The 72,089-nt window shown below is 45.3% G+C and overlaps 1 long non-coding RNA gene across 1 annotated transcript; it reads right to left on the bottom strand.

The window, feature by feature from the left end:
- Positions 1–26,238: 26,238 nt before the first annotated feature.
- Positions 26,239–43,576, bottom strand: LOC146349349 (uncharacterized). The gene is made up of 4 exons (XR_014788794.1): positions 43,386–43,576; positions 40,206–40,280; positions 39,549–39,641; positions 26,239–27,368 (listed from the first exon to the last, which is right to left on the bottom strand). It is a non-coding gene; the product is annotated as an uncharacterized LOC146349349 (long non-coding RNA).
- Positions 43,577–72,089: the final 28,513 nt, after the last annotated feature.

The following is a 72,089-nucleotide window of genomic DNA, read 5'->3' as shown; positions in this document are numbered from 1 at the left end:
TGAATTTCACCGGCGAGGGATGGGGTGCCTTCCGCCCTGCCTGAATTTCAGCCGGGCGGGGCGCCTCCCCCCCCTCACATGAACTTCGGGGGGAGAAGCGAAGCGCCTCCCCCCCACCGCGAAGCAAGCTTTGAGGACAGGTAAGGGACTTTCATCCATCCCTAGAAAAAATGTGTGCTTTGAAAAATGCTCATAAATGCAGTTAAGTCAATGGGAGAAGAACGCATGCACTTGATGAGCGCAATTGATGCATGCATTTGGAAAAATGCGCCTGGAAACATGCACTGATTTTCATGTGAAAAGGCTGGGAAAAACAAAGCTCATGATCTGATACCGACCCAAGTTGCGATGAGCTTTGAGGTGGAATTTGGAGAACGTTGTTGGCAAGCTTGAGTTTTGCTGATTCGCACATCCCTATGATCTGGAAACTAACAATCTGAAAAGCAGCACAACAATGAAAGCCTATTAAAAATGAAAGTGCCAACGGTTGGTGCAATAAAACCCTCTTCATTGTTCATCTAAAAATGAGTGGCAATGTGGCCAGGCAGGAAATACCTGGGTGCCACAGCCGAAAAGGTCCTGCTCTCATGGCAGTGGGGGTGTGAAGCAGGGGCCTGGGAAGAATAATGAAGCTGAAGAATGAAGGAACACAAAGCAGTTCCTTAACAGATGTGGTTTAGAAGAAATCAAAACAGTAAGCCATGTTTTTATTTTCTAACTTTTTTTTTTTACTGAGATCTATGTAATAAGTGAATCAATCCATTAATCATTTTGTATCCTGGAAGATCATCTTAATATTATGTGCTTTTTTGTTTGTTTGTTTGTTTGTTTGTTTTCTGTCTGTCTGTCTGTCTCTCTTTCTTTGTTTCTTTCTGATACAAGGGAGCATATTACAGAAACTGCCTTTTTTAATTTTATTTTCTGAGAGCAATGCAGATACAAGCTAAAATATTACCGGATTCGTTTTCCATAATAATAGAAATATTTGATATCTGGTTTTGGACTCCTGTAAGTCAATTAATGTTTGTTTCTTTTTAGTTTTACTTTTGTGTGTTAATTGACATTAAAGTCTTATTGTGACATCTCCTGATGGATTGATAGGATCAATACACTGAAGTAGATGAAAAGCAGTTACTTTGTGTTGGAGAATATATATTTAACCAAATGTACACTTTATCTGGATCTATTCTAATCTGTTTTCTGGACTGGTTTGGGGATGGAAACAGTGTGGTGGGTGACATACTTGGGAATGGATGGGGGAAATGAAACCCTGTAGATATTTCTGGACCTCTCTGTGGCTTTTGATTGACCATGGTATCCTAGGCTGACTTTCTAGGTTGGATTTAGGAGGCATGGTATTATAGTAGATTTGGTCCTTCCTGGAGGATCAGTCCTAGAAGGTGGTGCTAGGGTAGGGATCTACAAAACCCCTACCTTCTGTTCTGGGGGGGGCAAAAGGGGGGAGGCGATCCGTTCCTCCCCCTGGAATCCTCGTGGGCCAGCTCCGCTCTGCAGCAATTCCACGGAGCCACCGGCCGGCTCCGTATAGCCAGCGATATGGCCGCCGTTGCCATGCCATATCACTGAGGAGGAAGTAGGGATGTATGAAAGTGACTTACCTTTTCGCGGATCCTGTTCATGGTGGGGGGGAGGCGTTCCATCCCTCCTCCCGGAATCCTCGATGGGGGGTGAGGCGATCCAGTCCTCCCCCCTCAATCCTCAACAGCCGGCTGAGGTCCGGGGCAGATCCGCGGAGCCGCTGCCCAGGCCCATGCCAGGGCCGTCCGCAGCCAGATTTCTGGCCGCGGAGGGCTCTGGGTAAAAAACAACAACACACACACGTACGCAAATGGCGGCGGCTACGGCCGCCGCCATTTGCGTTCCTTATTTTTCGCCGTCTTAGTCTACGTAAATATTTATGTAGACTAAGATGAAGAAAAGAAAGGGGAACGCAAATAGCATAGTGGGCACTATTTGCATTCCCCTTTCTTTTCTTCGTCTTAGTGTATGTAAATATTGACATAGACTAAGACGGCAAAAAATAAGGAACGCAAATGGTGGCGGCTGTAGCTGCCGCCATTTGCGTATGCTTTTTTTCTTTAAAACCAAGATGTGATAGGCTACATAAGTCTTTACATAGCCTATCACATCTATGGGGGGGGGAAAGACACAGACTGCAAATGGCAGTGGCGGCAGCCATTCGGAAGACCAGCCGCCGCTGCTGCCGCCGCCAAAGCCGCCGCTGGAGCCGCCGCTGGAGCCGCCGCCGCCGTCCGGAACATCCGCCCCAGGTACGTCTCATCCCGGGGGGATCCATGGGGGGCGGGGGGAAGGCAGGCTGTTCCGCGATGGATTTTGGGGGGCAGAATGCACTAGGGATGTCAGAGAATTTTGCCACGAATCTTGGGGAGGCCAAATGCCAGCGCATTTGGCCCCCCGAAATCGGTGGTGAAACGGTCTGCCCCCCCGGGACGGGACTTACCTTGGGCGAATCTCCCTGGCAGCGGCGGCTCCGGCGGTGGTTCGGCGGCGGTTCGGCGGCGGCGGCGGCTGCAGCGGCTGGTCTTCCGACCGGCTGCCGCTGCTGCCATTTCCAAGTTTAAAAAAAAAACAAAAAAAGTGATAGGCTACGTAAAGATTTACGTAGCCTATCACAGCTAGATTTTTAAAAATACCGTGATAGGCTATGTAAATGTTTACGTAGCCTATCATGGCTGAGTTAAAAAACAAACAAACCCACGCGTACACAAATGGCGGCGCCCATGGGCGCTGCCATTTGCGTTCCTTATTTTGGCACGTCTAGTCTACGTAAACATTTACGTAGACTACGGCGAAAATAAGGGGAACGCAAATAGCATAGCGTCTACGCTATTTGCGTTCCCCTTATTTTCGCCGTAGTCTACGTAAATGTTTACGTAGACTAGATGTGCCAAAATAAGGAAAGCAAATGGAAGCGCCCATGGGAGCCGCCATTTGTGTACGCACGGGTTTGTTTGTTTTTTTAACTCAGCCGTGATAGGCTACGTAAACATTTACGTAGCCTATCACGGCTGACTGCAGGGATGCAAATGGCAGCGGCTATGGCCGCCGCCATTTGCAGACCCAGCCGGCCAGGATTCGCAGCGGGAGGGATGGGGTGCCTCCCCACTGGCCAGAATTTCGGGGGGGGAGGGACAGGGCGCCTCCTCCCCGGCCAGAATTTTGGGGGGGAGGAACAGGACGCCTCCGCCCCGGCCAGAATTTCAGGGGGAGGGACGGAGCGCCTCCCCCCACTGTGAATTAAATTTCGTAAAAGGTAAGTGACTTTCGTACATCCCTAATTCGGCCTCACCGAGATCCGTCGCAGAATTCTCAAACATCCCTAGGAGGAAGGAATCCAGCCACAAATGGCGTCCACTGTGTCATTTGCAGCCGTAAAGCTCTTAGATTAACCTAAATGCAGCCATAAATGGCATCCACTACGCCTTTTGTGTCTGTGGTTTTTCATGCGATAGGCTAGCCTAACATGGGAAAAACCACAGCTGCAAATGGCGTAGTGGCTGATAGGTCAACCGAGATTTGGGGATATGGGGGAAGGACTGGGATAGATTTCAAATATCTGTCCCTCCTTTCCCTTACCTGGCATGTCCAACCCCCAATGCCATACCTCCCTCTGCCCAAGATTACTCCAATAGGGGCACCCTATTCCTCCCCCCTTCCCCTGGGATTCACCTGAGCACACATAGAACTTTAAAATAATAGAAACTAATAACAAAGGCCAGTACAACCAGACAAACAAACCAGGCTGGTAAAAAATTAATATCAACCTAAAATTAAAGTAGGCCTATTCCAAGTCCTCCCTCAAGCACTCTGCATTTCTACACTCCCATAAGGCTGTCATCCAGGCTATGGCGAGCCTCTCACCCTAGCCAATTGCCCCCAACCCTCAGCTCTCACCTAAGGGATGGTTGAAACTCAGCCTCCCCAGCTATCCCAGGCTCTCACCCTGGGATAGCTCACTCACCCAAAGCATTCACATATGCACATATCCCCACACCACCACACCCCACACACGAGAGAGAGAGAGAGAGAGAGAGAGAGAGAGAGAGAGAGATGCTTGAGAAGGGGGTAGTGCCCTTGCCCTCATCACTCCCTGAAGGAGCGACCCAAAGGGGCACACTTCCTTTGGTGTCACCCCCTTTGGTGCCAAACCCACCAGTAGCACCCCCCACCCCACCCCACCCCTGCCAGATAGATAGATAGATAGATAGATAGATAGATAGATTATATATTTCCTTCCAAGAAGGGACAGGACAGGAGGAGGTTGTCAGCAACAGCTGGTTCAGCACCCAGGGGCCTGGTCCTGCATGGAAAGGTTGTCTAAGTCTGCTAGGCAGACGTCCACAGTAACTCTGTTGACGCTGAAGTCCACAGAAGAGAGCAGTGCTGATAATAATGGTGGTGGTGGTGGTGGTGGTGGCAGCAACAGCAAAGAAGCAAGGGAGCAGTAGCATCCCTCTTCCCTGGATGGTGGCTTCTCCTCCTTCTCTTACAGGTACTGGCTCTGCTTGACTTGATCTGCATCAAGTCAGGGCAGTTCATGGATTTTCCTTCCCCACCACCACCCATAAAAAGGAATTTGTGCAAAAAGAATTTTGGGTGATATGCAGCAGATTGGCAAGCATTTCTGACTCCCAGTTCTTTAACAACTGCAGCAACAAAATACCAGTGTCCACACACATCCTACATTATCCAGCTGAAATGAAGAGAGCTTGAGGGGAAACCAGATGTGGATTTTAGTGCAGAAAGACTGTAACCTCTATTATGCTGTGGTTGTTGTTGCTGTTCAGTCGTTAAGTCGTGTCCGACTCTTCGTGACCCCATGGACCATAGCACGCCAGGCCTTCCTGTCCTCTGCTCTCTCCCGGAGCATGTTCAAGTTCATATTCATTGCATCAGTGATGCTATCTAGCCATCTCATCCTCTGCCTTCCCCTTCTCCTTTTGCTGTCAATCTTTCCCAGCATCAGGGTCTTTTCCAGTGAGTTATGCTGTGGTACTCAGTACAAATTCCTGAGCTCCTAGTTATTTCATTCTAAGTGTATGTCTTTAGCACTAGGCTCCAGTTGGTAGATCTCAGGATTCTAGACAAAAAAAAAAAAGTAGATCCTGCAAAGCCTGGAGTATTCCCACCCCTGTCTTAATAGAGAATAGGTTTGTTTGTTTTTCTCCTAAAGTTATATTAAAGAAAGCCTCTGAAAATGTAGGACACTGAATTAGGGATGTATGAATCCCTTACCTTGCCATCCGTGGGGGGTCCACAGTGGGGGAGGTGATCCATTCCTCCCCCCCCCGAATCCTTGCTGGCCAGCTCTGCTCCACAGTGATTCTACAGAGCTGCTGGCCGGCTCCGAAGCCCCAGTGATATGGCTGCCATTGCCATATCGCTGGCTGGACTGACCAACTGTGGACTCAAATGGCATCTGTTATGCTGGATGCCATTTGCATCTGCAGTTCATCAGTCCAGCCAGCGATATGGCAATGGTGGCCGTATCACTGGGGCTTCAGAGCCGGTAGCAGGCAGGATCCACCGGTGAGGACTTCACAATAGAGGCGGGGGTAGGAGATCCAATCCTTCATGGACTTTGGGGGGCTGGATTCAATAGAATCTGGCCTCATTGGGGTCCGTGGAGGATTTCTCCAACATCCCTACACTGAATATTATCAGCTGTGCTTAAAGTGCATCTCAATTTCCCAGATGAGACAGACATTCAGCAGAACTAGAGAATCTGTTCTGGAGAACCGGAATCTTCCTTGGGAAATGCAGGCTTGTGTTTCTATATATCCCAGGAAGGTTCATACCTGTGACTTCAAAACAATAACAACAACAAACAAACAAACAAAAAGAAACACTTTCGAAAATGGCTCATGGGTTGTAGCATTCAGCATTCCAAGATCAAGCAAGATGTAATGGGGTCACGTGAGCAGTATTAATTATGCTTCATTCCAGCAGCCCAATTAATAATGTGTACCTAATAAAGTGGCACAATACATTTTCAGCTACTTCAAAGATGCATGTAGCATCTTGTAATCTGGCTAATTAGATTTGTATAAATACAGTTGCAAAACAATGGAGAAAACAAACACTGCATATGCAAGAACCTAGGAACAGAGCATTGCATTTAGAAACCAGGATTTTTCTCTGCAATCAAGGCATGCAACCATTGAAGGTTCAGGTGATAATATGAGGGCCAAGGATGTTGGCTTAGTAGCCAGCTTTTGTCTGTGACTACTTCTGACCTCCTCACCTTCTTTTCATTTTATGTATGTTCCCAAGGATTCTTGGGAGGGGAAAGATCATGCTTTTTGCTTTCTAGTTTCTGTGCTTTGTAGACAAGCAGAGAGAGACAATGAGTCCTCATATGAACATACCTCACACATCAACAGGGGAGCAGTGTCTACCAGGGATGTTGGAGGAATCTATCTGGGGGTTTAACTTCACTAAGCTTTTAGTAGCTTGGCTCCCTGGACTCACTACTCTTGAGCTGTCCCAATTCAATGCAGATCAAGTCAGACCAGCTAGTGTATTTTCAGAGTTTCCCCCTGTCCTTAAAGTGACATTTATGCAAACTGCAGTTGCGATTTGCATAACTTGCACACAATTTGGGTGTAATTTGTGCAAATTGCACTCATGATTTTGATCAAATTGCATGTGTAATTTGCACACAGTATGCAAATTGTGCCCATAATTTGTGTAGATGTCACTTTAAGAAAAAAAAAATGAAAAAAGTTCCCTGATTCCAGGAACAAGCCTGTGGCTCAGCTCACAAATGCAAGCCAATCTGGTGGCTCTATGGAAATCCACTTCAATGTTTTGTTTTATTTTCATCTGCATCAAATAAAGCCCCAAACCCAAACCAAACTAGGCCTCTTCAGAGATATTTGGACTAGGTCCGGGCAGTATGCCAGTCCAGAGGACTGTTTACATATATCCCCCCTTTTTTTCTCTCTCTCTCTCTTTCTTACTTCCTCTTTTTTACATTAGACATGATATACTGTATAATAAAATTCCTGTTTATGTGTGTATAAATATGTATGCATTCATATATAGATTTAGAAATGACACTATCTAAAATATAGATAGCATAAAATTTATTAGTGATTTGTTATTATTATCACTTATCCTTTTTAATTTCCTTCCTTTTTATTATTATTACTATCATTATTATGAGACTTTGATTAGTAATATTTTTGGCTGGTTAAATTGTTAAGCTTTACTATTATATGTTAACTGAAGGGCAATATATGGTTATTGGAAATTAATTGTAAGCTTGCTCCCTTGCTATAAGACTGATGAAATCTAAGGTTGATTATCTATGCTGTACTGAATTGTAATATTGGCAATGTTATAGGTATAACTTTTAAGTAGAATGATATTTGACGTTTGTGTGTAATGGAGTTTAAATGTAATCCTTTTAAGTAACTTTTTTATATATTTTTTTTCTTGCTTGCTTTCTTCTTCCTTTTCCTTCTTCTGTCCCCCCTCCCCGTTATTGCTGTGTCCTCCTAAGAATACTGTAGTGTTGGAAACTGTAGATAATGACTAGGTTGTTGGTACCGTTTATTTCATTTATAAAGATAAAAAATAGAATAAAAAGTATTTTTTAAAAAAAAGATATTTGGACTATGGATTGAAGAAAAAAAGAAGAAGAACAATCTGGATCCAATGTAGGATTGGAATGGAATGAACTTAGTGTTGGAAAATGAGAATCTGAGCAAAACTGAGCTCCATAGGTATGCCCATCCTTACACCTGGAAATGCGGCAGTTTCCTATGTTTCATCCTAAAGATCTGGATGCTTCATTCCCCCAATGCATGGAAAGGTGTCTTTTCTTTGGACTGAATGGAAGTGAAGCAGACCTTGTCTGAAACAGTTCAAAGCTAAATGTACTTCATCCAGAGCTTCAGAACTGTGCGGGGGGGGGGGTATGTTAAACATAATTGCATACTTTTTTAGACATCCCACAAGTAAGCTCTCCACAAAAGGAAAACACCAGGGAGGCAGGAAAGGAGAGTTGCTGTTTTTTTAAAAAATGGCAATCGCCGCAGAGGCGAAGGGCTCCCGATGCAACAGCTGTGCCATCCTGTGTGGAATCCTCCAGGAGAGGAGGTAAGTGGGGCTGATCCGCTGTGGATTCCTGAGGTCGGATTCCAAAGAATCTGGCCCCATTTGAATCCGAGGCGGATTTCTCGAACATCCCTACTACAAACGTCATCTAGTTCTTCTGACAAAACATTCAACAGTTATAGCCATTTGTTGATTTCCCCATTATAGCCACTGTCAAGACATCCAGAGTATCTCCTCAGGGAACCGCACAGCTTCGGCGTAGCGCTCAGATGAATGGCTGCTCCCAATTCGCTGCCTTATTCTCAGGCAGTAATTATGGGCAGCCATTTCAGTAACTTCTTCAGGGGAGGAATTCTCAGTAATTTTCTGGAGAAGGACTTAGCAGCAACAGCATCAGCAGCTGCTTTTCCTCCCTTTTGTCCCTGTTCCTTTTTCATGGTAACAAAAAAGCATCCTTCCAAGGGTGCATTATGGGGAAAAATGGTGATGAGTGCCAGGGCCCTCCCCTCTGCCACTGGCACCTGCTAAATAGTGAGCTTTACCTTTTGCAAGCAAAGTTGAGGGGAAGGAAAATCTACAGTTGCTGCCACTCTCAGTAAGCCCATTGCTGAAATTTTCTGAGAGTGTTTGCTTCACCCCACCACAATTGGCTACTGATTTTCAGTCCCACTTTCGCCCATCCACACCCACCTGATCCCCGTTGCAAAATTTCTGATCCAGAAAATCATCAGAGAAGCACTACTGCTAATCCCGCCATTAAAATGATGCCTGTATTCTACATGACTAGTCTTTCCACCATCTGTTTTCCTAAACATATTCTCTCTCTCTCTCTCTCTCTCTCTCTCTCTCTCTCTCTCTCACACACACACAGCAAATTCCCCCCTCAGGCAGCTACTGCAAGGAGTCCAGGCCTCGGACAGCTGGGGTTACTGCTTTGAGAGGCCTCCTCCTTTTGCCAGGCCCCACAAGCTTTAGGCCGCCACAGTTGCCTTGAGGGAAACCCTCTTGGAATCTGGTGTGTAAAAATGCAGCCTTTTTATCTTTCCAAAGAGAACCACAGGCCTTTTCTTGTGACATGGTGTAAACAGAGATGTTAAAGAATATGTGCAAAATGGAACCACATGCTGACCGCTGTAGCTGCTCCTAAAATGATAAATACCAGATGGAAAACTGTGAGACAAGCAAGAAGGATGAGGCATCTGGGCTTACAGCAGACAAAAGGGTTCCCGTTCCCATATCAAGCTCCTTGAAAGTCATACTTGTCTGGTTAGAAGTGGAACTGCATGTCTTACCTTCTAGGATTCTTCAAACATAAATATGGGATGTGCTTGTAACACCCTTACTCTCATATGGGTCATGCCTGTAAGACCCCTGGTCTTGTAGTTCCTGATCCCCTGTCCCACTCCACCTCATGCATTGCTCCTATTAGACATAATTGAAGGCTCAGATTCACCTCATTTACTCTGCAATACTCTTTGGTTAAAGATATACCAGCAAAAAACCAGAATTGTCTTGTAATTGGTCAACAGTAGTTCAAATATACCTCCATCACTGCAGTGTGTGAAATAGTAGGTTGTGCACCGCATGAATGACTTAGTGCTCATTCCACAATGTGCTTGTGCACTAGAGAAAAGATTAATCTACCACCAACACTCCTGAAAAACCAAACTTCTAGTAACCCTGAGGAATTACACCTTTCCATACACACCTTAGGGGAATGAAGTGTCCAGACCTTTAGAATGACACATAGGAACTTTCCTCATTCCAGGTGTAAGGATGGGCAAAGGTCAGTTTTGCTCACATTCTCATTTTTCCAGCAGTAAGTTTGTGCCATTCAAATTCCACATTGGATCCAGATCACATTTTTTTCTAATCCACATGAACATTTGTACATATTTTCCATGTATATTTTTCTTTGCATTTTTGTGCTTCCATTTTCAAACATACACATTTTAAGGTGAATTTTCTCCATTGAGTAAAGCATTTCTGTGCACATTTTTGCAAATATATGCATTTTTGAACTATATGCATTTTTGTGCATTTTTTAAAAAAATTTACTCATTTTGAATGATTTTGTGAACTGCATCACAACATTCTGAAATGTACAGATTTTGCTAGCAAACCCTGCTCTGATGTGTGTTTAGTTTCAGGAAATGCAAATTTGGTAGGTTTGCACTGAAATGGGAATGAAACAAGTTTCTCACCCATCCCTAACCAGGTGGAGGTGAGACTATTTGTCTATCTAGCTCTGTATTGCTTACTTTAACCACAGAATGGTTCTCTAGAGGTCTTTCCCATCACCTGCTATGAAGATCTTTTATTTAAGTGGAGATACTGGGGATTGAACCTGGGACCTACATGCAAAGCTGATGCTCTCCCATTGAGCTATGGTGGGTCCTTGGTTACAAGGCCTCTGTAATAAGCCCTTTCTGCCTCCAGCTCTCCTCCAGACTCCTTCACCAGGGTTGGTTTTCTTGGGAAGTGGCAGGACGATTGGGGAACAGCTCCCCTAGGCTTTTTTCTAAGAATTCTCCCTGAGACCTTGGGGGGTGGGATAACAAAAAACACCTTTCTGTGAGGTGAGTTTGAGCTCATCCCAGCCATTAGTAGACATTTGCCAGGTTGCAATCTTTTAAAATGTAAATACAATTCCAAGTATTCTGAGGCATAGAGAGAGGGGGAAATGAGTCATAAAGGAATTAATATACTATATAGTTACAAGGAAGGTGTGGATACACATATATATTTAAGGTTACTTGTAGATTCATTCCCAGGACGCCCTCTACAAGATCATCCCAAGGGTTTTCAGCACATTGGCACCATCAGAAAACTTTAAAAAGCCAGCTCCTTTCTTTTATTGCCAAATATTTATGAACATCGAACCCAACCTTATTTGGTTCCCAGCAGGAATATTTTCACTAAGGGACTTCTACTGGTGAAGGAAAACAGAATAGAAAATAACTGAAGTGCTGTATTTTGGTACAGGAAATGTTTTGATTCTCTTCACTCATAGGAAATTGGCTCATCGCCTAAATAGGCCAAGTGGGAAATGACTTACAAGAAAAAGGAAGGATGTATGACTTACAACCCAATTTTATACATCTTTACTCAGAAGTTCTGTTCAGAAGCATAAATGAATGAATGTTGATAGGGGCTTGCCACCCGTGATCTATATGGCTCCCGAACAAAAGTATGTATGGTGTGGAGAAAGTGGATAGGGAGACATTTCTCTCTCTCATAATAGTAGAAGAACCCAATGGGGTTATCCTATGAAGCTGATTGGTGGGAGATTCAGGACAGACAAAAGGAACTACATCTTCACACAGTGCATCAACTATGGAATTTGCTACCACAAGACTTAGATTCCTGCATTGTGGGTTGGACCTGATGGTCTTATAGGCCCCTTCTAACCCTACTATTTTATGATTCTAAGATAGTAGCATGGCCACCAATTTGGATGGGTTTAAAAGGGGGTAGACAAATTCCTAGAGGAAAAGTCTATCAATGGCTACTAGGCTTGATGGCTATGTGCTCCCTCCAATACCTGAGGTGGTATGCCTATGCAAACCAGTTGCTGGGGAACATGGGCAGAAGGGTGCTGTTGCACTCGTGTCCTGCTTGTGGGTTTTCCATGGGCAGCTGTTTGGCCACTTTGTGAACAGAGTGCTGGACTAGATGGACCCTTGGTCTGATCCAGCATGGCTCTACTTATGTTCTTATAAATAGGGCTTAAACCACACTGAGTTCATTGGTACTTTCTCCTAGGTAAATAATATACATCAAACAGCAGCCTGAGACATATTTGGCTGGATCCAGACTTAGTCATGCTTTGAGTAAACCCATGGGAATCAACAGGACTTAACCTAGTCATGATTAAATTCAATCTCATTGATTTCATTAGGCCCACTTTAAGCATAACTAAGTCTGGATTCAATCCATTTTCTTGAGTACTTTGTCACAGTTTTATGAAAGCCACCAATGTAGCTTCTCTGATATATTAATCACATTGTTGGATTGGTCCATCCATTTTGCAACATACATATTTGTCATGTGAACATTCAAGACTGCCATATAGCCTCAGACCATTGGCCCATATAGACAAACATTGTATATTCTTGCTGGCAAAAACTTTCCAAGGCCCCAGGCAGGAGTAATTCCAAAGCCTGCAATGTGTAATCCTTTTAGTCATGGTGGGGAATGTTTGTTTTTTTTCCTGTTGGGGTCCACTGCCTCAATCAAAATCTGTCGGGATCCCTGTTCCAGCAGTGGGCAAGGCCTGAGCCAAAGTGAGCAGAGCTGGAGCAAAAGTGGGAGGAAATTGCAAGGAGGGCAGGGGTTGAGATAAAAAGTACACTTAAACACACACATGCACGCACACATGTGTGTGTGTTTGTGTGTTGGGTAGTATACAATATTAGCTCTACTTAGAGTAGGCCCATTGAAATGAATGGGATTTAAGTGCATCCTGACTAATTTCAGTCTCATTCATTTCAATGGGTCTATTCTAAGTAGTACTAACATTGGATACTGCCTACACACACACACAATTTTTAAGTACATTGAAACTGGTCTGATAATTTATCCCCAGATTTCTCATATTCAGGGATGTATGGACTGTGTAAAACTCACTCCTTCTGTGTTTTGCGGATAGTCAAGTGCCTTTGGTTCCATCATCCTAGGGATGTACGAAAGTCACTTACCTTTTCGAGGGGTGACATTCGCAGTGGGGGGGGAGGTGCTTCGTCCCTCCCCATGAAATTCTCTCTGGCTGGCTCTGCTCCGCGGACATTCCACGGAGCCACCAGCTGGGGCTGCCCTCAGCTGGACATCCGGCCACTGGGCAGCCTGCAGTGACGCAAATGGCGGCTGCCATAGCCACTGCCATTTGCATCCCTGTATTATGTCGTGTTAGGCTACGTAAGTATTTACATAGCCTATCATGGCAAAAAAACCAAAAAAACAATGAACGCAAATGGCGGCAGCTACTGCGGCCACCATCATTTGCGTTCCCCTTTTTTTTTTTTTGCTGTTTTAGCCTACATAAATATTTACATAGGCTATTATGTAAAAAAAAAAAAAAAGGAACACAAATGGCATAGTGGCCGCCATTTGCGTTCCCTTTTTTTTTTTTTTTGCCATGATAGGCTATGTAAATACTTACATAGCCTATCATAGGGATGTACAAAAATCACTTACCTGTTCACGGATAATGTTTATGGTGGGGGGGAGGCGTTCCATCCCTCTCCCCGGAATCCTGGATGGGGGGGAGGCTCTCTGTTCCTCCCCCCTGGAATCCTCCTTGGCCGGCTGTGCTCCGCGGCAGCTCCGCGGAGCAGCCGGCCAGGCCCAGCCAGGCCAGAGCTGCCCACAGCTGGATTTCCGGCCGCGGAGGGCTCCGGGGAAAAAAAACAAACAAACGCTTACGCAAATGGCGGCGGCTATGGCTGCCGCCATTTGCATTCCTTATTTTTGACATCTTAATCTATGTAAATATTTATGTAGACTAAGACGGCGAAAATAAGGGGAACGCAAATAGCGTAGCAGATGCTATTTGCATTCCCCTTATTTTTGCCGTCTTAGTCTACGTAATTATTTACTTAGACTAAGACAGCCCAAAATAAGGAACGCAAATGGCGGCAGCTATAGCCGCTGCCATTTGCGTACGCCTTTATTTATTTTTTTTACCCAGACGTTTTAGGCTACGTAAAAACTTACGTAGCCTATCATGTGGGTGTAAAACAAGAAAAAAAACCTGCAAATTGCGGCGGCGGCAGCAGCCGGTAGGAAGACCAGCCACCGCTGCCACCGCCACCGAAGCCACCGTCAGAGCCACCCGGAAGATCCGCCCCAGGTAAGTCTCGTCCCAGGGGGATCCGCATGGGGGGCGTGGGGACAGGCAATTCCGCCACAGATTTTGGGGGGGCCGAATGCACTGGCATTTGGCCTCCCCGAGATCCGTGGCAGAATTCTCTGCCATCCCTAGCCTATCACAGCCTCCGCAGGGATGCAAATGGCGTCCCTGCATTAGCTGTGATAGGCTACATAATTTTTTACATAGCCTGTCACGGCTATATTGAGGAAGCAAATGGCAGTCACAGACATGGCCGCCATTCACAAGTCAGCGCGGACGGCAGCAGGTAAGTGCTCCGTGTCACGTGCCTTTCGTGGGGGGAGGCGGGGGGGCTTCGTTCTGCCACGGATTTCAGGGGGCCGAATGCACTGGCATTCAGCCTTACTGAGATCCGTGGCGGAATTTGTATGCGGAAAAATACAGAAATAATTATGTAAGTATTTACATAATATATGTTAGTACATAACATTTCGCGTATTTTCCCACATTCCATTCAACGATTCCTCAGCTGAAACTTACGTATTTTTTTATGGATTTATACACGTACATTTCAGGAAAGAAATAAAAATCATCCGAAAGTCCACAGACTCCGTGCAGCCTGAGGGGGTCACTCCAAAGCGGATTCCGCAGGTCAGATTCTTAGAAATCCAAGCTCATTTTAGTCCATCTCGAATTTCTCCAGCATCCCTACTCATATTAGATCTCTTCTATGTTCCATCACTTTTTTTTGGGGGGGGGGAGGCTGTGATCCTGAACCCACTCTATCTCTTTGAACTATACTTATTGTTATAAATATTTATTCTTGCTTCAAGTGTTGGTACTCCACTGGGAACTAGGGATGTATGAATCCCTTACTTGGCTCTGCACAGGGGCATCCGCAGTGAGGGGGAGGTGCTCCATCCCTCCCCCTGGAATCCTCGATGGGGGGGAGGCGCTCCATCCCTCCCCCCAGAATCCTGCCTGGCCTGCTGCACTCTGCAGCCAAGCCGCGGAGCCACTGGCCGGCTCCAGCCACCTGCAGCCAGACATCCAGCTGCTGGGCAGCCCTGCAGGGATGCAAATGGTGGCTGTCGTAGCTGCCGCCATTTGTGTCCCTGTATTGAGCTGTGATAGGCTATGTAAATATTTATGTAGCCTATAACGGCAGGGGGAAAAACTCCAGCATATGCAAATGGCGGTAGCCGCTGCCATTTGCATACGCTGGGGTTTTTTCCCCCTGCCGTGATAGGCTACGTAAATACTTACGTAGCCTATCACGGCAGGGGGGAAAAAAACCCAGCATACGCAAATGGCGGTAGCCGCCGCCATTTGCGCACACTGGGGTTCCCCCCCCGCCGTGATAGTCTACGTAAATACTTACGTAGCCTATCACGGCCTCCGCAGGGTTGCAAATGGTGTCCCTGCATTAGCCGTGATAGGCTACATAAGTATTTACGTAGCCTATCACGGCTAGGAAGAGGAGGAAGTGAATGGCGGCCAGGACAGCCGCCATTCGCAAAGCAGCGCAGACGGGAGCAGGTAAGTGCTTTGTTTTGTGTGCCTTTCATGGGGTGGGGGTGGCAGGTACTTCGTCTAGCATGCCTTTCGTGGGTTGGGGGGACGGAAGCTTCATTCCGTGATGGATTTTGGGGGGCCGAATGCACGGGCATTCTGCCTCACCGATATCCATTGCAGAATTCTCTAACATCCCTACTGTGAACAGCTAAAGATGGGAGATGGGGAAATGCAGTTCTGTAAAAGTTCTCAATACATGAATAAATGCCTTTTCTTTGTGTCTCTTATCCAATTAGCGGCAGTTGTTAGAAAACCTCATGTTTGTGATCTTTATATTTGATTTACTGCTTAGTAATTCACTACTAATGTTTGCAGGTTTTGCCATCTCATTTGTTATTTATCCCGCAGCTCCATTTTGATCGCATTATTAATCCTTTGAACACAACATACCTTGTTTATTTATTTATTTATTTCACTGGAAGCTTGTTAATTTTGGAATTACTTCATTTCTGGAATTGTGTGATGGCCCCATCATTAGTAATCCATCAATGTGTGGATATTGCTTTTAATTGTTTTCATTTCACTGGCAAGGATTTATTTGTCTTAATTTTTAACACAGCATACACGTAATGGACATCAGCCAAAAGGCCTACTCCAAGTGTGTCTTTCTTTGCCATGGTCCAGAGTGGGATGTCTAGATAAGCTTTCCACAACTTGGTGTCCTCCAGATATTTTGGCTATAACTCTGTGCATTCCTGACCATTGACCATTGTGGCTGGGGCTGATGGAAGTTGAAATCCAAAACAACAGGAGGACATCAGGTTGAGGAAAGGTCACCTAGATGAGCAGGAGGATGGCCATTAAAAAAAAAAATCTGGCACCTGCAACTATAGTGAAGAAGATGCACACAGATACAAACCCAACCTGTTTAACTGAGAGTGAATGTGGAAGGAGAACCATCTGCCTGCTAGTGGTGTCTAAAAACTGGAATCTGCTAGAGCTATGCTAAGATGACCACCATGGTCAGAGCCTGCTTGTCCTAGATCAGTGTTTGCCAGCATTTTCAGGAAAGGCATCTGCCAACTATGAAGAACAAGAACGTTTGATATAGCATATATCTAGGACAACCTTCTCCCACCTTGGGTGCACAGATGTTGTTGATCTACTACAACTCCCATCCCTGACCATTGACCATACTGGCTGGGAATGATGGGAGTAGTAGCCAAACAACACTGGGGACCCAAGGTTGGAGAAGATTGTCCTAGATATATACTATATCAAATGAAGAAGATTCTTGTTCTTCATACTTGGCAGATGCCTTACCTGAAAACAAGATAGAGAACATGCTTAGAACAGAAGTATAATATACCAGAAAGGAAGGGTTGGGTGGGCCCACAGAAGATGCCTCCCTTCTATATCCCTACTGTACCTCACCAAGCCAAACGCTACTCTGCACACAACTGTTTTTTTTTCTACAAGAATGCATCTCTTTTACTAAATCTGAGGTTGTTCTTCCTTTCTGGATGGCAGTCAATAGTATATTGAGAATGGAGGCAGCCCCAGAGGAGAAGAGGAGAGGAATTAATAGAAGCATACCTTCCAAATGCTGGGAAGTACTAGTTCCCCTCTACTCAGCACTGGTTAGGTCTCATCTGGAGTACTGTGTCCAGTTCTGGGCACCACATTTCAAGAAGGATGCAGACAAGCTGGAGAGGGTTCAGAGGAGGGCAACAAAGATGATCAGGGGACTGGAAACAAAGCCCTATGAAGAGAGACTGAAAGAACTGGGCATGTTTAGCCTTGAGAAGAGAAGACTGAGGGGAGATATGATAGCACTCTTCAAGTACTTGGAAAGTTGTCACAGAGAGGAAGGACAGGATCTCTTCTTGATCATCCCAGAGTGCAGGGCACAGAATAATGGCCTCAAGTGACAGGAAGCCAGATTCTGGCTGAACATCAGGAAAAACTTCCTGACCATTAGAGCAATACGACAATGAAACTAATGACCTAGGGAGGTGGTGGGCTCTCCCACACAGGAGGCATTCTAGATGAGGCTGGACAGCCACCTGTCAGGGATGCGCTGACTTGGATTCCTGCATTGAGCAGGGGGTTGGACTCGATGGTCTTGTAGGCCCCTTCCAGCCCTACTATTCTATGATTCTATGATTCTATGATTCTATGAATGTGGTTTTCTATGTAAAATTTCATCCCAAGCCTCGAGCAATGGCCTCCAATGCAGTAGAGAGGAAGCTGTCCTGAGGAGTGGATGAGAAAGTTGTTGCTGGTCCTGGTTTGTTTATCGCTCACCCTCAGTGTTCCATGCCTGTAAAATGGGAGGATTAACCAGGCAACTTTTAACCAGGCCTCCAGGCAATTTCTCTGTCCAGCATCTATGTCCAAATCCTGGATCCATAGCAACTCCAGCACGGATTTGAATTTGTATATTAAGCTTGAGGTGGCTTGGGCAGCACCTAAACTTGACTCATTCTGCTCCCTGATCAGCTATTTTGTAATAGGTTTGAGTCGGGAGACCATGTGCTCTACTAAAAAACAAAGAGTGACATCTTCCCACCTGTGTATGCAGAGAAGATGGCAGGCAAGTCTCAGTTCTTGGCATGAAATCCTCCTCAGACTTCTCACTTAGACAATCCCTCTACTTGCGCAGTGCATCTGGGGGATCAGGGGACCATAGGAACAATCTGTCGTGTGCTACCCAGAAACCCCCAAAATGCATAGGGTCATCAAAAGCCTCCTTCAACCCTGCAGTCTTCATGCTTGGAATTGTGACCTCCCTGTTTCCCCTCTCTGCCTTTACTGAGTAACAGAAATGGGGTGGGTGGGTCTGTCAGCATCAAAACAATGCGGTAGTTGGAGGGGGCATTTCAAGATATCAACTATCGTAATCAAAGTCAGTAGCGTCTTCCGAATAAATCATCGGGTTCAAATAGGGATAGGGGAGCATTTTGTTTGTTCATATTTTTAAGTGAACCAACCTAATTGACCCATCTTGGGCTGATACGCAGATCAGAGCAGTTATTCTTCAATGGCAGAGCTCTTCCAATGTTGTGATGCAGTTCTTGGCTCAAAAATTGCATACAAAAATGCATGTATTAGGGAAAGTTGCTAACAAACATGCATATATTGGGTAAAATTGCATATGAAAATAAATGTGAATTTTCAGGCGTTATTTCATAGAATCATAGAATAGTAGGGTTGGAAGGGGCCTATAAGACCATCAAGTCCAGCTCCCTGCTCAGTGCAGGAATCTAAATCAAAGCATCCCTGACAAATGGCTGTCCAGCTTCATTCTGAATGCCTCCAGTGTGGGAGAGCCCACTACCTCCCTAGGTCATTGGTTCCATGGTCGTATTGCTCTAACAGTCAAGAAGTTCTTCCTGACGTTCAGTTGGAATCTGGCTTCCTGTAACTTGAGCCCATTATTCTGTGTCCTGCCCTCTGGGATGATCAAGAAGAGACCCTGGCCTTTCTAGTCCTTGAAGAGCGCTATCCTATCTCACCTCAGTCTTCTCTTCTCAAGGCTAAACATGCCCAGTTATTTCAGTCTGTCCTCATAGGGCTTTGTGTCCAGTCCCCTGATCATCTTTGTTGCCCTCCTCTGAACCTTCTCCAGTTTGTCTGCATCCTTCTTAAAGTGTGGCACCCAGAACTGGACACAGTACTCCAGATGGGGCCTAACCAGTGCTGAGTAGAGTGGAACTAGTACTTCATGGGGAGGGGGGGGGGAACCAACCCTTCGCAGTCTGACTGATAAAGACATAGACTGTTTGTCCATCCTCATTTCCTAATTAAACCATGTTCAGCCATATTTTCGAATTAGTCCTTCCCAAGTTTTCAAATTGACTAAAAGAAAAGCAGGGCTCCTACTGGCAAGAACATGTGGGAAGTGTCCTGTCTCACTAGGGCTAACAGGACCAGAAACACTAAATTCTATCTTGGCTTTCTTTGAGCATCAAGGCTCAGTAGCTCTTATTTCCATGATTCCTACCATTTCCTTAACAGGACAGAATGGATTTGAAGAGCAACAGAGTTCTCAAGACCCCCAGACCTTCTTCCCATTTTGATCTGCTTGCTACTACCTGTTCTAGGAATGCTGGGGAAATTTAAAACAGACTAAAATGAGCTCGGATTTCTAAGAATCTGACCTGTAGAATCCACTGCTGAGTGACCCCCTCATGCCCCGCAGAGTCCATGGACTTTGGATTTTTTTTCTCCCTGAAATTTACGCGTATTTGTTCATTGGAAAATATGCACTTTTCCGCTGAGTAAAAGTTGAATGGAATTGGGGGACAATATGTTAAATGTTACGTACTGAGGTAAATTATGTAAATTCTTAGGAATCCTCTTACATGATTATTTGCACATTTTTCCTCATGATGGGGGGGGGGGATTGCATCCGTCTCCAAGGGGACGACAGACCGAAAGGCACCTGACAATCCACAAAACACAGAGGGAGCGGATTTCACACAGTACCTCCATCCCAAACCTATCCACATGATCAACTTGGTGCATGGCTGCAAAGCCTTTGCAAGATTCAGCTCTTTGGAAACATAAGATGGAATGCCCAAAATGGCATACTGCCCTTGGAGACGGCTGTACATTAACGCCTTACTGTGGCTGGGGCCCAACGTGCAAACCAAGGTTTTCCCCAGGGCTTCCATGCAAACCCAGTTGTCAGATACAGAACCTCTTATGGTCCCCTGAATACTCTTCCATTCCATATGACAACTAAACTAAAGGTGGCATTCTAGCTGAGCTCCAATCTGTTTCTAATAAAGTAGTTCTATTTTGTCTATGTCAGAAGCATGTCTTTTTAGAGATGTTAAAGGCTCAAGTTCAGCACGTTTGTCAGAGGCATCACTTAAAAAAAATAAGAAGAAAAGCCTAGTAATTCTGAAGAACCGCAAGGATAGTGGGGGAGACAGGGCAAAGAAGCATGTAGTCGCAAAACAGCATCAAGGCACGGCTGAGGCACTTGTCTGTAAATGCATTTCACATTGGCAGGGCCCCTTGTGGTTCAGACAGCTGTCAGATTACTGATAAGAAGACGCAGACAATAACTGAGATGTTTCCAATAAGGGAAGCAGCTGCTGACTGGGTCCTGGTGGATCCAATTTTCTATCTTCTGTGTGATTCTCCCCACAACAAAATCCTCTGGGGCTGTAAAGCTGAATCAAATTTTAACTGACTATCGAGCGATGATGGCAGGGGATGAGAGAAAGGGAAGGGCACAGATTATCCAAACCAGGTATCCAGTAAAGGCTACCTTAACTTGAGTTCACTTCAGCAACCAGAGAACAATGGTTCAATCAGATGCGTATATATATATATGGTTTGTATACTGCCCACTGGCAAAAAAAAAAAATAAATCCAAACATCTTAGGTTTGTTTCATCCACTTTTCTCATCAGTTCATGATGTTTTGTTTTTGGTTTTTTAAATCTGCATGAAAATTCAAAAACGTTGTGCACATTTCTCTCAATATATGCATTTTTGTGTGCAATTTGGCCCAATACGCACATTTTTGCAAGAATTTTCCCCTCCATTCATGTGAAATAATAATTACTAGGAATATATAGTTTTTTGTGCACTTTTTCCTGATATGCACATTTTTGTACACATGTTTTGTGTGGAGAACAACACTGCCAACTTTCCAAAGTGTAAATACCAAACTACAACTGCATTTCTGTTCACCTGTTTGGTTTGGGAAAGTGCAAATTAGGTAACTGGATGACTTTCTTCCCTAACCATTTTCAGCACAGGGTGAGGTCTGGAAAGTACCAAATTGGGCAGGATAGCTAATACCCTGGAAGACAGAAACAAAATTCAAAGTGATCTTGATAGGCTGGAGTGCTGGGCAGAAAACAACAGAATGAAATTTAATAGGGATAAATGCCAAGTTCTGCACCTAGGAAAAAGAAACCAAATGCACAGTTACAAGATGGGGGATACATGGCTCAACCACACTACAAGCGAGAAGGATCTTGGAATTGTTGTCGATCACAAGCTGAATATGAGCCAACAATGGGATGTGGCTGCAAAAAAGGCAAATGCTCTTTTGGGCTGCATTAATAGAAGCATAGCTTCCAAATCATGGGAAGTACTCATTCCCCTCTACTCAGCACTAGTTAGGTGGCCTCATCTGGAGTCCTGTGTCCAGTTCTGGGAACCGCACTTTAAGAAGGATGCAGACAAGCTGGAGAGGGTTCAGAGGAGGGCAACGAAGATGATCGGGGGACTGGAAACAAAGCCCTATGAGGAGAAACTGAAATAACTGGGCATGTTTAGCCTTGAGAAGAGAAGACAGAGGGGAGATATGATAGCGCTCTTCAAGTTCTTGAAAGGTTGTCACAGAGAGGAAGGCCAGGATCTCTTCTCAGTCACCCCAGAGTGCAGGACATGGAATTATGGGCTCAAGTTTCAGGAAGCCAGATTCCAGCTGAACATCAGGAAAAACATCATGGCTGTTAGAGCAATACAAGAATGGAACCCATTCCCTAGGGAAGTAGTGGGCTCTCCCACACTGGAGGCATTCAAGACGAGGCTGGACAGCCATCTGTCAGGGATGCTCTGACTTGGATTCCTGCATTGAGCAGGGGGTTGGACTCGATGGTCTTATAGGCCCCTTCCAACCCTACAATTCTATGATTCTATGATCTATGATTCTAAGTGGGTCTGCTCAGGCAACAGCTTTGGGGAAAATATTAACAGCAATGTGTCAATCGTTTCATTTAATTCATTATCATCGTTTTTATTATTTTTACCAATGCATTTGGATGTTTAGCCTAAGGCACCAAAATGCTTGGGGTTGTCTCTGGCTCCGCACTAGGGCTGGATGCTAGGAATGTTAAAATGGGATAAGCTGACATGTCACCATTAAGGCATGTAATGGAGATCTCCCTTAGGATAGGATCTTGCTGGTGATCCAATAGTGTAGTCTGTGTTTGTATGGAAGGTGAGCTTCTTGAGATAGTCTGGAACCAGGCAGGTGAAAGTATCCTAAGAATAAACAGGAACTGTAGAACAGTGAAGAGCCTTTAAACAAAAATTTTCAGAGGGGTAGCTGTGTTATTGTGTAGCAGCAGAAACAACCAAGGATCTTACGGCACTTTCACCTGCCTGGCACAAGACTAACACTTGTATTTATTTATTCCAGCACAAGCTTTTGTGGACACTGTTCATTTCATCAGATGCTTGCAGTGTCAACCTCAAATCTAGATCACCAAGTGTGAGGTTGATACTTCGTGCATCTTATGAAGTGGACAATGTCCATGAAAACTAGGGATGGCGGAGAAATCCGCCACGGACTCCAATGAGGCCGGATTCTTTAGAGTCCGCCCCCACCTCGGAGTCCATGGCGGAATGGACTGCTCCCCTCCCGCCACCCCGCGATCTAAGGTCGGGAGGGACCCTACCTGGCATCGGCCATTCCGGGTCCATCCTCTTCATTCCACAGCCAGCCTCTGCCAGGCTGCGGACGGAAATGACATCTGACATAGCGGACACCATTTGATTTGCAACCCTGCCTTTTGCTGTGATAGGCTATATAAATATTTACATAGCCAAGCACAGCAAAAGGCAGGGATGCAAATGGCATCCCCTACGCTGGATGCCATTTGCGGCCACAGCCCGGCAGTGGATGGAAGTCCGGCTGCGGCCAGCCAGCAGGCAGCTCTGCAGACTCACCGCGGAGCGGAACCATCTGGGGAGGATTCCGGGGGGAGGGACAGATCGCTTCCCCCCCAGCTGATGCCAGAGCAGACTGGTAAGTGGGGTTCGTAAACCCCTAATGAAAACTAATGGCAAAATAAATAAATTTTTTGGCCTTCAAGGTGCCAGTTGACTTGTTGTTGCATTATAAAATAAACACTTTCCTGAGGTATGGCAGACAAAACCATTCCAGCTCCAGATAAAACCCAATATCTTCCAAGAAGTGCTGGTGTGCCTGAATGTATCAGTGCAATCCTAACTAGATAGGCGGCCTCCTCTCAACTCGGAGGTGACCACCTATCCAAAGCAAGGCAGGAGAGGCACGGGGAAAATGTTCCCTCTGCACCTCTCCTGCCTTACTTTTTTTCGCTAGACAGCCATTTTTGGCTGTCTAGCGATGGGGGGGGGGACACCAGGAGAGGAAGCTACCGTATGACACATAGGATGTGTCGTACACGCAGCTCCACTCTCCCCACCCTGGAACATCCCCAGCCCTGCCCCTTTTCAGTCACTCCGTGCTCCTCTTACAAGCATGGAGGACGGGGCTTCTCCACGCTGCCTCTGAGGCAGCGTGGAGGAGGGGGGAGATAGGATTTCTGGGAACTGACCTTGGAGCGAGGGCTCTGAGGTCGGTTCCCTGAAAAGAGCATATCCTATGGCCCTCTAGACAGCATCTAGTGTCCATAGGATTGCTCCCTTAGTAACAAAGGGCTACTCCAAATTGATAGGACACCTTCTCCCAAATGTGTGTTTAATACCAGCTAGCAAAACCACCCTGGCAGATGTGATGAGCGTAAATGGAGGGCTATCATATTGCCATGGACACACAAACGGGGACACACACAAACACATATATATCTCTGCATTCTACCCACAGAGGCACATTGGATCTCTGTAACTGAAGACCTGGATACCTAATGGCTGGCATAGTTTTTACTAGGGATGGCATGGCCACCCAATTGGGTCCAGGAGTCCAGCAGACTCGCCCCTGCCCACACCCCTGAGCCACACCTCTGGACCCATTTGACACATACCCCCTGCAGTCACTGAGCCCCCTGCACTCACCCAGAACCAATCTGCTAGCACCGGGAGCAGAAGAACAGGGCCATCGTGAATATGCACACATCTAGTCCTTTGCAAAATGGCACTGTGAATGGCTCATATGCACAAGATTACAGGCGTAAATGGCTCATTTACGCCGGTAATCTGGCATATATGGGCTATTCACAGCACCATTTTGCATGAGAGTAGACGTGCACATATTTCCGATCACCATTTTCTTCTGCAAAATGATCACGTCACGTGGCACTTGCAGATGGGTCCCGGGTGAGGGCAGGTGGCTCAGCAAAGCAGGAGGGGGAGGTTGAGTGCTGGTCTAGGGATGTGAGAACACATGCCAGCTCGGGTTCTCTGGGCCCCAGCTGAGCTCTGCCCCTGCTTGCTGGCCCTCTGGGTTGTAGTCGAGCCCCCCCTCCACTCTTGGTAAGCAGCCCACAACCTCCGCCCACATAGACTTACATGCAAAAAGCACGGTGGATCACCCATATACCCTAGTTTCACTGTGCTGTTTTGCGTATAAGTCTATGGGCAAGCACTGCCAATCACCATGGTTTTTTTAAAAAAAACAAAACATGGCAATCGGGACAGAGACCAACAGGCCCGGGTAAGTTGCGGGCTGTTACCGAGCATGGAGGGGGGGCTTGGCTGCAGCCCGGAGGGCCAGCGAGCAGTGGGGCGACTCAGTGGGCACAGCTCAGGGGGTGCAGGCACCAGTGGTCGGACAGATTTGCAGGCTGAAACAGATGCCCATGCCATCCCTATGCTGGTCTGGGGTGTGAGCAGGGGGAGGGGCTCGGTGGGCGGCAACTGGAGAACCCAGACAGGGGAGTGCCCATCTATCCCTAGTTTTTGCCTTTATGTTAGAGCTTGAACATTTTCCCCCCAGCTATGAGTGGAGAAACCATTCTGTTGTATGGCAGGAAGCAAAAGGGTGTGCTCAGGGACATTTCATTTCATTTATTACATTTCTGTACCGCCCCATAGCCGAAGATTTCTGGGCAATTCACAAAAATCACTGTGATGAGGCATAAACCTAACTCCTGTCCTGGTGGAATCAGTGGAAATCAGAAGAATTATGTATTCCTCTTTCGACCCACCAATTCTTCTACACACAAATACTGCCCCCCCCAAAAAAAAAACCAATTCACATTATCTCAGCAAACTATGGAAGTGTGAGAATTTCGTTTTGTTCCTTTTTTTCAAAATTTGCAAATGGCTCAGAAAGTAGTGCTGGGGGATTCCTCTTTGATGGCATGGCTGCCAGCCTGTGGTGTCCCTCAGGGTTCTATCTTATCCCCAATGCTATTTAACATATAAATAAAACTGCTGGGAGAGATTGTCCAGAGTTTTGGGGTTCAGTGCCACCATTGTGCAGATGACAGCCAACTCTCTCTCTCCTTTCCATTGAAATCCAAGAATCCAATGTTCTGGTTCTAAATCAGTGCCTGATGTTAGTAATGGATTGGAGCAAACTGGGCAAACAAATTGAAGCTTAATCCTGACAAGACAGAGGTGATCCTGGTCAGTCCAAAGGCAGATCAGGGAACAGGGATTCAACCTGTGCTGGATGGAGTTACAATCTGCCCATCGACTCAGGCTCACAGTGTGGGTGTATTCTTGAACTCAGCCCTGAACCTGGTCTCAGCGGCAGCCAGGAGTGCATTTGTGCAGCTGAGGCTAGTGTGACAACTGTGTCTGTTCCTAGAGATGTCTGATCTGGCTATGCACACTACATGGAGATGCCGTCAAAAAGTGTTCAGAAACTTCAGCTTGTCCAGAATGCTATGGCCAGACTGTTGACCAGGGCCAGTTCCATCACGCATGTGGCTCCCTTGTTACAACAGCTTCACTGGGTACTAGTTGGTTTCTGGACAGAGTTCAAAGTACTGGTTATGACCCATAAAGCCCTAAACAGATTGGGACCAGCCTACCTGAGAAACCGCTGTTGTGCCCAATGGCCTGGGACTCTTGGACATAATAATCGGGTTCCACACAAAACATAGGAGATGAGTAGTTTATTTTAGTGTCCCTTCCTTGCCGACAGCCTCAGGCAGACTCTCCCTTGCTTTGCCAGTCTAGAATAAATCCTGGGATGGATTCCCTGTAGTTAATCCAGGTCATTCAGAAATCTTGACCTGGCTCAAGGAATGGGCCGATCACCAAAACTACAACCACTTTCTTCCATACAAGCCTGCCCAGGTCTTAAGATCTTGGGAGAGACCCTTCCTTTGAGATCACAGCCTTCAGAGGCACATTTGGGGGTGACATGAAAGAGGACCTTTTTGGTGGTGGCTCCCTGGCTGTGCAACTCCCTGCTGAGGGAGGCTAGTTTTCTCCCCTTTCTGCTGTTCTTCTGCCAGCAGGCAAAGACTGCTTTATTCAAGAAGACCTTTGGCCTGTAAGTGGGTCTGTTGGGTTGGGTGCTGGGGTTTTCAAAAATTATTCTGTAAATGTTTTATTGTATTTATTTGTTTTGTTTAAATTATTGTTTTATTTGTTTTAACAAATTTTAATTGTCTCTGTAAGCCACCTTGAGTGCCACTGTTTTGGTAGAAAGGCAGGGTACAAATTAAATAAACAAACAAAAAATAAATATATAACTACATGGGACAGAAAGAACTTGTGACAAAAATTCAAATGATGGAGAAAGCAAGAGCAACCACTTTGCCCTTCCTACAGCAAACATGGGATTTGGACACATCCATTTTCTGACATGCCATGTCATTCCATCCTTAGATTAGGGATGTACAGACTGTGTAAAATCTGCTCCGTTTGTGTTTTGCGAATTTCCTTTCGTTCCATCATCCGCCCACAGACTGATGTGAATTTTTTTTTGTCATGCAGAAAAATACGGAAATAATTACATAAGTATTTACTTAAGTATTTACATAAGTACATAACATTTAGCGTATTGTCCCCCATTCCATTCAATGTTTCCTCAGCAGAAATGTACATATTTTTCTACAGATTTATATGCATAAATTTTGGGAAAGTAAAAAAAAAACAATCATCCAAAAGTCCATGGACTCTGCATGGCCTGAGGGGGGCGCTCCGCAGTGGATTCCTCAAGTCGGATTCTTAGAAATCTGAGCTCATTTTAATCCATCCCAAATGTCTCCAGCATCCCTACCCTAGATAACAGAAGAAATACCATGGATTCAGTTTTGAGATCATTCAGTACAGATAGTATTTCTGTCCATTCTGATGATTCAAAATACGCATATGTTTGTACGAATCTGAGTTGTCAAAGGTCTTAATGGCTACATGCATTTACATGAATGTTCTAGTTTCAATCACTTCATTAACATCTGGATATTTCCCAGATAGGCCCCCAAACATTTTGTAAATAAGCTTTTCATGTCACTTTAATTTGTTGGAAAGAAAATCTCTTAACTAACCTACTAATAATGCCACAATTGGATTTCAGCTCCCCCTTAGGAAACTGTGCTGGACTGGCGAGGGAACTATAAAGGAAAATGTTTAAATCATTCAAGGTTTAATAAGCAGAGTAGCAATATTAAGTGTTGTACATACACAGGGTTACAAATAATCCTTTATACAAGGAGACAGCAAAGGAGGAATGAAAAATTTTTTAATTTAAGTCCAGCAAATTAAACGGATTCAAGAAACAAAAAGGCTGTCTCTTCAGTTAACATTCTAGTAGATTCTTCTATAATTTTCTCAGCACTGAAAAAGCTTTTCTCAAACCTCTTTTGTCCTTACAATCCTTACATCAATTACCATGTTCTTTCAGCGTACATTTTGTGCCACCCCACGACTCTCCTAGATTGGAGAATATCCAAAAGATCTCAAGAATTAAGTCCATGAACTTAAGTTCATGATCCGTATTTAACTAGTCAATTTGTTTTTAAGCTCTTTGGATGGGTTTAGAAGGGGGGGGGAATCAGATGATTCGCCAAGGAAATACAAAGGGTGCCTTTGCACTTGGGATATATAAAAACTCACAGGAGGAATTCTACTGCCAGTTCAGGCTTCCTAACCCAAAGCAATGGATTTCCATGGAAATTCTGCTGGCTGAATACAACTTTTCCTTGTTCCATGTGCACTCACATTGTTCTTGACTTGCTCATGTGTTAGATTGTTATTTACTCCTTGGATATTGGTGCACATTTATTCCCACCACTGATCACACTGCACCTTGGGTTTTGGACTTTACTATCTATCTATCTATCTATCTATCTATCTATCTATCTATCTATCTATCTATCATCTATCTATCTATCATCTATCTATCTATCTATCTATCTATCTATCTATCTTTCATCAATTTAAATAATCCAGACAGGCAAGGATGCAATGGGAAGGTAGTAGACCTCAACTCTCTGAATAGCTCATCTACATCCTCAGGCTACAGAAGCTGAAAAAGAATTCAACCTGACCAGACAGTGTCCTGGTCGTAGCGGTAGGTGGCAGTATTGCAACTGAAAGTCTCCCCACAACCTGAGTTCGATCCCAGCAGAAGCTGGGTCCAGGGTAGCCGGCTCAGGTTGACTCAGCCTTCCATCCTTCCGAGGTCGGTGAAATGAGTACCCAGCTTGCTGGGGGAAAGGTAGTCATGAATGGGGAAGGCAATGGCAAACCACCCCGCTATAGTCTGCCATGAAAACGCCAGCGAAAGTGGTGTCCCTCTAGGAGTCAGCAATGACTCGGTGCTTGCACAGGAGGAACCTTTCCTGTCCTCTCCTCTCCTCTCCTCTCCTCTCCTCTCCTCTCCTCTCCTCTCCTCTCCTCTCCTCTCCTCTCCTTTCCTTTCCTGACTCTATACAATATAAATATCCAAATTGGCATGGATGCAGTTTAACCTATCTGCCTTTTGGCTTTTCAGTACATCTGCAAAATGTAGTGCAAATTGGTCACATGGGGCCATCCAGGGGTTCCATCCAAGTCATCATGAAGGAACCCCCTTCCTACTCTAAAGCTCCACTCGCTAACATTGTGCAGAAGTTTCTTTGCCACCAGCACCACCATAGAATAGACTCCAAAATGGGTGGTAGACTATATTCACTCATCTTTGCCATGATTCTTTTGATATTTCCACTCCAGTTGTTGACCCAGTCATTGCATTGCCCTCAGCTCCAGGAAATACCAAGGAGCCAAGATGGCTCTACCATGCGGCTGAGAATGTTTGGGGATGAACATATCAATGTTCATCCCTCATTATGCCATGTAGAGGCAAAGGCCTCAGGAGGACCACCAGCCAAATTTACAGGAAACACCAACATTTTCATTAATATTTATCACATAAGGCAGTGGAGTGTAGGGATGGCACGGGCACCTGTTTTGTCCTGGGAGTCCAGCAGACTGATCATGCCTGTGCCCCCCCTGAGCCATTCCCGCTGAGCCCCTGGCCCTGCTTGACCCCCACCCACCCCCACATGCTGTCAGCATTCAACTGGGCCCTGTCCTCAGGCTCCACAATTGTCAGGTTGCAAAAAAAAATGGTGATTGAAAAAATGCGCACATAGACTTATATGCAAAATGGCACCATGAATTGCCCATATATGCAAGACTACAGGTGTAAATAGCCCACCGACACCTGTAATCTTGTGTATATGAGCGATTCACAGTGCCATTTTATGTATAAGTCTATGTGCACATTTTTGCGATCACCACGTTTTTTCACAACATGATGATTGCAGTGCAGGAAGATGGGGCCTGGGTGAATGCAGGTGGCTGAGTGAGCGGGCTTAAGGCTTGAGCATGGGTCTGGGGGTGCATGAGTGGGGGCAGGGCTGGGTGGTTGCCTGGTGAACCCAGACTGGGGGGGGGGGCGTCCATCCCTAGTGGAGGGGAACCACCACAGTCCAGACTGCAGATCTAATCTGGACCACAGACATTTTCTATCCAGCCTGAAGAAGCGTTGGATCTATGTCATACAGCTATGAATGTTCACTTGTAAGTAAGTTCCATTGTGTTCAATGGGGCTTATTTAGGTAAATGTTCGTAGGATTGTAGCCTCTGTAATTTGTATGCATAGTCATTCCACACAATGTCACACTGTGTCGTGGTGTTTGTGTAGTCAACTCTTTATTTTTCATGAATCTCAAAGGTCAAATGGAGTTACTCAGTAATGAAGAGTATTCACTCTGCACTTATGAAGAGCATTTCTGAATGAAATCACAAATATGGTTTGGCATGAAACCGTGAAAAAGCTCCATTTTTGTATGAAATTGTCATTTTCAATTGGTAATTCCCTCCCTCTTCTGTGGAACTCTCTTCTCCTGGAGACTCACCAAAATCCTAACCAGAACAACTCTTGAAAGTATTGTAAAATTATTTGGGGGCTGGCTTTTGACTGCCATGGTTAAACTGGCTAGGGTGGCATTCATATACTAGTTACCATATTTGTATTAAACAAAAAATCAGACAATATTACTCAGTCCATGCCTTCTAAAGATTGAAATAGCTCTTTGTAAAGTCCTCCCTTTAATAACATTGAGATGTTTCTAGGTATGAGCTGTTGGGAGGCAAAAATACAATCATTTTGTCTTAACAACCTGTGAGGGTCCTTTGGGAGGAAAGGTCTATGCTAAGGGACATATACACCCCAATTAAATTATCTTTTGTCCCACTGGTTCTTTGCTCCAAATGGTCTGTCTCCCCATGAGATACGGAGCAATCTAATTCTGCTATTACTGTTAAATCCCACAAGATTGTCAGCAAAAATCTTTGAACAGTGAAGATAGTATTAAGACACCAAACTAAGAAGCCTAGTTTGCATTTCGATGGTAAACCTATGCCTAGGTAGAGGTCCACATGGTTCAATTTCTAGAGAAGGGACATTGAGAACAGGGATGTGACGAGTAGGGATGTCAGAGAAATCTGCCACGGATTCAAATGAGTCTGGATTCTTTGGAATCCGGCCTCTGGAATTTGTGGTGTGATGGCCCCACTTACCTCCTCTTCAGGAGGATTCCACGTGGAACAGCTCTTGGCCGTTTGCTTAACTGGAGCCATTTGCCTCTGCGCCTATCGCCATTAAAAAAAAAAATGGCGATCAGCAGGATGTGCCCATAGACTTATACACAAAATAAAGCTGTGAATCTTGAATATAAGTCTATGGACACATAGACTTATACACAAGATTCATGGCTCTATTTTGCATATAAGTCTATGGGCACATCGTGCCGATGGCCATTTTTTTAAGCAACATGGCGATCAGCACGGAGGCGAACGGGTCCAGGACAGACCAGGTAAGCGACCCTCAAGCTGGGCAGCTCTGCAGAATCCTCGCGGGGCAGAGCCGCACCAGAGGATTCCAGGGGCGGGGAGGAATGGATTGCCTCCTCCCCTCGGGCAGATTCCCCACCAGAACGGATGGTGGGGAATCTCTACACCCCTAGTCACAAGCATCTGCCTGGGTCTGGGAGTCTGGCAGATTCACCCATGTCTGCTCCCCCAGACCCAGCTCACTGAGCCATGGCAGCCACCAGAGTCCCCATTGCTTCATGCCAACTGCTCAGTCCTCTCCTCCTTGCAAGAAGGAGAGGGGCAAGCAGTGGGCACGCGGCGATGAGGACTGTGGTGGCCACTGGCTCTGAAGCCCTCTGGGTCTCCTTCCTTGCAAGGAATCCCCATCACTGTATGCCAACCGCTCACCATCCTCTCTTCCTTGCAAGGATGAGAGCGGCAAGCAGTTGATGCATGGTGACAGGGACTCCGGCAGCTGCCAGCTCTGAAGCCCTTGTGGTCTCCTCCCTTGCACCACTGGGCAGCCGCACACGGATCTGAAGGTAGTACCCAGTTCAAGTCCTGGCAGCCCTTGATGGGACCAAACCATGATAAAGAGCTCTTCATGGCATTTTAGTAATATATGGAACAGGTCTCATTCAAGGCCACCAAAGATTCATTATGCTAGCATAAACTCATACTGGTGCAACATCATTAGTGCTCGCACCATGCCATCATTGGCTATGACCCTAGGATTAAAGTTTGTGGAAGTTCTTTAAGGAGACCATAGGAAGAGCCATTCTGGATCAGACCAAGGGTCCATCTAATCCAGCATGCTGCTCACACAGTGGCCAACAGTTGCCCATGGAAAACCCACAAGCAGAACATGAGTGCAACGGCACCCTCCCGCCCATGTTCCCCAGCAACTGGTATACATAGGCATACTCCCTCTGATACTGGAGATAGCACAGAGCCACCAGGACTAGTAGCCATTGATAGCCTTCTCCTCCAAGAATTTGTCTATGCCCCTTTTAAAGCCATCCAAAGTGGCGGCCATCACTGAGTCTTGTGGCAGTAAATTCCATAGTTTGACTATGTACTGCATGAAGATGTACTTCCATTTATCTGCCCTGAATCTCCCACCAATCAGTTTCATGGGATGACCTCAGGTTCTAGTATTATCAGCAGCAGAGAAATGTCTCTTTATCCACTTTCTCCATACCATGCATAATTTTGTACGCCTATATCCTGTCTCCTCTTACTTGCCATTTTTCTAAGGTAAACAGTCCTTTCTTCATAGGGGAGTACCTCCAGACCCTTGATCATTTTAGATGCCTCTTTCTGCACTCTGAAGCCACTGGCTATCAGGCATCATAAGAAATCAACATATTAGCATTACAGATGGGAGGCATGTGTCCATTGGATCTTACCCAATTCCCAAGGTTAAATCACTGCCTATGAAACACTACTGTCTCTCAAAGAAAAGAGAAGCACCAAAGGTCACCAGTCTCAAAGTCAATTTGCTAATGCCCCAAAGTATTCAGTGCTCCAGTTCACTGGTGGTTATGTTTACCTTTGTGAAGTAGATTTAACTCTTTTTGGATCTGAATTACATGAACATGAAGGGTCACCTTTGTTGCATTCCTGCTTGACTGCTCTGTAACTGTAAGGATGGAAGGACATTAAGTTGGACTCTGACACATGGTAGAATCTGTGTGGGGGGAATTAAATTTACTGGCCGAACCATGCTTAGAGTGAGGGTGAGGTGAACAGACCCTTTGACACAATCAGTTATTCTGAGATAATACCTTGATGCTCACTTCAGCCTCTCACTCTGTTAGATGTTATACTGCAAGAGCTCTGAGCAGAGCCGCATCCAGCACTGGGGCATGAGGGGAATTTGTTTAGTCCAAATGTTTATATGAATTTACCTAATGCTCACCTCCTACACCAAGAAGTGAACGTGAAGTACTAGTTCCCCTCTACTCAGCACTGGTTAGGCCTCATCTTGAGAACTGTGTCCAGTTCCAGGCACCGCACTTAAAGAAGGATGCAGACAAACTGGAGAGGGTTCAGAGGAGGGCAACAAAGATGATCAGGGGACTGGAAACAAAGTTCAGTGAGGAGAGACTGAAAGAACTGGGCATGTTTAGCCTTGAGAGGAGAAGACTGAGGGGAGATCTGATAGTGCTCTTCAAGTACCTGTAACATTGTCCCAGAGAGGAAGGCCAGGATCTCTTCTTCTTCATCCCAGAGTACAGGCAGGACACGGAATAATGGGCTCAAGTTCCAGGAAGCCAGATTCTGGCTGAACATCAGGAAAAACTTCCTGACTGTTAGAGCAATGTGACAATGGAACCAGTTCGCTAGGGAGGTGGTGGGCTCTCCCACACTGGAGGCACCCAAGACAAGGCTGGACAGACCCCTGTCAGGGATGCTCTGACTTGGATTCCTGCATTGAGCAGGGGTTGGACTCGATGGTCTTGTAGGCCCCTTCAAGCCCTACTGTTCTACGATTCTACGATTCTATGAAATACACTCGCACACCAACATTCTCATTTCATAGAATTTTGTGCTACAGTTCTCCACTCAAAAATGCATACATGAGAGTAAAGTGCACCTTAGCTTTACCATGGCTAACAAATTAGGCACTGCCAGACCAGCCATTAGCTATTTTTCAGTCCTTACAGGTAGGGATGGATGAAGCCACACACACACGCCCGCCGTCGTTTGGGTCCTCCAGGCACCCGCCGAGCCACTGACGTAACTCGCGTGCCCCCAGACCTAAGCTCACACTCCCCTCCACTTGCACCACAATGGCCCATTTACATCTTGCTTATATCAGCCATTCATGGTGCCATTTTGCCAAAGACTAGTGTGTGCACCTTCGCAATCACTATTTTCTTCCGCAAAATGGTGCTCATGGCACTCACAGACAAGTCCAGGGTGAGTGAAGGCAGCTCGGAGAGCATGGGGGGAGGTCCTTGAGTGGGGGCAGAGGCTTGGTGGGTGTGGCTCGGGGCCACTGGCGGGCGGTAGTCCGCTGGACTCCCAGACCTAATCAGGTGGCCGTGCCATCCCTGCTCACAAGACCTGACAAATCTATTCAACTGTGCAACTGAAAGGGGCACATGTGTGAACAGTTTGCTTCCCTTCTTATCAATAGCCGATCGCTAAATCTCACCTTACTCACACCTTCCCCCAAACCCCATTGAAAGGAGAGAGACAGAGATGACTCCCTTATTTCACATCTTGTGCTTTGCATGCTTTGTTCTGTCTCCTCTGTGTCTCTCAGGGGACTGGAAACAAAGCCCTATGAAGAGAGACTGAAAGAACTGGGCATGTTTAGCCTTGAGAAGAGAAGACTGAGGGGAGATATGATAGCACTCTTCAAGTACTTGAAAGGTTGTCACAGAGAGGAAGGCCAGGGTATCTTCTCGATCATCCCAGAGTGCAGGACACGGAATAATGGGCTCAAGTTACAGAAAGCCAGGTTCCAGCTGAACATCAGGAAAAACTTCCTGACTGTAAGAGCAATACGACAATGGAACCAATTACCTGGGGAGGTGGTGGGCTCTCCCACACTGGAGGCCTTCAAGACGAGGCTGGACAGCCATCTGTCAGGGATGCTCTGACTTGGATTCCTGCATTGAGCAGGGGGTTGGACTCGATGGCCTTGTAGGCCCCTTCCAACCCTACTATTCTATGATTCTATGATTCTCTGTGTTGAGGTGAGTAAAATTGGACAAAGCACTAAACATTGGGTTTTATCTGCTGCCTTGTATTGCATTGTAACTGTAGCTGAACCAACGCTTTCATTGATTTTTGCAGGCGTTCCCTGCAGATAACCTGTATCCTGTCTGCCATTTGCTCTGCAGTTTAAACTGAGCCAACAGATTTAACGATGTATTTTTTTTTCTCCCTGTTCCTTAATATTTCCCAAATTCTCATCTTTTTTTCCCAGTCAATAGGTTGGAGCATGTTTCGTTCTGAAGACACATTCTGTTGTGCCTTTTTATCCTTAGTTCCAAGGTGCCTTATTCAGTTTTGTAGGGCTGTTTCTCATGCTGTATTTTATCAGCATGGTTCTTAAAAATATGGGGCAAGACCCAGACTTAGTCTTACATAGGGCAGACCCTTTGAAATCAATGGAACATAAGCCTCCTCAAGCCTCCTCAAGCCAGCTACACCAGCTCCTTCTTTTGCTGATCCCTGAGCCCCAAAAGGTACTTTTAGAAGGTACTAAAGCCATGATTTTCATGAACCTTCGAAGCAGTGTTTGTGTGTGTGTGTGTGTGTGTGTGTGTGATGGTAGTGGGGGGATTCACTTAACATACATGCAATATCATTAACGCTGAAGGAGTTGCACTGGTTTCCAGCTGTTTTCCGGGCCAAATTCAAGGTGTTGGTTTTGACCTTTAAAACCTTATATGGTTCCGGCCCAGCCTATCTTAAGGAGCACCTCCAGCAGCACCAGAAAGGCCGCTTAACAAGATCAGCCTCGGACGGCCTTCTCTCTGTCCCATCAGCCAGGACAGCTAGACTGGTGGGGATGAGGGAGAGGGCCTTTTCTGTGGTGGCCCCCACTCTGTGGAACTCCATCCCTAGGGAACTCCGTCATGCCCCCTCTTTAATGAGCTTCCGCCGTGCATTAAAAACGTGGTTGTTCAGCCAGGCATTTGGGGTGGGTTAGGGTATTTTAGAAAATGTTTTTATTGTAGAATTTTATTGTTTTAAACTGTTTTATTGTACGTTGTACATCGCCCAGAGTGGCTGGGTGACCAGCCAGATGGGCGATTAATAAATTTAATAATAAATAAATAAATAAATTATTCTTCATTCCCTATAAAGCACTTAATTTTTTTTCTGAATGCAGTACAGAGATTAAAAGATAAAATAGTTCCTGCCCACTGGTTCACAATCAAAGATATATTTTGGTAAATTTGTATCAAAAACTGAACTGAAATTCTCACTCATCTGCACCAGCCAAATTAAATAGGCCTAGCTATTCCCAGCACAGTGAGGACACTGTTGTACCTGTCTGTCATACAGCTGTTAAAGATGAGGAGTCTGTCAGAAAAAAAATGAGGCAGAAACTAGGGATGTATAGACTGTGTAAAATCTGCTCCGTCTGTGTTTTGTGGATTGTCAGTTGCCTTCTGTTCCATCATCCATCCACAGATGGATGCGAATATTATTTTTTTTCATCATGCAGAAAAATATGCAAATAATTACGTAAATATATATGTAAGTATTTACATAATTTACCTTAGTACGTAACATTTAGCGTATTGTTCCCCATTCCATTCGATGTTTCCTCAGCAGAAACTTATGTATTTTCCTCCAAATTTATATGCGTAAATTTGGAGAAAGTAAAATAATAATAATAATAAAAATCCAACAGTCCACGGACTCCACGCGACCTGAGGGGGTCACTCCGCAGTGGATTCAGCAGGTCAGATTCTTAGAAATCCAAGCTCCTTTTTGTCCGTCTTGAATTTCTCCAGCATCCCTTGCAGAAACCCTAATTCAGCACCACAACTATGGCTGAATACACAGGGATTTAAACCTAAAACCTAAGCACTCAAACTCCTGGGCCTGGATGAATGGCTCTGTCGGTCTTGGCTTCTCCAACATGTGAAGTTTTGAAATACGAAGTTCTTTTTGTCTTGAATGTGAAGAGCTCCATGAATCGTGGTAAATTCTTATCAAAAACAAACTGAAATGGAATTCTCACCCATCCCTAAATGGGTGCTTCAGGAAGGACAGCTCCTAGCACTACCAATCAAAAGATATCTACCTATTTATCTAAAATTTTCATTCATTAATTAGTTAAATGAATGGCGGCTGCTGCCACCATCATTACACACAATGGCAGCTTGTCAGGGCAGCGGGAGGCTGCTTAATTATCAGGCACCCCAATGGATCATCTTGCGCCCCCCCCAGGTGCATGCACCCCACTTTGGAGACTACTGCTCTAGCCAAATAATGTTCAGACAGTCTTCCCCTCTCCAGTAAGACCACCTCTCTCAAAATGAGCAAACAGAGGCTGACTCACAGCAAAGCTCCCTCCCTCCTCCTCCTCCATCTTCTCTCCCCTTCTGGTGGCCGGATCTCTCTCAAATTGATACATTTGGTGCCTCCACATCCTCTCACCTCCTCCCTCCCTCCTCCTCCTGCCCTTCTGCATGACCTTTCAGAAGTTGATACATTTTGGAGACAGCCTCTCTGGGCTGCCCAGAAGGCATAAGAAGAGCTACAAATCTCCAAGGTGGATGAGGTGCCTTGAGGAGCAGATGCTTCGCTTTGGGGTGCCTCAGTGCTGGTCTGATCCACTTCATATCACAACAAGGCACCTCTGAATCAGCCCACCTTGCCTCATTATTTGGGCTTTGGACCAAAGCGGTGCACAGCCTTAGTGTTTTTGAGCTTCTCTAATCACAGCTAGCCTCCCAGGCTGCCTGCACTTCCTGATCTGAAAAAGCCCAAAGGGAGGAATTAGCTCATTATGCCCTCTACTAGGCTTCAGTTGAAGTGTAGGGAGCTGAGGAGGCTACAGGCTGCCAGAGAGATGATTGTACAATGTAAGACAGGACACTTGTGCTCATTCCTGAGCCACCTCCTAAGTACGGTAAGCCCAAGAAACCCAAACCCAACCCTTGAGAATGTCTCCAAACTTTCTTCAGCATTGAATTTCTTTTCGAAAGCAATTTCGCTTCTGTCAAATTGAATGAGAATGGATGGAAGAAAGTGGGAGAACTTTTCAGCACAGCATTACATGGAACAGCTGGTCTCTGGTGTTTAGCACTTTGGCCCTCTGGTGGAGAACCATGGGAAAGGCCTGAAATGCAGTGCTTTGCAGGGCTTCGGTATTTTCTGCTCCCAGGCTTGTCCCACCTCCAGAGTTCGATCCCATTGGCCAGCTTTTTCAAGGAACAGCATAAGAGGCCTGAAGACAGCTGAGAACATCACTTGGCTAACAACAGTTCTTATCTGTTGCTCCTGACATGCTGATCATCTTTTCTTCTCAGAGCCTAACTTTTGGTTTGATCCGCAGACCAACTCTAACCTGCGTTTCTTCTTGGTGATTCTTCACAGTCTACTTTTGATCTACTTTTTGATCTTCTGGCTTGGCCCTTGGACTGTTCCAACATCCTGTGTCTCATGCTTCCCACGTGCTCCTTCCTCAGGTGCTGGCCATTCTTTCATGCTACCACAGCCCAGCATGACATAATGGGTTCCGTTCCATGCACTTTCTGTGGGACTGGATTGAGATCATTTGCCCTGATCGAGAGTTCTGAGTGTGTTCAGATGTCTTACACATGAAGACTTCCACACATACCTCAAGGGAGGAACCCTATCCACATGCACAAAGCAATGCATGCATGGATCATGGCCATGAATTGAAATAGTGAGTATCTCCACGTGCTCATATGAATTCCCCAGACTGGGGCAATAGTTTGCAAACTGAAAAGGCCATCCCTACCCTCAGAAACTCTCCTAATTAGAGTCTACATTTTTTTATTTATTTATTTATTTATTTCTATCCTGCCCTATATTATTAAGATCTCAGCATGGTGTACAGATAAAATCAATGTAAACAGTATAAAACAATAAATAATTTAAACACCTAAAAGCATATTAAACTATTAAACAAGCTAAAGCCAGTTAAAATCTAAAACAATAAAAGAGTTAAAATCAATGTGCTAGGGAATGCATTTAGCCCTCAAAAGCCTTGGTAAAAAGCCACATTTTTACTTGGTGCTGAAATGAGACCAATGTCTGTGCCAATCGGGCCTCCAAGGGGAGGGCATTCTACAACTGGGGTGCCACAGCAGAGAAGGCCCTATGCCATATTCTGTTTCTTCCCCACTACCACCATGCTGGGCTGCTGCAATTGTTATTATAATAAACATTAGCTACAGCTTTATCTACCAAGAATGGGAATCAGTGTTGCTATATTCATGGGTAAGGAGAAATGTAAGGTGAAATACATTTATTATTTGGCACCTCACAGCTCAGGAAACAGTCGTTAGGAATGATTCAACATTTATACAGTGAGAGAAAATCTTTGACTTTAGCAGTAGCTAAAATTAACAACTAATAGATCTTCTGCCAACCTCCACATTATCAGAAGTCTCTGAATGCCTGTAGCACCTACATCCGTCTTTAAACAGCTTTCTTCCAGCTCTCACTCTTAGTGGTGATGCCTACTGGGAGAGAGAATAAATAAATCAGCTAGGTTCATTCTTCTGCTATAACAACCTAGGCACTGCCAGTCCAATGGCACCATGGAAAGGGGGCAGAAAGGGGGCTTTCTACAGGTGGCTGTACAAACCAATAACTGCTACAGTCAGTCATAGGCTTCTGACTAGGAATGGGTAAATCTGTCAGTTTGTCTTCCTCCTGTGCTTGATTTCTTTTCTTTTCTTTTCAAAATCCCAAATACTTTCCATCTCATTTATGAAAGAAGTTGCAAATGTTGGTAAGTTCTTACCCCCAAACCCAAACTGGATTAAATTCTCTCCCATCCCTACCTCTAACCAAGTGGATGTCTTATCTGTAGGTTTCTAAGTGAACCGGTCTTATCATATTTCACAGTGAAGCCATCAGAGTTTAATGGCAGAAAAATGAAACAGAAAGTTAACAAGGTGGTAAATGGTGGCAATGATTGGGGACCTTTAATTATATGTGACACAGCCACCCAGGCAAGCAAACCATGAGTGGGAAGAACCTTTGAAGGGCACAGTTGAAAAGTGAGTGAAAAATGCACTTACCTGTGCTGCAGGCCCTGAATGATGCAAAGAGTCAGGAGACATGGTACCATCCCCAAGTGTCAACGAGGTTTCTTTCTGGAGGGAAACCGAAATATTAAAAGGCTTGTCTATTGCACCAGAGCTGCTAATGAGGCAATTACAGCTATTAAAAATTGACAAAGCATCAGTTCTCAGATGAATTCCATCCCATAATTTGGAGAGAAGTTGTGACAAAAAGAAGACCTAAAAAGGGCCTTTGGCAAAGATTTTTGATGGCACACTGAAGATGTGGAGGAGCTGATAATGGAGTTTCTGCAGTAACATGGGAGCAGGCTGTGGCTATCTAAGCTATAGGCCTCAAGATGGGAGATTTTTATTGTTGTTTATTCAGTCAGTCACTTCCGACTCTTCGTGACTTCATGGACCAGCCCATGCCAGAGCTTCCTGTCGGCTGTCGCCACCCCCAGCTCCTCCAAGGTCAAGCCCGTCACCTCCAGAATATCATCCATCCATCTTGCCCTTGGTCGGCCCCTCTTCCTTTTGCCTTCCACTTTCCCTAGCATCAGCATCTTCTCCAGGGTATCCTGTCTTCTCATGATGTGGCCAAAGTACTTCAGATGGGAGATGCAAGGCAAATATTCAAACTGGCTTCGGGCGCAATCCTACCAGGGTAGACAGCCACCTCCGATCTCAGAGGCAACCACGTATCCAGTGCAGGGCAGGAGAAGTGTGGAGGGGATCATCCCCTCCACACTTCAGCTGCCCTGCATTGTGCCTGTGGGAAGGAGTGGGAGAAGCGGCTGCCGGACGACACGTTGGATGTGTCGTACCAGCATTTCCTCCTTCCCCACCCCAGAATGCCAACAAGAACACCCTGTTTTGGCCACTCCATGGTCCTCTTCTGATCGTGGAGCATAGGGCTATTCCATGCTGCCTGCAAGGCAGTGCAGGATGGGGGTAAGATCAATTCTCAGGGAACCAACTTCAGCGCACCGGCTCCTAGGTCAGTTCCCAGAAACCAACGTATCCTATGGCCATCTAGCCACTGACTAGTGGCCATAGGATTGCTCCCTTAGATCTTATTGCTTCTTCCAAGGGATTCTGGGAATTTTAGTTCTGTACAGATAATACAAGCATTTTTTTTATTCCCGAACTGCATTTCAAAATTCAGAAAGGTGTTGATAGCACTGTATAACAGGGTTCCATTTTCTGTGCAGTTTTGAGAGATACGAATTTGATAAGTTCACATTAAAATGCCAACAGAACTCATTTCTCACCCATCACTAGATAGATACAGAGCCCATGACGCACTTACTTCTCACACCATTATCACTCCATCCCAAAGGAAGTATGCATCTTGGAGTACGCGTGGACAAATCTATCCATTTCAGTTTCTCTCTCTCTCTCTCTTTTCATTTTTCTAATCTTAAATGCAGTTCATCTCAATCTCTGAGAATTTCTCCAGTCATAATTTAAGTTCATCCTGAATTTTTTTGCTTAAAAAGTTTTGCATGAAAATTTGCGAGCATTTTTGTGTGCATTTCTCATAGAACATGCATTTTTGCATGCATTTTACCTAATATAGACACTTTTGCAAGGCATTTTCCTAATATAATGCATTTTAAAGCATCATAATACATGCATCTTTGTATTAGGGATGTACAGACTGTGTAAAATCCACTCCATCTGTGTTTTGTGGATGGTCAGGTGCCTTTTGTTCCATTGTCCACCCACAGACGAATGCAAATATTCTTTTCATCATGCCAAAAAATGCGTAAATAATTGCATGAGTATTTCCTTAAGTATTTGCCTAATTTACCTTAGTACATAACATTTAGTGTATTGTCCCCCATTCCATTCAACATTTCCTCAGCAGAAATGTACATATTTTCCTAGAAATTTATATATGTAAATTTTGGGAAAGTAAAAAAAAAAAATCCAGAATTGCACAGACTCCATGCGGCTTGCAGGGGTCGCTCCACAGCGGATTCTACAGGGTGGATTCTTAGAAATCTGAACTCATTTTAGTCCATGTCCATCTCAAATTTCTCCAGCATCCCTACTTTGTATACATGTTTTTGATTGGAGAATTCCATTGCAAAATTTAGAAATGGGTGAATTTCAAAGGATAACTGAGTTTAGGTCTGCATAGCAGTTCAATAGTGTGAAAAGAATTTCTCCCCCATCCCTGTTTCATTAGTCAACCCTACATGATTTTGCAGCTTTTGCTTTTGTAGGTATAAATTGAAGTAAGTAGTTGGGGCAGTGGGGATTTGGACACCTAGCCCAGGTACAACCTGTTATGAAAACACAGTGGGATAATCCCATTGCATGATGCCCAGCCCTCCTTTAGAAAGGCTGGGATGCAATGCTGATAAATGAAATGTGATTGTTCTGAATGTATAGTTTCACATTGGGTATGGACCCAAGAAGTGTTGATAACCCATTGACATAGAATGGAAAGGTGTGGGCCTTGTGCTTGTGAAATCAGCACCTCCTGAACTGCTTTGGTTGAAACTGGGAGATGGCCACACCCTCCAATCAAAATACAAACACACATGCACATAAACAGAACTGAGCATTGCAAGGCGAAAGGGACAGGCACACACCTCTCCTGGTTACTGCCTCCCTGGCGAAACATGCTTTAAACTTTAACAAGCATTGGGTGTTCTCCAAAGTCACACATAATAATGCACAGGTAACCATCTCAATGTATTGCATCTCAGTAGGCTGAACTACAGGAACAACTTCAGACTGCAAATCATGTAGACATTTAAACTGGAAATAAATATTAGTAATAAATAACATGCTCCATTAGTGAGAGAGCTTTTATGCCATTTCTTTTTCTTTTTCTTTTTCCTTCCTTCCTTCTTTCCTTTCTTTTTATCCCACTTATCTTTCCCCAGCCAAGGGGGATAAGGGCAGGATTGCATTGTAAATTCCAAGCAGTCAGTCTTTCCTTTCATGACACTTTTGCTATTCCTCTAATTTCAAGCACCTTCTTGGGCAGGGAGCAGTAAAAGCTGCATCGAGCTCCTTTTTTTTTTTGCATCCATTAGCAGCTGAGTCAGATTTTAGCTCCCTGCCTGTACCTATCCTATATTTCATGTCAATCGGGGTGGGGAAGCACAAGCAATGAGTTAAAATCTGAGTCAGATGTTGATGGAGGCCGAGGGATAGGGGTGAACGAAAGTCACTTACCTTTTCTCGCAGCTTTTTCGCGGTGGGGGGGAATGCTTTGCTGCTCCCCCCGCGAAGTTCAGGCCGGGGGGGGAGGCTTCCCGCCTCGCCTGGCCGAAATTCAGGCCGGGGGGGAGGCTTCCCGCCTCGCCCGGCCGAAATTCAGGCCGGGGAGGAGGCTTCCCGCCTCGCCCGGCCGCGAAAACGAAAGTAAAAAAAAAAAACAAAAAACGTCCCCTGATAGGCTGCGTGACGATTCACATAGCCTATCATGGCTAGATCTGGAAAGTCAGCCGTGATAGGCTACGTGAATCGTCACGTAGCCTATCACGGGTGACTTTAAAAAAAAAAAAAAGCACGTACGCGAATGGCGGCCCCCATAGGGAGCCGCCATTCGCGTTCCTTATTTAGTTGCTGTAGTCTACGTCAATGTTTACGTAGACTACGGTGAAAATAAGGGCAACGCAAATAGCGTTGCCCTTATTTTCGCCGTAGTCTATGTAAACATTGACGTAGACTACAGCGACCAAATAAGGAAGGGGAATGGCGGCTCCCTATGGGGGCCGCCATTATCCGTACACACTTTTTTTTTTTTTTTTTAAAGTCACCCGTGATAGGCTACGTGACGATTCACGTAGCCTATCACGGCTGGCTTTGCAAATCTTGCCGTGATAGGCTACGTGAATCGTCACGTAGCCTATCAGGGGACTTTTTTTTTTTTCTTTAATTGCAATGGCGGGGGCGGCAGCCGGTCGAAAGACCGGCTGCCGCTCCCGCCCCGCTCGAACACCGGACAAACCGCCAGCCGGACCCGCCGCCGGGAGGGACATTCAGGGAAGGTAAGTCCCGTCCCGGGGGGGGGCGGGGGGGCGGAGGATTTCTCCCCGAAACTTGTTCGGGGGGCCGAACACGTTGGCGCTCGGCCCCCCAAAGTTTCGGGGAGAAATTCTCCGCCATCCCTGCCGAGGGATGTGCAAATCAACAAAACTTCAGCTTGTCAAAATTCTCCAAATTCCATCTCGAAACTCATTCTAGCTAGGGCCCATATCAGAGTGAGAGCTTTGGGTTTTTTAAATTTTATTTTCATATAAAAATCCATGCATATTTTCATGCATATTTTTAGAAATGTCAGTTGTCAGCATCTTTGGAATCTTCACTTTCTTCTCCCATTGATTAAAGAGTATTTGTATGCATTTTTCAAAAGTATGCATTTTTTTCCATGCACATTTTTCAAATGTACCCATGCTGTCAAACACTCTTTTCTTTTTTTGCATTGCAAGCTTGGAAAAGTTCAGACTTCAGCCACAGATTGTGTCTGAGTCTGTGTTCAATCCGGAAGGTACAAACTGGGTAAATCCTGATCAAAAGCGAACTGAAATGAATTTCTCATACATCCCTATGGAGGCCTGTAAAACTGTGATCTGCAAAACTGAACGTAGACATTGACTTCTCCAATTAGGAAATTGGAGGGGAAAAACCTGCCAGGAAAAAAAAAGACGTTATCTGTCATGGCTGGTTTTGTGATATATTTGCTTTTCTCACAGCCTTCAACTTCTGCACCTGTAAAATCTGAGTATTTTGTGTGTCTAGAGGCTCAGCTGTGGGTTTGTACTTGTTTATAGGGATGTTAGAACTCACCCTAGTTCTGGTTCTCCAGGCACCCACCGAAGCAGTGCCCCGCTCTCATCCCTCTGAACCTGCGCTCGAGCAACCCACGAGTTTAGTGAATTCCTCAGTGCTCACCATGAACCCATTCAGCGAGTGCTGCCATTTTCATGCCTTTGGTTTTTGCGTAAAACAGGAAGTTAAAAAAATTCGCATTTTCAAATATGCGCAATTTGGAGCCGGGAAAGCAAAATAAGCGCAATATTAGAGGGATTATACCTCTAATATTGCACATATTTAGCTTTCCCAGCTCTAAACTGTGCATATTTGAATATGCACATTTTTTTAATTTCCTGTTTTACGCAGAAATCAAAGGTGAGAATATGGCGGCACTCACCGAACGGGTTTGCAGTGAGTACTGGGGAGCACAAGTGGGCATGAGTGGGAGGGGAGAACGAGGACAGCCATGGCGGCTGCCCAACCATGCCTAGCTTTGATGCTGGCCCACCTAACACATGAGGGGATGGGAGAATGGAATTGTGAGATCAGTAATAGCAGTGGTGCATAATGCACAACCCATGCACCACATTCAGACCCCGGCAGGTTTTGAGGGGGCTCTGCTTCCACCCCTTCCCCCACTGAATTTGCTGCTGCACTGGCAGCAGTATTGAAAAAATAAATGTGGCAATTTTAAAGGAAAACAAGGCATCTGGAGAGTGCATGCACTGTTTGGAAGTGGAATCATGCTCCCAGAAATCTCCCTAGAGCACAATCATACTTGTGAAAAAAACATACATGCTTCCCATGTGCCCTGTTTCCTTCTAATATTGCTGGGTTCCATTTGCACAGACTTTCTTAGTGGAGTGAATCAGTCCGACTTTGTCTATGGAGGAAATTTGTGCAAATTAGGACATTTGCACAAATTTGGAGGATTTGCGCAAAATCTCCCATTTGAGCGCTGCTCAATTTGCACAAGTTTCCCAATAACGCAAAGCGAGCAACGATTGCAATGTGAACAAAAATCGGGCACGACATGAGCAGTGAGGTGATGTCCGGAGAATCCTAGCAATCTCAAACATCACTCATTCACTAATCCTTAGCTGGTGGTCCTTTGGCTAACATTGATAACTTTTTCAGAGTTTCTTGCTTTTGCTCCTTAATCACAGCACCTTAATCAGCATCCATTTGTAGGTGGGAATACTTCATCCTGATTTAAGCAGATCAAGCTGCTGTTAAAGACACAGAAGCAGGCTGAGGTATTTTTGTGATCAGTTGGCAACCTATATCTGGCCAATGCCAGGGGCCAGGATGAACTTCCCCTTGCTAGTGATCTTGTTACTGAAAGCAAGAAAGGAAAGGGACCAGAATGTGAGTGGCTGGTCCAAGGTCATTCAGCGAGGTGAATGGAGATTTGAACCAGGGTCAAGGGGTCTATCCATTATGCCACACTGAGGACCAACAGCTACCATTGACATGAAGAAGCAACAGGGCAGGGAAGCTCCCTAGGCACTGGCACTGTGTTACAAGGGATGGATGGACTCACCTCCATCCAGGGATGCTGGTTGCTCACTGAGAAGCTGTCATGGCTCACTCATCATGTTGTGTGAGCCCCTGGACAGCTCGGCAAGTAACCAGCAAGCACTGCAGGGCTGTCCGCTCCTTCCCCAAGCTGCCATAGTTATGCAAAATGGTGTCTTGAGTCTTACAGGGCATTTATGCCTGTAATGATGCATAGATGGCCCCTTTACAGCTGCAGTCTATGCAATGTTAGTTTTGGGGAAAGACCCAAGATGCCATTTTGTGTAACAATGGCAGCTCAGGGAAGGAGTGGGTGGCTGACCCCATTTTTCAGACCATGCAGCGCTCTGCAAACAGGTCTGGTAAGTGCCGCGCAGTCCATGAATAGGAGACTGGGGAGCCAAGCAGAGGGGATTCCATCGGACTCCACCCCCCATATCTGGTGCTCGCAGCTTCCCTATTTGTACATATTGTGCTGGAAACTTAACAGGAGGAAGAGGCTGGTTGTGTGGTTAAAGTAGTGTACTTCTTGAAACTAGGGATACCAAGTTAGGGTTTTTAAAATAGCTGATCTATGGGTAGATGAGGCACCCAATGAGGTGAGGTTGAGGAATGAACATTAGGGGCAGGGGCAGTATGTGTGGGCCTATCCCTGTCCCCACTTTGAACCCTCATGAATTCTTTGGAACACATGAATTGCTGCAGGGAACTCCCTAATATTCCCCATTCAAGCTCGGGACAATAGGGGAGCCTGGTGGTTTTGGTGGCTTAGTGGTTAAGACGCTGAACTGCAGACGGGAAGGTCGGCAGGTCAGCAGTTCGAGACCCGAGTACTGCATGACGGAGTGAGCTCCCGTCTTCAGTTCCAGCTTCTGCCAACCTAGCAGTTCGAAAGCAAGAAATTGCAAGTAGATAAATAGGTACCGCCTTGGCAGGAAAGGTAACAGCGTTCCGTGCACCTCGGTGTTCAGTCATGCCGTCCACATGACCACGGAAGCGTCTTTGGACAGCACTGGCTCTTCGGCTTAGAAACGGGGATGAGCACCGCACCCTAGAGTCGGACACGACTGGTTGGGGACACCTTTACCTTTTTATATGTTTTTTAGCTGGTTAGTGACAGAGTCTGTTGAGTTTTGGCAGATCAGATGGTGGATTGAAGTGTTTCAGGATGCAGGTCCATAGAAATAAAATTGACATGACTGGGCATGTTTATCCTTGAGAAGAGAAGACTGAGAAGAGATATGAGAGCGCTCTTCAAGTTCCTCAAAGGTTGTCACTGGGAGGAAGGCCAGGATCTCTTCTTGATCATCCCAGAGTGCAGGACATGGAATAATGGGCTCAAGTTACAGGAAGCCAGATTCCAGCTGAACATCAGGGAAAACGTCCTGACTGTTAGAGCAATATGACAATGGAACCAATTGCCTAGGGAGGTAGTGGGCTCTCCCACACTGGAGGTATTCAAGATGAGGCTGGACAGCCATCTGTCAGGGATGGTCTGACTTGGATTCCTGAATTAAGCAGGTGGTTGGACTTAGTGGTCTTATAGGCCCCTTCCAACCCTACTATTCTATGATTCTATGACACCCCTGGCTCAAAATTCAATGGAGTTCTGAACCTGAGACTGAGATACTGACTATGGGCAAACCTGCTTGGGACAGGTGGTGCAACCACTGGATGGGTCTGTATGTAACATAATGTTTAGGAACGTGCCCCCAAGGAACTTTGGTTAACTCTCCAAGAGGGTAAGAAGCAAATAATTTGATGACAGCTTACAATAGTTTAGAGATTCAACTTATACGAGTGACAGTCATGGCTGTGAACACTGGGGGGGCATCACAGAAAATGGTAAAGAGCCAGAATTCTGAAAGGAGATGAGGGAGGGGAGAGAAAAGGGAGCACAATCACCGTTTATATGGGAAAAGTGTCAGGCTGTCATGTTTGCCTCGGCAGAGCCTCCGAGTACTAACGGTTGTCACGGTAACAGTTGTGACAGGCCCGGGCACTTAACTTTTTTCCCCATTGATAATTACAAACGCGAACAAGTGCTGGCTTGCACTTTACACACCTGCCTGGCTTGTGAGTCTACCTTAATTGGATGTGCCAAGTTTGAGAAAAAAGTAATCTGCCCTTTCAAGGCAAGTGACAGGTAGATAAAGTAATGTTTAGGCCATTTTCCTGACAGAATTACTAAGAAATATCTTCCTTCACATTTGTGTAACTGAATCCAGGGTTTAACCAAACTTTTAACATGGCTAATTTTGAAAAGCGGTCATGGAAGGTGGAAACTAGGCATGTCTGAAACAAGGTAGAGGAATGGCATATTGCTTTTTTATTTCATGAGGACACAAGAAGAGCCATGCTGAATCATACCAAAGGCCAGCATTCTGTTAACACAGTGGTTAACCAGTTGCTTGTGGGAAACCCATACGTGGAACATAAGTGCAATATCATCCTCCCAGTTGGAGGACCACAGTAACTGGTGTATATAGGCATACTGCCTCTGATACTGAAGGAAGCATATAGCCATTAGGATGAATAGCGATTGATAGCCTTCTCCTCCAGGAATTTCTCCAGTCCCCTTTTAAAGCCATCTGAATTGGTGGCCACCACTGTATCTGATGAGAGCTAAGTCCATAGTTTAACCCTGTGCTGTGTGAAGAAGGACTTCCTTTCATCTGTTCCGAGTAGGGATGGCGGAGAATTTCTCCCCGAATCTTCAGGGGGCTGAGCGCCAACGCATTTACAGAGGGAGCTCCACTGAACACAGTGTGATTGACTTCTGAGTAACTATAGTACTATGCTCTAAATACAGTGTCTGGAGTGCCTCAGTTTGAATGGGATCTACAGTGCTAGAAGAATGTAGGTTTTGATTTCCCCCAGGGCCATTTTCCCAACCTGATTTCCCCTTTAGGGGAAACACACAAGTAACATCATTAGTAGCATCATGGAACTCTTCATGTCTCATCTTGTTTGGTACTAATCCAAGCACAACTAAAGCCATGGAGTATTGGATAACTCTGGCCCAATTCATGGGTTCCAGGTAGGGATGTCTGTTGTTGGAGAATCTGGCCCTTTGGGATTTCCATGGTGCCCCAAACTTGGTTTGTATTTGTGTACCAAGCTGTGAGTTTCTTCCCAAAATCCAGTAACTTTTTTAGATTTTTTAAATTATTTGTGTAAATAGCAATTTGTATAATTTGCATGGATTTTGTCTGAAATTTGCACAAATTATGCCAATTAGGCCAAAATGTTTGCAAATTACACCAACTGCACATGTAATTTGTGCAAATTACTATTTACACAATTTTTTAAAAAACCCACAAACTGGGCCTACTCTGTGCAGATCAAGTTAGGCTAGCTCATAGGAAAATGAGCCCAAGTCCGGGGGCCAAGCTGATAAAAGTTCAGCAAGCTCCACCCCCTGGATGGATTCCTCCGACATCCCTAGTTCCAGACAAAGAATGAGGGCTCAGCTTAGGGACAAGTACATGCACCCTGTCCCTGTCCCCAACACCCCCTGTCCATGAGTCCCTCCCCTTTATTTCCCAAACTTGCTGCTCCACATAAGGTTTGAAGTAGGGTTCTAGTTCTGTTCAATTCAACAGAAGTTGCACATTTCATGCGATTGGCCAACCTGTTTTATCAGGGTCCCATGATCACATGCAGCATTCTCCTTGGTTTCAATTGTACTTGAGTGCAACCTGCTTCTGACCTCACCACTCCATGCATTGAGGCTGGGGTATGAAGGGGTGGGTCTTGGTGTGCATGGGGATATTGGTGGCAAAGCCAGCGTGAGCACCTTTATATCCTTTCCATGCATGGTTAGGAGTTGCCTGGTTGTCACCTTCAGCTGGAGAGAGGGTTTTAGCAAGTAGGGTTCTGTTGCAAGCCATAAAGCATTTACAAGTCAAGCAGAACAAGCTGAACTTCATCTGTTGTTCACCTATAAAAAGGCAACATGAAATGTCGATTCCCTTTTATACACACACACACATACACACACGTACATATATATACACATACATATATATATATATATATATATATATATATATATACAGGGAGAGACACACACAGAGAGAGAGAGAGAGAGAGAGAGAGAGAGAGAGAGAGAGAAGAGCTTTCACTGGCTTTTAAAATGCAGTTATTTATTGCCTGATAAATCAAGTAATGAATCTATTAAATGTGCAAACGTATAAAAACAATAGTTCTGAAGCGAGCAAAATGCTTCCTTTGTGTTTAGATTAGGGATCCATGTGTTGCAACAGGCTTCGTCGGACAGGAAACAGGATGCCTCATCTTAGAAGGTGCTTGAGATCCACAGGGTTTATATATTAAGGGCACAATCTTATCCAGATGCCCATCAGCCCCCAAACTCAGAGGCTGACAGCCATCCTAGGCGGGGCAGGAGGAGGACAGAGGCTATCACCGCCTCCACGATTCTCCTGCTCTGCATTTTTGCAAGATGGGAATGTTTGCCCTTCCAGTTGTGGCTCTGCCAAGGGGGCAGAGGTAAAGAGGCTGGAAGGCTGGGGATAGCTTGTATCCCCACTACCCCAGTCCCCTCCCCTCCCTGCCCACAGAACCACCTCATTTCCATCCTTCCTGAGGTTGTTTTGCAAGCTCGGAGAGGCAGCAAAGGGGAGTAGTGGGGAGCTCTCCTATGGTCCCCCAGACTCTCTCATGGTCCCCCAGACTCAACTATAGTCCCACAGACTCTCCTATGGTCCTCCAGGCTATGGTCCCCCCAGCCATAGGATTGCTTTCTAAATTCTTTAAAAAAAAGAAAAATCTGCTGCCCTGACATTTAAACTGTGATCTAGTATGTCTGGAATCCTCTGAGTTAGCATGCAGTAGCTGAAATGATTTGAGGGAAGCCTGAAATCAATTACACTGGGATATTAAAGTGTGTGCATGTGCGTGCGTGCTTGCAGATGCTTCAGCATGACGCCCTGGGCTTTGTAGTCCTTTGGCTAGCACCAGTCCTGGCTACAGATGAGTGTGAGGATGACATCTCCCAGCATGCTATGCAGAACACTCCATCTCCCCCTTCTCTATCTCCTTTTCGCTGCCTCAGAGAGTCTTTTTGTCAGGGCAGCAATCATGTTCAAGGGGCTCGTTGCCAGATTCGGTGTCTTTTTCACCCAAGGAGAGTTTATGACTAAACCAAGGCAGTTGAGGGGTCACAGAATGGGGTCATTGGGACATGTGAAGGAGTGTGGCCAAGGAGAAAGGTGCGGCCTGATGGAACAGCCATCAGACTGGACTGAGAGAACCGGTGGCCTTATCTGGCCTGCATAAGAACATCAGAAGAGCCAACCTGGATCAGCTTCATGGGATGACCCCACTGGGTTCTAGTATTATAAGAGAGGGAGAAAAACATCTCCCTCTCCACATTCTCCACACCAAGCATCGTTTTCACATCTCTGTCACGTCTCCCTTTACTTGCCTTTTTCTAAGCTAAACATTCCCAGCTGCTGTAACCGTCCCTCACAGGGGAGTTGCTCCAGCCCCTCAATCATCTTGGTTGCCCTTTTCTGCACTTTTTCAAACTCGACAATATCCTGTTTAAGTGCAGTGACCAGAACTGTACACAGTATTCTAAGTATGATTCCACCATAGATTTGCATGACAGGAGTACAACATTGGCAGATTTATTTTCAGTTCATTTCCTAATTATGCTTAAGATGGTATTTGCTTTTTTCACTGCAACCACACACTGTGCCAACATTTTCATCAAGCTGCCTAATGCAAGTAGACTGGATGGAACCTTGGTCTGATCCAGAAATACTCTTCTTATGTTCTTTTAAAGCTAAATGAATATACACAGATAATTGATTAGCCTGTCATACCCAAGTAGCTGTCCAATCATTTGTCAGAGATGTTCCTCATGGAGTCAGAACCAAATTGCAGTCAAGACTCCACCTTTGATGGGCAAATTGCCTAATAGCCAGCCATGTTCCCTTCACAACACATATATCCATTGCTTGGTTCCTAAAACAACTTGGCAGCTTTCTGACTTGTTAATCTTACAAAGATGTTCCCAACTTCCCATACCTTTTGCAATTAATATCAGCATAGAAGAACATGCTTTTGACAGAAGGTGTAGTTTTGATAAGGAAGCACGAATGACCCAAAACATCTGTTGTTGCTTATTCTGTACCAGGCCCTCCCTCCTCATGGAATGTGGATTACTGCAATGTGTTATACGTGGGGCTGCCTTTGAAAATGGTCCAGAAACTTCAGCTGGTCCAAAATAGGGCAGCAAGATTCTTAACAGAGCCTGGCCTGCGAGCTCATATTACACCAGTACTTTTTCAGCTGCACTGGCTGCCAGTCCATTTCCGGGCCCGATTCAAAGTGCTGGTGCTAACATTCAAAGGCCTTAACGGCTTGGGGCCAGGTTACCTGAAGGATCGCCTCCTCCCATATGTGCCTGCCCGGACCTCAAGATCATCCTCAGTGGCCCTTCTCCGTGAGCCCCTGCCAAAGGAAGTGAGGCGGGTGGCTACTAGGAGGAGGGCTTTTTCTGCTGTGGCACCCTGGCTCTGGAATGAGCTCCTTAGTGAGGTTCACCTGGCACCTACATTGTATTCCTTTCGGCGCCAGGTGAAGACCTTTTTATTTTCCCAGGCATTTTAGCATTTTAGCTTTCTAAACTTTTAGCTTTGCTGTTTTAAATCTGTATTTTAAACTCCTGCACTGCTGCTAGGTTTTATTGTGGTTATATTGTTATATTGTGGTTTTAATGTTCTATATATTTTGTATTGTTTTATTGTGTGCCGTTTGGTTTTAATTTTTGTGAACCGCCCAGAGAGCTTCGACTATTGGGCGGTATAGAAATGAAATAAATACATACATAAATAAAATAAAATAAATAAATAAATTATGTGTACAACTTCTCAAAGTTTCTTTTTTCAGAATATTATTGAACAATCCTTTCAGCTGAAGTCATAGGCCCAAAGGATGCTTAACTGGAGCTGAAAGAAATTGGGGTGGGAGACATTCTCAAGTAAATTCTCCAAATTCAGAGAGATGTCCTCAACGTTGATGGGGCCCCATAGGGATGCAGGTGAGACTTGGCAAGAAATGCCAGAAATCAGGACCCCTGTCAGCTCCCTTTGGAGTGTCAGAGGCAGGATCAAGGCAACTCTGAGCAACGGTGGTGTATTGGCGAATTTGGAAGTGCAGGCGTTCATCGTGACAGCCTCCATAGCTATACCGCAAGGAGAGCCTAAAAATTCAGGCAGCTTTTTAATCAATATCAACAAACCACTTCTAGGAGTTTTCATGTCCACCAGGAGCAGATCTTTAATAACACTAATGGGTTTTAACTGTCCATTCAAGACCACATCTGGGGATGACAGACGATATCAGCATCCCTGCTAAGAATTTTAGAAGTGCTGGCTCTGGACCCACTGCACCACTACTGAGGAAGCTAGCTATGTTGATCCAGCTATTACTATTAGCTGGAGCTAGGGATGGATGGACCCACCTCTGTCTAGTTTCAGCAGGTGCCTGCTGAAGCACTGCTCCAGCTCGAGCTCCCCAGACCCCAGACCCACACTCAAGCCCTCACAAGCTCGCCAAGCTGCCCGCACTCATTCTGGATCGTGTCCGTGAGTGCCCGCCATTTTCCTGAGCTTGTTTTTATGAAAAAGGAGGTCTTAAAAGATGCGCATATTTAAATACATGCAATTTGGGCTTGGGAAGCTTGATCTCTGCAATATTAGAGGTGTAAATGGGCCATCAAGTCAAGGAAGTTGAGCCTCTTTCATCCAGAGGGTGAACTTCTTTCATAGAAGCTCTCGGGGGCCACATTCCAGTAATAGCTGGAGCCAAAGGCAAAAGGGGAGGGGCCAAGGTTTCAGATGGGAGCACTGCTGTGGGTGCTGTGTGGGATCCAGTAGCATGCCATCCCATTTCTTTTCAGATTGACATGATTCAGTCTGGGTTAGGGATGCTGCAGATGCCTGACTGGGTCCAGGATTCTTTACCCCCCCCCGTCCACCACCCCCAGACTGCGCCTGCCGAACCCCTGCCCTCACTCCCACCTACTTGCACCCTCCTAGATTCACCCCAACCCATCCGGGAAGTGCCTGCCAGTTTGCCACTTTTTCTTTTTAATGAAAAAGTGAGCTTAAAAATGTGCGTATTTAAATATGCAATGTTTGGGCCTGGGAGAGCTTAATATGCACAATATTAGAGGCCTAATGCCTCTAATCTTGCACATATTAAGCTTTCCCAGCCCCAAATTTGAATACGCACATTTTTAAGTTCCCATTTTTGGTTAAAACAAAAAAAAAGTGGCAAAATGGCAGGCGCTTGCTGGACAGGCCCGGGGTGAGTGGGGGTGACTCACTGAACTCGGGGGGCTGGAGCGCAGGTCCAGGGGGGCGAGTAGGGGAGGTGCTTCAGCGGGAGCCCAGAGAGCCTGGGCTGGAGTAGGGTTGCACACCCCTAGTCTGGGTTAACCATCCCACATACTTTTTTCTCCATTTTTCCCCCCTCCATGGCCCATCCTCACTTAGGGCGGAACTATAGATAGGATCAGCACTGGTTAGGCCTCATCTGGAGTACTGTGTCCAGTTCTGGGCACCACACTTTAAGAAGGATGCAGACAAGCTGGAGAGGGTTCAAAGGAGGGCAACAAAGATGATCAGGGGACTGGAAACAAAGCCCTATGAAGAGAGACTGAAAGAACTGGGCATGTTTAGCCTTGAGAAGAGAAGACTGAGGGGAGATATGATAGCGCTCTTCAAGTACTTGAAAGGTTGTCACAGAGAAGAAGGCCAGGATCTCTTCTCGATCATCCCAGAGTGCAGGACACGGAATAATGGGCTCAAGTTACAGGAAGCCAGATTCCGACTGAACATCAGGAAAAACTTCCTGAGTGTCAGAGCAATACGGCAATGGAACCAATTACCTGGGGAGGTGGTGGGCTCTCCCACACTGGAGGCCTTCAAGACGAGGCTGGACAGCCATTTGTCAGGGATGCTCTGACTTGGATTCCTGCATTGAGCAGGGGGTTGGACTCGATGGCCTTGTAGGCCCCTTCCAACCCTACTATTCTATGATTCTATGATTCTATGATCATTCCCATTAGGGATGGATGAATCTGTCACATTCCATTCCATTCAGTTTCACACTTTCCTAATGTTTGGTTTGTTCCATCCCATTTCTGCATCTGTTTGTGATTTTTTTCACTTCAATGTCCACACGAAAATGCGTGTGCGTTTTCATTTGCATTTTTCCGAATATACATGTTGTTGTGTTCATTTTTTCCCTGAATGAGTGCATTTGTCCCACGTGATTTTCCCTAATTTATTTTCCATGTGCTCTTTTCCCTGAGATATGTATTTCATATATACTTTTCATACACATTTTGTGCACATTTTTAAAAATTCATCGGTGAACTGCATCACGAATTTTGAAAAGTGTGAATATCAATGTATAATTGCGTTCCAGTTTGTGTGCAGGTTTAGGAAGTGTGAATTTGATGAAATCTCATTCAAATGCTAACCCAGCCAATTTCTCTCCCATGCCTCATTCCCATAGGACCATTCTATGGGACAGAAGAATGTTGATGGGCTCCTGATAGCAATAATATCACAAATAACTTGTGACTTCCATTCTCCACTACTCCAATAGCCACACAGTATTCTGTGGCTAATGAGCATGTTCACAGTTTGGGGATGGTTGCCCCATAGGTTTACTTTGCTTAAAAAAAAAGTTATTCTGCAAACCTTGGGTTTTCCCCAAGCATGCTCTTGCCTTCTTCTTGTGCCATTTTGGCTACATGAGTATTGGCACTAACCCCCAAAGATAACTGATCAACAGAATGGTATCGATTGTAAAGCAACTAAGGGAGCAATCCTATGGCCGCTAGTCAGTAGCTAGACGGCCATAGGATAGGTCAGTTCCTGGAGAACCAACCTTCACCCCCTCCCACGCTGCCTCATAGGCAGTGCAGAATGGCCCCGCCCTCCATGCTTGGAACAGGAGCATGGAGCGGTGAAAATGGGGCATTCCTGGGGGCATTCTGGGGCAGGAAAGTCAGAAATCCAGTATGATACATCCAACATGTCATCTGGCTGCCGCTTCCCATGCTCCAACTTCCTGTGGCTAGACAGCCAAAATCGGCTGTCTAGCCACAAATACAGGGCGGCTGAACCACGAAGGGGACAATCCCCTCCATGCTTCTCCTGCCTTGCATTGGATAGGCGGTCGCCTATCCCAGTAGGATTGCTCCCTAAGTATATAAGCAACTTTCATAATGCAATGTGCTTGTCTCAAGAGTGTGGAAATTCCATATTTTTTTATTAGGAGGCAAGACAGAGTATTTCTGCTGGCACCTACCATTTTTCTTCAGTGCAATTGCTCTTATGAGCCCCCATTTAGCTCCTCACAAAAGGCAAAGGCAGCACGTAGGACCATCTCCTTAGGTGTGAAGGACACACTGCAAAGCTACAGTGACAAACGTTGTCATTGTAAATTGCAACCAGTGATTCTTTGGGGCAGTTTGTCATTTGTTTGCTCTTGTCAGCGCCAGCGAACCGTTTCCCTGCCGTATACATTTATAAGAGCTGGGAAGCTGGGACAAAACAAGGCACATAAGTTGAATTCACTCTGGCATCTAGGGATGTCAGAGAAATCCACTGCAGATTCAAATGAGGCTGGATTCTTTGGAATCCAGCCTCAGAAATCTGCAGCAGATCGGGACCACTTACCTCTGCTCCAGGAGGACTGGAGGCAGAACGGCACTCGGCTACTTCTTCCAACCAGAGCCATTCACCTCCTCCCTGTCCCTGCTGATTGCCTTTAAAAAAAAATGGTGATTGGGAGGATGTGCCCATAGACTTATACACAAAATAGAGCCATGGGCACATTCTCCCGATCACCTTTAAAAAAAAACAAACATATTTTTTAAAGGCAATTGGCAGGGACAGGGAGGAGGTGAACGGCTCTGGCTGGCAGGAAGGAAGGTAAGCACCCCCAAGCCAGTCCCCCCCCCCAGAATCTGAGCAGAGCAGTGGGTAATCACACATGACAGGGCCTTCTCGGCAGTGGCCCCACACCTTTGGAACAAGTTGCCATCAGAGGTCTGCCATGCTCCATCACGGCAGACTTTTAAGAAAGCCTTGAAAGCATGTTACTTTACCATGGCCTTTTCTTGTGAAATGACTGCTATTGGTGCTGTTATTGCCATTATTGTTGCTGATGGTTTTATTGCTGGCTTTTATTGTTGTTTATATTGTTTTTATTGTTATTGAGGCCTGAGGATGCAGACAAGGTGCTTGGCCAAGTCCGATCGACCACTTGTGTGTTTGACCCTTGCCCTTCATGGCTTATTACATCAAACGAGGGGATGTCCAGCTGGGTCCAGGAGGTTGTAAATTCCTCCTTGAGAGAAGGAGTGGTGCTGGCATCTTTAAAAGAGGCGGTAATCAGACCACTCCTGAAAAAGCCTAACCTGGACCTGGAGGATGTTAACCATTATAGGCCAGTGGCCAACATCCACTTCTTGAGCAAGGTGTTTGAACAGACGGTTGAGGGACACCTCCAGGCACTCTTGAATGAAACGGATTATCTAGATCCATTTCCAGGCTTCAGGCCTGGTTTTGGAATGGAAACTGCCTTGGTTGCCCTACAGGATGACCTCTGTGGGATGACCTCTGCTGGGAGAGGGACAGGGGGAGTGCAGCCCTGTTGATTCTCCTGGACCTCTCAGCGGCTTTCTATCCCATCGACCATGGTATCCTTCTGGAAAGGTTGTCTGGGTTGGGAGTTGGAGGCACTGCACTGCAGAGCTTCTGCTCCTATTTGGGTGGCCGATTCCAGAAGGTGGTGCTGGGGGATTATTGCTCTGTGCCATGGCAATTGTGCCATGGGGTTCCACAGGGCTCTATTTTATCCCCCATGCTGTTTAACATCTACATGAAACTGCTGGGGGAGGTTATCCGGAGATGTGGGCTGAGATGCCATCAATATATGGATGACGCCCAGCTCTGCCTCTCTTTTTCATCAAACCCAGGTGAGGCAGTGGCTGTTCTGAATCAGTGCCTGGGTACGGTAATGGACTGGATGAGGGCCAATAAACTGAAACTCAATCCAGACAAGACAGTGGTACTGTTAGTGGGTGGTTTGTCTGCCCAGCTAGGTGATATTCAACCTGTTCTGGAGGGGGGTGCACTCCCCCTAAAGGATCACGTTGGTCATTTCGGGGTGCTCTTGGATCCAGAACTGTCACTTGAGGCACAGGTGAACTTAGTGGCATGGAGCACTTTTTATCAGCTTAGGCTGGTATACCAACTATGCCCTTAACTGGGCAGAGATAGCCTAGCTACAGTTATCCATGCTCTGATCACTTCTTGTCTGGATTACTGCAATGCGTTATATGTGGGGCTGCCTTTGAAAATGGTCCAGAAACTTCAGCTGGTCCAAAATAGGGCAGCAAGATTGTTAACAGGGACTGGCCTGCGAGCTCATATTACGCCAGTACTCTTCCAGCTGCACTGGCTGCCAGTCCATTTCTGGGCCCGATTCAAAGTGCTGGTGTTAACATTCAAAGCCCTTAACGGCTTGGGGCCAGGTTATCCGAAGGATCGCCTCCTCCCATAAGTGCCTGCCCAGACCTTAAGATCATCGTCAGCGGCCCTTCTCCATGAGCCCCTGCCAAAGGAAGTGAGGCAGGTGGCTACTAGGAGGAGAGCTTTTTCTGCTGTGGCACCCCGGCTCTGGAATGAGCTCCCTAGTAAGGTTCACCTGGCACCTACACTGTATTCTTTCTGGTGTCACGTGAAGACCTTTTTATTTTCCCAGGCATTTTAGCATTTTAGCTCTTTAGACTTTTAGCTTTGCTGTTTAAAGTCTGTATTTTAAATCCCTGCACTGCTGCTAGGTTTTATTTTGGTTTTCTGGTTGTATTGTTTACTGTGGTTTTAATGTTTTATATATTTTGTATTGTTTTATTGTGCGCTCTTTGGTTTTAATTTTTGTGAACTGCCCAGAGAGATTCAGCTATTGGGCAGTATAGAAATGAAATAAATAAATAAATAAAAATAAATGAATGAATTTATGTTTTTATTGCTTTTAATATTTTAACTGTGTTGATGTTTTTAACTGATGTAAGCCACTTTGGGTGGGGATTCTGGCCTGAAAAACAGCCAGGAAATGTTTTAAATAAAATAAATAAAAGGAGCAAAGCCAAAAATGGAAGAAAAAAAAATACTGCTAATAGCTAAGACTTAGGAGAGGCATTTCATCTATTTAGAATGATGGAAATGTGCAAAATCTGGGAATGATGGGTGGTCAGGGGAATGTGGATGTGATCATCTGGGAAAACCTGGAGAGTTGGCCAGGAACTTTTGCCTTTGCCCCTTGGCCTGAGGTTCAACACCTCTAGGGTTGACGGTATTAATCAAAATGGATCAGTGATGTGACTCAGTATAAGACAGTTATGAGGCCACAGTGGCTTAGTGGTTAAGACGCTGAACTGCAGACTGGAAGGTCGGCAGGTCAGCAGTTCAAGACCCGAGTGCTGCGTGACGGAGTGAGCTCCCGTCTTCAGTCCCAGCTTCTGCCAACCTAGCAGTTCAAAAGCAAGTAATTGCAAATAGATAAATAGGTACTGCTTCAGCGGGAAAGGTAACAGCGTTCCGTGCACCTCGGTGTTCAGTCATGCTGGCCACATGACCATGGAAGCGTCTTCGGACAGCCCTGGCTCTTCGGCTTAGAAATGGAGATAAGCACCACCCCCTAGAGTCAGACATGACTGGTTGGGGACACCTTTACCTTTATAAGACAGCTAGGGATGGATGGGCACCCCCCATCTGGGTTCTCTGGGCCCCTGCCCAGCCTCTGCCCAAGCTCATGTCCCCCTGGACCCATGTTCAAGCTCCCTGCCACTAACCAAGCTGCCCACACTCACCCAGGACATGGCATCCAGCACCGCAATCCCCATTTTGTGAAAAAATGGCAATTGTGAATATGTGCATATCTAGTTGTACACAAAATGGCACTGTGAATGGGCCATTTATGCCTGTAATCTTGAGTATATGGACTATTCATGGTCCATATATACTTTCTTTTTTTTGCAAAATGCCGATCGTGGTGCTTGACAGTGGGTCCTGGATGAGTGGCAGTGGCTCAGCAAGCATGGGGGGGTTGAGTGGGGGCAGGGGCCCAGTGGGCATGGCTCGGGGGCATGGGCTATTGGTGCTATTGATTCAGACTGAATCAGGAGCCCATGCCATCCCTAAAGACAACTTCCTGTGCTTCTATCCTTCCCACATTTCATATATGAAAATACAGACACACCTGTGCATGAGTGGGTGGACCTAGGCAAAGAGCATCACTCCCAGTAATCAGCTGGTTAAGCTAACTAGGCTGGAGTAACATGTTCTCAAAACTACCAGAAAATGCCAGCCTACTAACAAGTACCAGCATACTAAGTCCTAAAACTTTCCTTAACAATATGAGAACAGTAAATGGATACTAGATGTGCTTGCACTGACCTCCTGTCAAATTGTACAGTTTTTAAGGATAAAAGACTAGGAACCAAAATGTTCCATGATCATGTGTGTAGAGGGAAGCAGTTCTGGGAAACACCAGCCATGAAAACTGAGCCCTAGGGCAGCAGCCATGTTGAATTTGGTTGTAGTTTAAGAGTTTCACAGTGCCATACCAGGCCCACAACTGACACTTGCCCCAATAGATAGATAGATAGATAGATAGATAGATAGATTTCCATCATTGCCAGTGGCTGGGCTTAGGAGCCATTATTTGGAATTCCCACAATGCTCCTGATTTTGCATTGCTCTAGAACACTGTAGGAAATTAAAATGGTGACTCCCAGCCACCTGGTGCTGCTACTGCTTGTTGCTGCCACCTCTGCCCAGAAAGCCTGCTAGGTTTCACCCACATAGGAGGAGGCCTACCAATGTAGGCCAAGGCCCACTGATGTAAAAGAGGACCCATCAACATGGGAAGGGACCCACCATAGGACACTTTGCTGAAGGCCCCCTCAAACCTGGCACAAGCCCTGTGATAATGTATATTCATTCCACACTTTAGTATCCTGCGGCAGGAACTTACTGTACTGCCCCAGCCATGGGCTTCGACCTCTTAATTTAGAGATGCCAAGATAGTGATAAATCAGAGCCAGGTTTACTTACAAGGAGTATTTTATTGGGGAATGTACAGCACACAGCCATACCCAATGGTTGGATCAGACAGCTTCTCTGAAACCAAAGCCATGGAGTACAATGGGTTTTATACCATACATGTTAGCAATCATGCACCATAACATGAGCAAGCACCCCCTAGCATTCATTCCCAGCATAGACTAGCAGTGCTTAGTTCTCAGCACAGCCACCTGTAGCTTTAAGGTAAACAAACTTCACTTGATAAAGCACTCTTCTCATTAGTATGGAATGTGCTAGGCTGCACTATCGGCCCTTTGACTCATCTTCACATGCTCAGAGGCTTACTAGCAAGGAAATTGCACCAATAATGAACTTAAGCAAGCATTATGGATCTCTAGGCCCCTCTAACACTACAGGTGACTTGATTACGCTCCTGGGGCCAATACACTTATAAATTTTTCTTGCAGTAGCAAATGTTATAAAGGCAGCAGTCCTAAACTAGGGCTGGAAGGTGGGGGGGGATTTGGTTTGCATTTTAATGCCAACCTACCTAATTTCTCATTTTTGAACAAATATGCGAACTGAAACTCAGTTATCCTTCAAAATTTGCACTTCTCCAAATTTTGCTTCGGATTTTTTCAGTCAACACACACACACACACACACACACATGAGAAAAGTATGCACAAATGTGCATAGATTAGTGAAAATCACTTGCAAAAATATGAATCTTTTGCAAACATTGCATAAAAATGGATGTATTTTGAGTAATGCACACAAGAATACATACAAATTTTAATGACAATTTTTTAAAAAATCAATGTTGTGGATGAACCAAAAAATTCCCAGCATTTGGAACAAACCCAATTTAAGTTTGAGGGGGGGGAATGAAACAAAGAAAAATTGAAATTAACAGATTCATCAGTCCCTGTCCTAAACACATTTTCTACAAAGCAAGTCCGATTATAGCCCATGCATTGGTTTAGGCCATAAATCTCTAAAGTACAGGGAGTAGGCTTGCCAGCTATCCAGGAACAAAATACAAAGTCTCCCACCTCCATTCCGAAGTGACACCACCCATGAAAGATTTTATCACTTTATTCTGCTGACCATGTAACTTGCCCCTAAGATGCTTGGAACAGAAATAATTCTATCAATAATGTGTGGACTTGTGCAATTATAAAGACAATAAAACTGTATAACTTTCCTACTCCCCCCCCCCCCGAAAATGAATGAGTCATTTGTCTTGGCATTTTAACTTTAATATTGTGCAAAATGAACTGAATCTTTCAAAATTCTAATAACTGTTTTAATGCTGTTTCATTCCTAGGGTGGATACGCTTTATTTCTTTGCAAAACTGTTTTCTCACTACTTCATGGATGTTGAAGGAAGGCTCTAATTAAGGTACTGGAATGATTATCTCTCTTGTGTGGGGGTGTTTTTTTTAGCGATATTATCCTGTGACTTTGCACTTTTTAAATGTGTTTCTCTGCTCAGTTTGTTAAAATCCATGTAACCTGTTCTTGGTTTGGTGAATCTTTTCTATATTTGCATCATTTATGGTGATAGTTTCTTTTAAAGATTTTACAATGTCATTGTCCTCTTTCCAAAGAAAAAATGATTTGTTCTCCTTGGTTGTGTTTGTTCCAAGTGGCTGTTCATCATAGCTAGTGATATGGGGGGGGCAGGGGGGGGCAATGGCAGGGGAAACTAAACTGCAGTTCCCAATAGACAATATACAGTAGTAATGCACATGGCTTCATCCGTGTATATGGGCTAGCAGTGTGGGCCTTGAGAGAACCCATGGAAATCTGAGGAGCTTTTTCTGAATGCTCACAAAGTATACCAAGGTAATGCCTACTGACCTAAAGGGAGGTTGCCCATTTTGAGCTGAAAACATCATCTTGTGTCTCTCAGTACTTTGGTGGGGATGCTGAAAATTCCATTCAAAATCCTTACTACCTGTAAAATCTACTTTCACCAGGACTCTAGGGGTAAATTGGTTTAAAATATGGATGGATGGGCATCTCTCACCCCACCCCCTCCTGGGTTCTCTGGGTGCCCGCCCAGCCCCTACCCCTGCTTGTGCACCAACAGACCCATCCTTGACCACCACCCCCACCACGTTCACCAAGCTGCCCACACTCACCCAGGCCCCGTCCTCCGGCGTCACGATCACCATTTTGCAGAAGAAAATGATGATCACGAATATGCTCACATAGAGCTATGCACAAAATGGTACTGTGAATGGCCCATAGAAGCAAGATTGCAGGCATAGATGGGCTATTTATGCCTTTACTCTTGCATATATGGGTGGTTCATGGTGCCATTTTTCACATAGTTCTATGTGCCATATTTGCGACCACCACGTTGGCCCGTAAGTGTGGGAGGCTCAGCGAGTGCATCAGGAGGAATGGCTTGGGGCATGGCAGGGGGAGTGAGCCAGACTCCCACGCCAAATTGAGTGCCCACACCATCCCTAGTGCCATCATATTAAGGGTGCAATCAAGGGCCCAATGGGAAATTGGCTGAGGGCTGTGGGAGATAATGTCTGTACCTGCCAGCAAAGATGGAGGAATACTGGCTAGAGATGGGCAAATCTGTTATTTTCCGTTTCTTTCTGTCTCTCATGTTTCCAATCTTAAAGTCAGTTGGTCCTGAACTTTGAGATTTATTTACTTATTTTTAGTTTGACGGGAAAATGTGTACACATTTTTATGCGCATTTCTCCGAATACAACTGTTTTTGTATGCAATTTTGCCTAAGAAAAACATTTCCCCCCAGCAATTTTCCTTACAGAACTTAATCTAGCATTATTTTCCCTAATATACATACTTGTGTGTGCACTTTTCCCCAAAATACAAACTTTTGTACACATTAAAAAAAAAATGGAGAACTCTAGTGCAAAATTCAAAGAACTCTGAATTTCTAAGGATAACTAAATTTTGATCCATGTACTGGTTCAAAAGTGTGAAATTAAGTAAGCTGCCATTAAAAGCAGAACTGAACCATTTCTTTCCCATCCCTAATGCTGGCAGGATGACACACCCCCAGAAGTCGCCTTACCACACACTAACAAATGTTCCACCAGCATAGTAGAGGAAATGGGCATGGCAATGCTGTAGTGGGGACATGGGGGGATGCACCACATCCAAAGAGCCTTTGTTTCCCCAGCATGCCCACATAAATAGTGGGGAGTACAATTCTATGTCCCCTAGGCACCATCTGGGGGAGACAGGATTTTGGGTTTCCCAGCTTCAAGCTTATAGAGATCCAGTGTGGTGTAGTGGCTAGGGTGTTGGACTGGGGGCTGGGAGATCTGGGTTCTAGGCCCCACTCGGCCATGGAAGCTCACTGGGTGACTTTGGGCCAGTCACAGACTCTCAGCCCAACCTACCTCACAGGGTTGTTGTTGTGAGGATAAAATGGAGAGGAGGGGGAGGTTTATGTATGCCGTCATGGGTTCCTTAAGGAAGAAAAAAGATGAGATATAAATGTAAGAAAGAAAAGAAAGAAAGAAAGAAAGAAAGAAAGAAAGAAAGAAAGAAAGAAAGAGATAAGGGCAATGAGCTTGGAGCCAGGAAACCACGCTTCCCGCCCCCACCCCCTCATAGCCAGTGTGGAGAGAACCATGCCAGCTGCCCCTCCATGCCTGTCCATGCTCATAACACAGAGCATGGACAGGGTAAAAAGGGGGTGTTCCCTGGGATGGGGATGGGAGAAGACTGCAGAAACTGTTTAAGATAACTTCCTATGCGGTCTCTGGCCCCATTCCCAACTCCACCCCAAAGCCATGCTTGCTTAGATACCCAAAATTAGACATCTAAGGAAAACTGCAGGGCAGACAGAGCACGGAGGGAATCCTCTCCTCTGTGCTTCAGCCTCCCTGCATTGGATAAGCGGTTGTCTCCGACTTCAGAGAAGGTCAGAGGTGAGCGTCTATCTCGAGAGGATTGTGCCCTACTTCACTCATATGCAATCAGTGGGAGTGAAGAAGGAAAAGCCACACCCACCTCCCACACTGCCCAGAGTGAAACAAGAGGGCAGTGGATGTTGCAATTGCCCTACAAGCAAATCTTCCTTCCCCACTCTAAATGTGCAGGAGGATTGGACGTCTATAATCCAGATATGCCTGAAGTGAACCAAAAGTTATGGCTTCTCTTGCTGTGGGTTAGGCATGTGGATTTCTATAACATGTACAGTTGCAATTTACACTTCAGTGACATGAATTTTGTTGTTGCTTTGCTTGCTCAGAGTATCATTTTTGTTTTCTCACCTCACTGTCATCATTAGGAATCACTTTGTATTATTTTTAAAGGCTCAAGTCCTTATTTAGCCTTTGATGTTGAAAGCTATGAAGTACGGGATGTTCAAGATTACCATTTCATTTTCCTTGGGATTCCAACCAACAAAGTACTTTGCGTATTAAGCACAGACTTTGATGTTCCTCAAATCTTATTTTAAAAAGAAACATGAACACATTCCTGAAATATATCCAGGGATTTTGGAACCTGTTCCAACACAAAGCAGAAATAGAGGTGGTATAGATGCATACTGATTGTATGGATGGAAGCAGTTAATATGTCCAAGAAGTCAATTTCAGCAACATCTGAAACCAGGGTTCCATTCTGCTTTGTGGAAAAGTGCCAAAGATGTTGAAACAAAAGTTCATGAAATCCAAAATTTGGCAAAATTTTGAGACCCAAAAAGAGAAGTTTGCGACTTTCGCATTTCATTTTTTCCCCTGAAATATATAACTGAAGTCCGCTTTTAAAATAAGCCAAATCTTATCTATTCATTAAAACAATATGGTTAGCATCCTCTGTCCACATTTTAATGCTTCACAACCTGGTTTAAAAATAAAACAAAATTTCTACAAAATCCATAATTGGGAACAGGTAGGGATGTACGAAAGTCACTTACCTTTTCACGGATTCTGTTCATGGTGGTGGGGGAGGCATTCCGTCCCTCCCCCTGGAATCCTCGATGGGGGGGAGGCGATCCGGTCCTCCCCCCCGGAATCCTCGATGGCTGGCTGTGCTCCGTGGCGGCTCTGTGGAGCAGCTGGCCAGGCCCAGACCAGGGCCGTCCGCAGCCGGATTTCTGGCCGCAGAGGGCTCTGGGTAAAAAAATTCCCCTGTAAAAAAAATTCCTCTGGGTAAAAAAAAAATGAAAAAAAATGCATAGACTAAGACAAAGAAAAGAAAGGGGAACACAAATAGCATACTGGGCACTATTTGCATTCCCCTTTCTTGTCTTCGTCTTAGTCTACGTAAATATTTACGTAGACTAAGACGGTGAAAAATAAGGAATGCAAATGGCAGTGGCCGTAGCCGCCGCCATTTGCATAGACTTTATGGCAGTGGCCGTAGCCGCCGCTGGAGCCACTGCCGTCCGAAACATCCGCCCCAGGTAAGTCTCCTCCCGGGGGGGATCCAGGGGGGCAGGCTGTTCCGCGATGTATTTTGGGGGGCCGAATGCACTGGCACTCGGCCTCACCGAGATCCGTCGCGGAATTCTCTGACATCCCTAGGAACAGGGCTACCATGGTCAGGCCAAGGGCTCGCATCCCACCAGAGGCACGCTGACTAGAGCCTCCCCTGAAGCTGCTCTTCCTCTTCACCACTGCAACCTGCTTGTTCACCTGTCTCTCAGCCTGGCCCAGACAATGGTGGTGGTGAGAAGAGGAACACTGAGCTACAGCTAGGGATGGCAGAGAAATCCTCCACGGACTCCAATGAGGCCAGATTCCAAAGAATCTGACCTCCAGAATCATAGAATCATAGAATAGTAGGATTGGAAGGGGCCTACAAGACCATTGAATCCAACCCCCTGCTCAATGCAGAAATCCAAGTCAGAGCATCCCCAACAGATGGCTGTCCAGCCCCAGCCTCATCTTGAATGCCTTCAGTGTGGGAGAGCCCACCACCTCCCTAGGGAATGGGTTCCACTGTCGTATTGCTCCAACAGTCAGGACGTTTTTCCTGATGTTCAGCCGGAATCTGGCTTCCTGTATCTTGAGCCCATGATTCCGTGTCCTGCATTCTGGGATGTTTGAGAAGAGATCCTGGCCTTCCTCTCTATGACAACCTTTCAAGTGCTTGAAGAGCACTATCCTATCTCCCCTCAGTCTTCTGTTCTCCATGCTAAACATGCCCAGTTCTTTCAGTCTCTCCTCATAGGGCTTTGTTTCCAGTCCCCTGATCATCTTTGTTGCCCTCCTCTGAACCCTCTCCAGTTTGTCTGCATTACAAGTGTACAAAATACTCACCCCATTCCGGTTTGTGGTGTCTGCTGGGGGGGGGGGAAGGTGATCTGTCCCTCCCCCTCGGAATCCTGGCTGGCCAGCTCTGCTCCATGGCGATTCTGCAGAGCTGCCAGCTGACTCTGAAGCCCCAGCAATATGGCTGCAATTGCCATATTGCTGGCTGGACTGACATACTGTGGATGCAAATGGTGTCCAGCGTAGCGGACGCCATTTGAGTCCCTGCTCTTTGATGTGATAGGCTATACAAATATTTGCGTAGCCTATCATGTGAAAAAACAGGGCCTCAAATGGCATCCAGGATGCCATTTGCGTCCGTAAAGGTCTTAGTTTAAGCTAAACGAAGCCATTTATGGCTGCATTTACCTCAAACTAAGACCTTTACAGCCGCAAATGGTGTCCAGGATGCCATTAGCGTCCACAGCCAGTCCCTTTCAGCCAGTGATATGGCATGGAGGCCATATTGCTGGTGCTTTGGAGCTGGCCAGCGGCTCCGCAGAATTGCCACAGAACAGAGCTGGCCAAAGAGGATTCCAAAGAGGAGACGGATCGCCTCCCCCCCGCGGGTGGATTCCCCATGGACCAGCAGGTAGGGAATCCGCCCACCCCTAATTTGAATAAGAAGAATATACATTTAATATGGATTTGAATATTTGCAAGCAGGTTAGAGTTAGAAGAAGTTGTCCAATCATCCCTCCCCATTGAGATCCATCAGGTTTCCCCTTTACAGAAATTGAATCTTCATTCATTCATTCCATTTCTAAACCTTGCAATAGCCAAAGCTCTCTGGGCGGTTTACAAGGATTAAACCCTGAAAAATACAATACAACAACACAATATAAAACCATTAACATGCAAAAGTATGAAAACATTTTAAACTATCAACAATAGTTTATATTGTTATAATATAAATATTTATAATATAATATAATATATATATAATATATAATATAATTATATAATATAATATAAAATATATTTATATAATATAAATATAAACCAGGACCCATGAAAAGATCTTATCATATGCTGTCAAATACCTGGGAGCAGAGGAAAGATAATGCTGGTGCCAGGCCAGGTGGGCCTCCTTGGTGAGAGCATTCCACTATCGGGCGACCATCACCGAGAAGGCCTTCTCCTGTGTTGCCATCCTCTGAACCTCCCTCAGACAAGGCACTTGGAAGAGCACCTCAGATGATGATCGTAGTATACAGAGAAGTTCATATCCATACCAGATGTGCTGAAGTGTAATTCAACCAGTGTTTAATGTTTGTCTCTGCTGCTGTTCTTTAAATTGATTTAAATTGCTGCTGAAATTATTTCATTACTTTATATTTCTGTAATGGTTATCTGTGCATAAGAGGGAGGTGTCGTCAGTCTCTGGGAAACTCTAAGGTATTCACATAGATGATACATGATAGATGATAGATAGATAGATAGATAGATAGATAGATAGATAGATAGATAGATAGACAGACATACAAACACTAAGTGCAGAGGGATACCCCAAAACATCCCAGTGATATGCTCAGTGGCCACAGAATGTTAAATTATTATTGGGGGGGGGAGAAAACCCAATGGGAGGGGAAATGGAATGGAGTATTGTGGAGGAGGGCGTGGCTGATTGACTGAAACCATGAACAGGAAAACTTCACACTGCAAAATTCTGTTGCAGGTCCCACTTGCACCACTGATTTATGTATGTACCTTATCACGTAGACTGTGACCTATCAGTTCACATATATGCTCCAACCATCCACAGATGGAAAATCATAGAATCATAGAGTCACAGAATAGTAGGGTTGGAAGGGGCCTATAAGACCATCGAGTCCAACCCCCTGTTCAATGCAGGAAAAAAGGGAGTCATACGTTTAATTATTTTATTCTCATAATAAACATCATGGCATGAGTACCACCCAGCTCCCCAAAACTCTCTCTCTCACACACACTCATTACTGAAAGCTCTTTTTTTTTTTACTTTCTGTATGTTTTATAAATGTTTTATGAATAGTTTGTTCCTGTGCTGATTTAAAGGAAAAGAGGCTGTTCTTTTGCTTAAAGATACACTAGATATATCTTTAGGACAATTATGTTTGATCAGCAGCTCAAAGTGAACAAAGCGTATGAAACTGCAGGCTGTGTATCTCATTCCTTGATGTCAATGCACATGGGTTTGTTTGCATTTGAACTAGAAACAAGAGAGTGCCTGCACTCAGATATTTCACTGCTAGAAATTGTCAGGCAGCAGAGCAGAAATCTGAAGAAATGCAAGTCTAGCAACTGACATTAGCCCAGCTTGCTTCCACACAAGCCCTGTTACCTGGATTTGCCATCCTGCCTGCCCTCATGTTTAACAGAGAATCAGACAGCCTTTGAATGATCATTATACTCCAGCATTTTCTGTGTTGCACTCCCATATTGTTTCAGACTAAATTCGTGACCATTTTGAAAACAAAGCACAATTGCAGCACCAGTGTGGACAAAGCACACTTGAGGCTGTTTGGGGGTCTTGTGCTTTGAATTAATCCGCCCTGCTTGTAAATTCTCTTATTGCTCCCTGTTCAGTATGGGAGTGGAATTACTGATGGAAGATCTTTCTGTTCCCCCTTGGATAACCTCTCTTAATAGCTCCTGATGGTCAGTTTCTGTTCTGGTGTGGTTAATGATGGATTTCTAGGCTTCCACCATTCCACCCAGCATGCCCACCAGCCAGACATCATCTCAGATCTGAAGCTGCAGAAGTGGGCAGGTATCACCTTGGCACAGTTGCTTGGTGATCCTGCCCCAACCCTCGATCCAAAGTTATGGAGGATAAGCGTATTAGTGGCAGGTAGTTATGATGGCTACCTACCTCCTGGATCAGAGGCAGCATGACTCTGAATAGCATTTGCTGGGAAAGAACAGCAGGAGATGGCTATTGCCATTTGTGGGCTTCCCAGAGGCTTCTGACTGCCTATGTGGGAATAGAATGTTGGACTGGATGGGCCTGGATGTTTGTCTTACATTCTTAATGATAGGAATGTGTATTCAGGACCCTTTTCTTCCACCTCCTAAGTCTACTTTCAAAAGGTCCAAAGGATAACTGAGTAATTGTGAACATGTTGCATTGTAATCTCCTTTGCAATGGTGCATGCTATAGAGCTTTGAGTCATTGTATAATCATGCAAAGCATAAACAGGGTGGCAGGGAGAATAAAGCTATATGCTTCAGCTTCTGAATGAGAATGAAGATGTGAGGGGTGTTGTCTGTTTTGTTGTTGTTTCCTGTGATGGTAAACTTTAGATTTCCTTCCATTAACCAATGCAAATGAGATATGGCCCTTTGACCAGCTTTAAAACTGTGATTCACTGATAAAATGAGGTGCATAAATGCACATTTGATCTGTGCTTTCTGCAGTATAAACACTGGACACACTGGACAAGCTCTTTTGTACTTTCTGTATGTTTTATGAATGTCCTCTACAGTAGTTTGTTCCTATGCTGATTTAAAGGAAAAGAGGGTGTTCTTTTGGTTGCAGATACATTAGATGTATCTTTATTTAAGACAATTAAGTTTGATCCATAGCTCAAAGTGAACAAAGCATCTGATATTGCAGGCTGCGTATGCACATGAGATATGGCCCTTTGACCTGCTTTAAAACTGTGATACATTGATGAGGTGAGGCGCATAACATGCGCGTTTGATCTGTGCTTTCAGTATACACACTGGGCAGGCTGTACAATCTTCATGAGTCCTAATCTTCTAACGAAGTAGTCATGCTTAAGTTGATGCATTTCATGGCTTAAGCACACGTAAATGTAAGATGTACCCAATGTTAGTCCTTCTAACATTGGAAACAACCCTATGGATCTTTGTTGCTCTTTGGTTCTCTCTCTCTCTCTCTCTCTTATACACACACACACACACACACGGAGGGAGGGAGGGAGGGAGGGAGGGAGGGAGGGAGGGAGGGAGAGGGAGAGAATCTAATTCTTCCTATTTCTCAAATTGTTCTCCATCAGATATTAGAGGAAGCCAAATTAGTCTTGCTAGTGCAGGCACCAAAGTGTGCATGGCAGGGGGGAGAGTGACTCATGGTGCATATCATCGGTTGTGATCCCTCCCTGCAACTTCAGTCATTGGTTAGGCTGCTGTGATGACTTGGAATGCCCATCTCCTTTATGCTGGTGGTTGAGGAGGCAAAGAGTGGAC

The sequence above is a fragment of the Heloderma suspectum genome, chromosome 3, assembly GCF_057233095.1.
Source record: "Heloderma suspectum isolate Gila_16-S chromosome 3, 16-S_ref, whole genome shotgun sequence".
NCBI lineage: Eukaryota > Metazoa > Chordata > Lepidosauria > Squamata > Helodermatidae > Heloderma > Heloderma suspectum.
The sequence above is the reverse complement of the archived record's forward strand: the minus strand, read 5'-3'. Positions and strand labels throughout refer to the sequence as shown.